This window comes from Mobula birostris, chromosome 17, assembly GCF_030028105.1.
Source record: "Mobula birostris isolate sMobBir1 chromosome 17, sMobBir1.hap1, whole genome shotgun sequence".
NCBI classification, from domain to species: Eukaryota; Metazoa; Chordata; class Chondrichthyes; order Myliobatiformes; family Myliobatidae; genus Mobula; species Mobula birostris.
In genome coordinates this window covers 8059349-8131437 of record NC_092386.1, presented here as the reverse complement: position 1 = coordinate 8131437, position 72089 = coordinate 8059349, and the positions used below count along the sequence as shown (strand labels likewise).

At 41.7% G+C, this 72089-nt stretch overlaps 1 long non-coding RNA gene across 2 annotated transcripts; it reads left to right on the top strand.

Annotated features, from left to right (window-relative positions):
- Positions 1–20468: 20468 nt before the first annotated feature.
- Positions 20469–67077, top strand: LOC140211497 (uncharacterized). Of its 2 annotated transcripts, none has more exons than XR_011889488.1 (3): positions 20469–20531; positions 38989–39116; positions 64671–67077. It is a non-coding gene; the product is annotated as an uncharacterized lncRNA (long non-coding RNA). The 2 variants fall into 2 exon arrangements; XR_011889489.1 differs by having other exon boundaries at positions 20476–20551.
- The last annotated feature ends 5012 nt before the right edge of the window (positions 67078–72089 follow it).

The window sequence follows — 72089 nt, the reverse complement described above, 5'->3', positions numbered from 1 at the left end:
CAGCAAAGATGCATACATCAGATGCTCTTTATTAACTGCAGTTTGGCATTCTATACTATCATTCCTTCAAAACTAATCAATATGCTTCGAGACTTAGGACTTGATTCAGCCTTGTGCAATTGGATCTTCGATTTTAAACCTTAAGATATAGATGCAGAACTAGGGCATTTGGCCTATCAAATCTGCATCACCATTTCATCATGGCTGATCCAATTTTCCTCTCAGCACAAGTTTCCTGCTTTCTCCCCATATCCCTTCATGCCCTGACCAATCAAGAATCTATCAACCTCTGCTTTAAATATACATAAAGGCTTGGCCTCCCCAGCTGCCTGAGACAAAGAATTCCAAAAAATTCACTGCTGTCTGGCTAAAGAAATTTCTCCGCTTCTCCATTCTAAAAGGACACCCCTCTATTCTAAGGCTGTGTCCTGTGGTCTTAAATTCTCCCAACATAGGAACCATCTTCTCCATATCCACTCTAATAAGGCCTTTCACCACTCGATAAGTTTCAATGAGGTCACCCCTCATTCTTCTGAATTCCTGTGAATACAGGCCCAGAGCCATCATATGACAAGCTATTTAATCTAGGAATCATTATTGTGAACCTCCTTTGAACTCTCTCCAGCTTCAGCACATCTTTTCTAAGATAAAACTGTTCGCAATACTCCAAGTGAGGTCTCACCAGTGCTTTATAAAGCCTCAGCATTACATCTTTGTCTTTATATTCTAGTAATATGGGAGGAAACTGGAGCACACGAAGGAAACACACCGGGAGAAAGTACAACCTCCTTACAGACAGCGGCGGAAATTGTACCCTGATTGTTGGTCCTGTAAAGCGTTGTGTAAATTCATTCTTTTTAGATTTAAATATTTTGTATAAACCCTTGAAATTGGATCTATTTGCACCCATTTTCATATGCAAATTATGCAGAGAAGAGATTTAGCAAAAGCTAAGTCAATGACAATTTCAAAGTGAAATTTGTTTGGGACATTTTCTACAAGTTTACCTCAGCATTCTGAAGACTTTTCCAGCATTATCTGCAAGCTCAGTGTTGTCACATACCTTGTTTGTTTATCCCTATGGTACAGTAGCCCATACGTTACTGCTTCACATCTCCAATGACCTGAGTTCGATCTTGAGCTCAGGTGCTGTCTTGGTCGAGTTTGTATGTTCTCCCTGTGAGTGTGTGGGTTTTTCATGTGGTCTGTTTTATATGCACCATTACCGTTCCCTCTAAGCTGCATCGGTGCTGAGTTGCAAAGTAACTGAAATGCTCCCACACACTTAGCGGGGTTGGAACTTTCCTTCATATAATTTTGAAATTATGCTAATATAATTTTGAAATATATGCTAATATAATCATGAAATACCATGTAATTAATTATGTGTTAATGAATATATCCATGTTTTCTAAATAAGGTATGTACCACACACTTTATTTTGAAACATTTTAGAGCTTCAATATATTTACATTATCAGTGTTTTTAGTTACAGCACTGTTACAAATTGTAACAATAAACACAGAATGTAAGTTGGTAGCTCAGTAAACTCTTCTTGGGCTTCCAGCCAGGGACAGGTATTGATTTTATCCGATATTTGAATGACAAACTCCGACATCTTCATGGCGGATGAGGCCTAGGCAGCTTTAGTCTGGTGGTATTTATACCCCCCTGTCATCCATCCCTCCTGATTGGTTAGTCCCCATCCAATCAGGTTTCCACTGTCCCACCTTATTTATAATCGAAAAGCTGACAAGAAAACCAGGAAAGCTATCAACGAGGAGGAATCTGTCACTACTGCCTGTCTTGCCTATATTTCCATGGTTTCTGGAAAGATTGCCAGAATCCTGAAGAAATAACAGATTATTACCATTTAATACCATCCACAAACCCATAAGAAGCTCAAATCACAGCTCATATAGGTCAAAGATGACCTGGGACTCAGGACGGCTGGTGTTGACAGGATTCGCTGTGATGTGCAGCCATGTATATTGGCCAGATGGGATGCACAGTGGAAATGTGCATCAAGTAGCACAGCAGGTGTATCCATTTGGGTTACCTGGAGAAATCAGTGGTAGCAGGGCATTGCATTTGAAATGGTCATAAGATTGACTTCAATGGTACAAAACTATAGTGTTGCATCAGTGGGTTTTGGGACAGCCGTGTTAATTGAATACATTGAAATAAAACTAGAGGAAAAGACGAAGGTCTCCCTCTAAGTAAGAACTGGAATTCAATTGTAAACAAGGTGGAACAGCAGAAACCTGATTGAGTGAGGACGGACAACAGGGTACTACCACCAGACTAGACATGCCCAGGCATCATCCCAGATGAAGATGGCAGAGTTGGTCATCGAAACGTTGGTTAAAATTGATACCTGTGCTCATCTGGATGTCCGAAAAGAGTTTATTTGTCATATATGCTGGGAAAGCACCAGATCCTTTTTAGCAGCTCATTTTTAATAAACCATTGGCCCACTGAATGCCGACTTCACTTCACAACATGCATTTTACAAAAAAATACAGTTTTCAGGCTGTGTAAAAATTTCCTGCAATGGTTGATCTGCGCAGCTGTAAAAAAACTGTGTACCACCTTCTCATCTTCTCTTTGGCCCACTCATTGAATTTTCCAAACCTCTCTCCCGTAAAGTGTCCAATTATCTCAACGGATGCAATGATGGCCTTCCATGCAACTTTATAGTTCATACAACAACCATTTGATGGGCTTCTATTCTCAACAGTATACCTAATAATGTCTAATAAAGTGGCTACTGAGTGTATGTCCCTGGTCTTCTCCTGCTGTAGCCCATCCACTTCAAGATTCAGCATGCTCTTTTACAAACCACTGTTTTGTACGCCTGGTTACTTACGTTGCTGTAACCTTCCTGTCAGCTTGTACCAGTCTGGTCATTCTCCCCTGACCTCTCATTAACTAGGCATTTTCACCCACAGAACTGCTGCTCACTGGATGTTTTTTGTTTCTAGTATCATTCTCTGTAAACTCTAGAAACTGCTGTGTGTGAAAATCCACGAGATCAGCAGTTTCTGAGATACTTAAACCACCCCATCTGGCACCAACAATCATTCCATGGTCAAAGTCACTTAGATCACATTTCTTCCCTGTTCTGATGTTTGGTCTGAACAACAACTGAACCTCTTGACCATGCCTGCATCCCTTTCTGCATACTGTCACATGATTGGCTGATTAGACATTTGCATTAATGAACAGGTGCACAGGTGTACCGAGTAAAGTGACCACTTAGTGTACGTCCTTAAACTATATATTAATGCCTGTTCTCACAGGTATAGATTAACAGATTAAGAGCTTGCAAGCCTGCTATCCAAATAAAATATGATGTGACTTATAGGTAATAAAAAGTTTGCTAAATATTTGAATCACAAAACTATACAATGATATGGACTGAAAATAACTAAACATAAAAACATGATGAGACAAAAATATGTGCATGACGTCTCCGCCGCATCTGCTCTCAGGATGAGGCTTTTCATTCTAGGACGAGGGAGATGTCTTCCTTTTTTAAAGAAAGGGGCTTCCCTTCCTCCACTATCAACTCTGCTCTTAAACGCATCTCCCCCATTTCACGTACATCTGCTCTCACTCCATCCTCTCGCCACCCCACTAGGAATAGGGTTCCCCTGGTCCTCACCTACCACCCCACCAGCCTCCGGGTCCAACATATTATTCTCCGTAACTTCCGCCACCTCCAACGGGATCCCACCACTAAGCACATCTCTCCCTCGCCCCCTCTCTCTGCATTCCGCAGGGATCGCTCCCTACACAACTCCCTTGTCCATTCGTCCCCCCCATCCCTCCCCACTCATCTCCCTCCTGGCACTTATCCGTGTAAGCAGAACAGGTGCTACACATGCCCTTACACTTCCTCCCTTACCACCATTCAGGGCCCCAAACAGTCCTTCCAGGTGAGGCGACACTTCACCTGTGAGCCGACTGGGGTGATATACTGCGTCCGGTGCTCCCGATGTGGCCTTTTATATATTGGCGAGACCCGACGCAGACTGGGAGACCGCTTTGCTGAACATCTACGCTCTGTCCGCCAGAGAAAGCAGGATCTCCCAGTGGCCACACATTTTAATTCCACATCCCATTCCCATTCTGACATGTCCATCCACGGCCTCCTCTACTGTAAAGATGAAGCCACACTCAGGTTGGAGGAACAACACCTTATAGTCCGTCTGGGTAGCCTCCAACCTGATGGCATGAACATCGACTTCTCTAACTTCCGCTAAGGCCCCACCTCCCCCTCGTACCCCATCTGTTACTCATTTTTATGCACACATTCTTTCTCTCACTCTCCTTTTTCTCCCTCTGTCCCTCTAAATATACCTCTTGCCCATCCTCTGGGTCCCCCCACCCCTTGTCTTTCTTCCCGGACCTCCTGTCCCATGATCCTCTCGTATCCCCTTTTGCCTATCACCTGTCCAGCTCTTGGCTCTATACCTCCCCCTCCTGTCTTCTCCTATCATTTTGGATCTCCCTCTCCCCCTCCAACTTTCAAATCCCTTACTCACTCTTCCTTCAGTTAGTCCTGACGAAGGGTCTGGGCCTGAAACGTCGACTGCACCTCTTCCTACAGATGCTGCCTGGCCTGCTGCGTTCACCAGCAACTTTGATGTGTATTGCTTGAATTTCCAGCATCTGCAGAATTCCTGTTGTTTGCATGAAGGGCTGTTTCCTGTAGTGGAGGGCACAGCTTCAGAGTACAGAAATGTCCCTTTAGATCAGAGATGAGGAGGAATTTCTTTAGCCAGAATCTGTGGAGTTCATTGCCATCGACTATTAAGGAGGCCAAGTCATCGGGTATCTTTAAAGTAGAGGTTGATATGTTATTGATTAATAAGGGTGTCAAAGATTACAGGGGGAAGGCGGGAGAATGGGGTTGAGAGGGATAGTACATCATTTGTAATGGAATGGCAGAGTAGACTCGATGGGCCAAATAGCCCAATTCTGCGCTGATCTCTTATGATCTTATGTGTGATCGATTAGTCATGCGATCACCCAGATTGAGTATGATGTTCTCCTCAGTTGTTGTCTTTTGCTGGGTCTTCAGGGGCCAATCTGGGATCGACATATTCTGGTTCAGCGTCCAACTCATGTCTCCAGAGCCTACCCCCTCTCCACGTTCTGATCAGCATGGGACCTAAACTGGGATGTTAGAGTGGACTTCCTTAATGGAGAATGGTTGTGTGTGACTTTGTTTAATGTGGAGAGGCTGATGCACAGGCAACCTTTACAAGGTCCCATCCAGATCAAAGTCAGGGTCCAGTGGCATGGAGAACAAGACCCTTCAGTGCTGCACTGTTCCTCCACCTTCACTCCAATGAGTTACCACCTTCAACCAGGCCCACTATTGATGTCTTGGTTGGATCACGTTTAGTCAGGAACTACCCTAGACCTTGCCGCCATGGGTGAACTGACCCGGAAGTGCCAGGAGCTAAACTCCAGATAGCATCACTCTTGGGATCTCAGGAATTCACAAGCCTCTCCACCATGACGAGGTGGTGATCCTTGGAGAAGATTGATCAGTGTACACTTAGCAGAGAAAAGTTATTCACTGCCCTGTGCTCAAGTTCAAAGTTCAAAATTCAAAGTAAATGCTATTATGAAAATACATATATGTCACCAGAAACAACCCTGAGATTCATTTTCTTAGGGACTACTCAAGAAATCTATAGAATAACAACTATAACAGAGTCAATAAAAGATCACCCAACTAGGGCATTAAACCTCTGTACAAAAAACAATATACAGTGCAAATACAAAAGATAAATATTAATGATTAATAAGTCAACAATAAATATCGAGAATTTGAAATGAAGAGTTCTTGAAAGTGAGCCAATTGATTGTGGGAACAGTTCAGTGATGGGACGTGGATTATTTATTTATTTATTGAGATACGGCACAGAATAGGCCCTCCCGGCCCTTCGGAACCACGCTGTCCAGTAACCTTCAACTTAACCCCAGTCTAATCATAGGACAATTTACAATGGCCAATTAAACTACTCACCGGTACATCTTGGGTCTGTGGGGGGGAAACCGGAGGAAACCCACACGGTCATGGGGAGAACGTATAAACTACTTACAGACAAGGCTGGGAATTGAACCCCGGTCGCCTATGCTGTGAAGCATTGTGCTAAGAACCACACTACCGTGCCACCCTGTTTGAGTGAATTTATCTCCTTTGGTTCAAGACCCTGATGGCTGAGGGGTAGTAACTTCCAGAAACTGGTGGTGCAATATATATATATATATATATATATAAAATCAGTATTTATTTTATTGTAACAGCAGTAAAAATGTAACTTGCTTTCATTCTGAACATGAGCCTAAGTTAGAAAATCATTTACACACATTAAAGCCTGCAAGGTATAGCTGCATCACAATTTAAATTACAGTTGCTCTTTGTGCTACCAGCCTACCTGCCTTTCTGTGAATTTCCTTGTTAAGTTCAAAATGTGTCAGCTTACTTTGCTATCAATCACAGGTTGACTGAATTTTTAGGGAAGAAAGGTATATTGTTTGTTTGCAGAATGGCCTAATGGAACTGAATGCTTGACATTTCTCTTGAAACAACAAAGTATTTAACAAATCATTATTATGCCTACCTGAGTAAGACATTGAAGAAGATCTAATGAACAAAAGATGTTAATTATGAATTAAAAAACACCTGAAATTTCAGGGAGTACAGGAGGACTTGTATTTTGGACACTGATTTAAAATGAGACTCCATTTTCTTACTAAGTCCAAAGGCATTGATGCCAAAGATCGTAGTCTGAAGTCAATTGGAAGTCTGGAGGTTAAACCTTGATTGCTAAAGCCTGAAGACTGGAGAGCTGGAGTCCTGGCCTGGACATGGAGAACTGTCCGTGTGGGAGGGAGGGTGGAAGGGAGTTGTTTTGCAGTAAATCATAAACATAACGAAGTCTGTAGATGTTGGAAATCCAGAGCAACACACACAAAATTCTGAGGGAGCTCAGCAGGTCAAGCAGCATTTATGGAAATTATAAAACAGTCGATATTTTGGGCCTCCTTCCCTTTCTCCTGTGGTGCACTCTCTTCTCCTATCAGATTCCTTCCTTTCCAGCCTTTATTTTTCCTACTCACATGGCTTCACCTATCACTTTCTCACTATCCTCCTCCCCCTCCCCCCATTTTTAAAATTCTGGTGTCTTCCCCATTCCTTTCCAGTCCTAATGAAGGATCTCGGTTCGAAATGTCGACTGTTTATTCATTTCCACAAATGCCGCCTGACCTGCTGAGTTCCTCCAGCGTTTTGTGTGTGTTATGTTGCTGTTGTTGTTTTGTTGCTTGTTGTCGTCTGTATTGTTTTGCTGGATATGCCGGAATGAGTGGTAGCACTTGCGGGCTGCCCCAGCTCATCCTTGGGTGCGTTGGTTATTAATATAATAATGCATTTCCTTGTATGTTTTGATGTACATGTGATAAATAAATGAATCTGCATCTGAATCAGAATCTGAATCTGAAGGCAATTGCAAAGACCAGTGAGTGCCCTGGTCAATATTTATCGCTTAGCTATTATTACTCTGATTATTTATTAAATTGTCATACATTGTGCCTAGTTGTGCACAAGTTGACTACTATATTTTCCCATTGGCCAGAAGGTAATCTTGAATATCTTGAGGGTGTAAAAAGGACAATATAGATCAAGGTGACACAGAAGGTGCTGGAGGAACTCAATGGGTTAGGCAATACCTGTGGAAAGAATGAACCATTGATGTTTTGGGTTGAGAACCTCCTTCCGGTCTTTTCATTTGGACCATTCACGAGTCCAGGGTTTTGACCCAATGCGTTGACTATCCATTTCCCTCTGAACATATGGCAGTGCATATGAAGAGTCTCAAATAGAAAAAGCATCTGTCTAGTTCCCTCCACAGAGGCTGCCTGACCTGCTGAGCTCTTCCAGCACTTTGTGTTGGTTTTGCTCCAGTTTCCAGCATCTCCTGTATCTCCCTTTAATCAAGGCTTCCTATTTTTATTTTTTTCTCCTTGAGTGAATGAATTCTGAAGGGCTTCATGCACCTTAATCATCATATTCCATATGAACTTAAAACATAAAAGAAACCGTCCATTTGCATTTTTGTATCTGTTCTACCATTAAATAAGGTAACGGCTGATTGGTTTATCTTAGTGTGAATTTCCTGCAATGACCTCATATCCAGAGACACCTTTATTTATTTTATTTATTGACATACATGGAGTAGGCCCATCCAGCCTTTCGAGCCATGCCACACAGCAAACCATCGATTGAGTCCTAGCCTATTCATGGGACAATTTTCATTGCCCTATTAACCTCCCAGTACATCTTTGAACTGTGGGAGGAGACTGGAGCACCTAGAGAAATCCATGCAGTCACAGGGAGAATATACAAACTCCTGACAGGCAGCATTGGGAATTGCACCTGGGTTGCCTGTACTGTAAAGTGTTGTGCTGACCATTATGCTACCATGCAGCCCTAGAATCTACAGACCTATCAATCTCTGCCCTGAATATTTTTTTTTACAAAATGAGCCTGCGGTGTTGAGTTGGTAAAATATTTCAAAGATTCACCTCTGGATAAAAAAATTCCTTCTCATCTCAGTGCATAGGGTAATGTAATTGGTGGAATGGAAATGTACATAATTCACAACCACTGACATTGAGATAGGGTTTCATTTTAAGAGGCTGGTCTGACGAGATGATGTAATTGCGTATTATCCAAGTACTTACAGGTAATCACATACCAACCTGAGAGTCTTTTTCCTGCGGGCATCTTCAGCAAATCAATAGAATAGTAACTGTAAACAGGATCGATGAAAGCAAGAGCATAGAAGACAACAAACAAAATAACAAGAGAAAGAACCCTTAAAGTTAGACCATCGGTTGTGGGAACACCAGACATGGAATGAGTGTAGTTATCCCCGTTTGTTCAAGATCCTGATGGTTGAGGGGTAGTAACTGTCCCTGAACCTGGTGGTGTAAGTCCTGAGGCACTTGTACCTTCTACCTGATGCCGACAGCAAGATAAGAGCATGGCCTGAGGGCTGAGGATCTCTGATGATAGATACTGCTTGCGAATGACAGTGTTTCATGTGGATGTGCCCAGTGGTCAATATATACCGAAGTACAGTGAAAAACTTGTCTCGCACACTCATCAGAGAAATCTATTCATTACAGCAGTTCACTGAGGTACAGTTTTACAAAGTAAACTTTACCTACTGCCCATTACTCCACTGGCCTTTAGGGCCGTAATGAAGGTCCTCCATCTCTGATGATCCCTTCATTATGCCAGTAGCTTCCTCTGAGTTTTTACCGCTCTCAGCTGTGCAAGTCCCGGTGGAGACTCAGGAATACCATCACATACAAATATATAAAGATTCTTCATTAACATGAGAAAGTCTACAGATGCTGGAAGTTCGAAACAACACCCACCACAAGATGCTGGAGGGACTCAGCAAGTCAGGCAGACCATAAGACATAGGAACAGAATAGGCCATTTGGCCCATCGAGTCTGCTTCACCATTTAATCATGGCTCAACCTTTTTTTCTCCTCCTCAGCCCCAGCCCTGGCCTTCTCCCCGTAATCTTTGATGCTGTGGCCAATCAAGTATCTACCAATCTTCACCTTAATTACAGCCAACGATTTGGCCTGTACAGCTGCATATGGTAACAAATTCCACAAATTCGCCACTCTCCAGCTAAAGAAATTTCTTCGCATCTCTGTTTTACATGGATGCCCCTATATCCTGAGGCTGTGTCCTTTTGTCCTAGACTCCCCCACCAAGGGAAACATCCTTTCCACATCTACTCTGTCTAGGCCTTTCAACATTCAAAAGGTTTCAATGAGATCCCCCTCATTCTAAATTCCAGTGAGTACAGGCCCAGAGCTGTCACACATTCCTCATATGATAACCCTTTCATTCCTGGAATCATCCTTGTGGACCTCCTCTGGACCCTCTCCAATGCCAGCACATCTTTTTTTTGATAAGGAGCCTAAAACTGCTCACAATACTGAAGGTGAGGCCTCACAGTGCCTTATGAAACCTCAGCATCACATCCCTGCTCTTCTATTCTAGACCTTCTGAAATGAATGCTAACATTACATTTGCCTTCCTCACCACCGACTAACTGCAAGTTAACTTTAAGGGTGTTCTGCACGAGGGCTCCAAAGTCCCTTTGCATCTCAGATTTTTGGATTTTCTCCACATTTAGAAAACAGCCTGCACATTTATTTCTACTACCGAAGTTCATGACTTTGCATTTTCCAAAATTGTATTGCATTTGCCACTCTCTTGCCCATTCTTTTAATCTGTCTAAGTCCTTCTGCAGCCTACCTGTTCCTTCAACTGTCACGACCACGGATTCGGCAGTGCATCAGATTCGGCAATTATGCTCATGAATGCGCACGTGTCAGTTAATTATTATTTAATTGTGATAGTATTTAACTTCATTCATTCCGTCGTAGTATTTGTTGAGACTGGGGACATAGCTACGCTTCGCTATCTGCATTCCAACTTGCCTAAGAAATTGGACTGAAGAGTCAACTGACTCTGAAGACTAGCGGTATTCATTTTATCTTTAGTTGTACTTTTCAGCCGCAGTGTAGGCTTCGTTTTCCATTTGAGAGTTTTAGTCAAAGGCCCTGTTTGGTCTAGCATTTATTTTTTTCCTTTTTCCTTTTAACATCGTTGGCATTAAAGTCTGTGAAATATTGACCCGCTTCAGTGTCTCTCATTCCGCACTTGTGCCATATCCGAACCTGGTGGCATCAACACTATCTACCCCTTCACCAGACTTCGTATCATCTGCAAACTTGGTGACAAAGCCATCTACTTCATCATCTAAATTATTGACATGCAGCCTAAAAAGAAGTGGTCCCTACGCTGTCCCTTGTGGAACACAACTGGTCACTAGCAGCCAACTAGAAAGGGATCCTTTTATTCCCACTCACCACCTCCTACCCATCAGCCACTGCTCTAACCATGCCAGTAACTTTCCTGTAATACCATGGGCTCTTAATTTGGTAAGCAGCTCATGTGTGGCACCTTCTGAAAGTCCAAATATACAACATCTACTGCATCCCCTTTATCTATCCTACTTGTAATCTCCTCAAAGAATTTCAGCAGTTCATCAGGCAAGGTTTTCCCTTAACGAAACCATGCTGACTTTGTCCTATCTTGTCCTGTGTCACCAAGTACTCCATTCATCCTTACAATTGACTCTAACATCTTCCCGACCACTGAGGTCAGGCTAGCTGGTATATAATCTCCTTTCTGCTGCCTTCCTCCTTTCTTAAAGAGTGGAGTGACATTTGCAATTTTCCAGTCCTATGGCACCATGCCAGAGTCCAATGATTTTTGAAAGATCATTACTAATGCCTCCACAATCTCTAACACTACTTCTAGGGTGCAGTTCACCTGGTCCAGGTAACTTACATACCTTTAATTTGATCAGCTTTTCAGCACCTTCTCCCTTGTAATAGTAACTACACTCACTTCTCTTCCCTTACACCTTTCAACATCTGGCACACTGCTAGTGTCTTCCAGAGTGAAGAATGATACAAAATACTCATTTAGTTCATCTGCCATCTCCTTGTCCCCCCTTACTATTTCTCCAGCGTCATTTTCTAGCAGTACTATATCCACTCTCATCTCTCTTTTACTTTTATATACTCGAAAAAGCTTTTACTATCCACTTTGATATTGTTTGTTAGCTTGCTTTTATATTTCATCTTTTCCCTCCTAGTGATTCTTTTATTTGCTTTCTGTGGGTTTTTAAAAGCTTCCCACTCCTCTATCTTCCCGCTAATTTTTGCTTTGTTGTATCCCCTTTCTTTTGCTTTTAAATTAGCTTTGACTTGCCCTGTCAGTCATGGCTCTACTATTTTGCCATTTGAGTATTTCTTTATTTTTAGAATATATCTATCCTGAACTTTTCTAATTTTTCCCAGAAACTCAAGCCATTGCTGCTCTGCTGTCATCCCTGCCAGCATCTCCTTCCAATTTGATTGGCCAACTCCTCTCTCATACCATTGTAATTTCCTATACTCCACTAAAATACTGCTACATCAGACTTTACTTTCTCCCTAGCAAATTTCAAGTTGAACTGAATCATATTGTGATTTACTCTCCTTAAGGTTCCCTTACCTTAAGCTCCCTAATCTCCTCTGGTTCTTTACATAACACCAATCCAGTACAGCTGATTCCCTAGTAGGCTCAAGGACAAACTGATCTAAAAAGCCATTTCATTGGCATTTAACAAATTCACTCTCTTGAGATCCACTACCAACCTAATTTTCCCAATCTATGTGCATGTTACAATCTCTCATGACTATCTGTTCTGCTGACCTTTTAACCTACTCTAACATCTATTTCTATTTTCTTATCATCCATGTGCCCATTGGAGAATCTCTTAAGTGGCCTTAATATAACTGCCTCTACCACCACTCCTGGTAGCATGTTCCATGGACTCACCACTCTCTATGTAAATAACTTACCTCTGACATCCCCCCAATATTTCACTCCAGTCATCTTAAAATATTGTCCTTTCATATTAGCCATTTCCACCCTAGTAAAGCCTCTCCTGCTGTCAACTCTGTCTATGCTTCTTATCACCTTGTACGCTTCTTATCCTCCTTCACTCAAAGGGAAAAGCCAAAGCTCACTCAGCCAAGGGGCTGTAAACTTTGTTTTTTATTGTTGTTCGGTGACATTACCTTTTATTCTGTTGAACTCTGAAGAATATCAATTTATTCCATTTAATCTCCTCAATTCCCTCATCCCAAGAATCAATCTGTTACTTTTTAAAATCTAAATTGTAAATGTGTGTTAAAACTTTGTTATCCTTTCTCTATCTCAATAGTACCATTCCTTAGCTAAAACAGCTAGACCTATACCAATATTCTGTCTCATAGTCTCACAGAAGCCCTATATTTCAGTCTCAGAGAAGCCCTGTATTGTTCTATTTGTCTGTACAATTAGCCACTTTTACAAAGAACTTCGTTAATTTTGCTAAATACATGATGTGTCGATTATCCTCATTTTTTAAATTCTCAATAATTGGAATTTTTGTTCAATACTGCAATGGATTTGTATTGTCTTCGACAATTACCTGGGTCGCTGAGATTAACTGAAACTCAGAGACTCAGCTGAGTGGCAATTATGGGGGTATTTTACTTTCCACCGTGATAGTAACTACAGGTTTTATTTTCACTCCAGCACTCTACTTCCTGCAGTATAGTTATTTAGTGATACGATACACGCCCCTCCCCAGCAAGCCCCGACAAACCTGATTAACCCAAACCTACTCACAGGAAACTTACAATAGCCAATTAAACCTTCTAACTGGTACGTCTTTGGACTGTGAGAGGAAACTGGAGTATCCTGGGGAGAATGTACAACTCCTTACAGCCAGTGGTGGGAATTGCAACTGGGTCGCTTCATTGTCTATTCAGAAATCTGATGGCAGAGGGGAAGAAGCTATCCTCGAAAAGTTCAATGTGGATCTTCAGGCTCTTGAAGCTCCTCCTTGCCGGCAACAATGAGAAGAGGGTATGTCAAAACAGGAAAACCTTGTCTTGGTTATCTTCTATGGTACCTTTAAGCAACCGGCATCTTAAGTGTAAACTTAATGTATTCTACGCAAGATTCGAACAGAAGAGGAGCGTCCCGCTCCCTCCGGATGAACCGGACCTGGTGGCATCGAGATTCATCATCACCGAAGAGGATATTAGAAGGGCCTTCCTGAAGATAAATCCAAGGAAGGCAACGGGCCCAGATGGCGTCCCGGGACGGGTTCTCCGGGCCTGTGCAAGCGAGCTAGCTGGAATGTTTGCTGACATCTTCAACTGCTCCTTGCTTCAGTCTAAGATTCCCTCATGTTTTAAGAAGACAATGATAATCCCAGTGCCGAAGAAGAGCAAGGTGGCATGCCTGAATGACTATCGACCTGTGGCTCTGACGTCAATTGCTATGAAGTGCTTCGAGCGATTGGTTATGGCACACATCGACCACAGCCTACCGGTCAACCTCGAAGCTTTGCAATTCGCCTACTGGAGCAACAGGTCAACAGCAGATGCCACCTCTCTGGCCCTACGTTCCTCCTTAGAACACCTGGAGAATAAAGATGCATATGTAAGGCTCCTTTTCATTGACTACAGCTCTGCCTTTAATACCACCATTCCAGATAAACGCCGGAACCTGGGCCTTAGCACTCAGATCTGCTGCTGGATCTTCAACTTCCTCACAGACAGGACCCAGGCTATAAAAATAGGGGACAAGCTCTCCTCTACAATCACTCTGAGCACCGGTGCCCCACAGGGCTGTGTACTCAGCCCCCTGCTGTACTCATTGTACACCCATGATTGTGTAGCTAAGTTTCCATCAAACTCAATATATGAGTTTGCTGATGACACCACAATTGTAGGCCGTATCTTGGGTAAAGATGAGTTTGAGTACAGAGAGGAAATTAAGAACCTGGTGGCATGGTGCGAAGACAATAACCTATCCCTCAATGTCAGCAAGACAAAGGAATTGGTTGTTGACTTCAGAAGGAGTAGTGGACCACACGATCCCATTTATATCGGTGGTGCGCAAGTGGAACAGGTCAAAAGCTTTAAGTTCCTTGGGGTTAATATCACAAATTACCTGACTTGGTCCAACCAAGCAGAGTCCACTGCCAAGAAGGCCCACCAGCGCCTTTACTTCCTGAGAAAGCTAAAAAAAATTTGGCATGTCCCCTAAAACCCTCACTAATTTTTATAGATGCACCGTAGAAAGTATTCTTCTAGGATGCATCACAACCTGGTATGGAAGTTGTCCTGTCCAAGACCTGAAGAAGCTGCGGAAGATCGTGAACACAGCCCAGCACATCACATTAACCAATCTTCCGTCCTTGGACTCACTTTACACCGCATGCTGTCAGAGCAATGCTGCCAGGATAATCAAGGACACGACCCACCCAGCCAACACACTTTTCGTCCCTCTTCCCTCCGGGAGAAGGCTCAGGAGCTTGAAGATTCATATGGCCAGATTTGGGAACAGCTTCTTTCCAACTGTGATAAACGACTGCTGAACGGATCCTGACCCGGATCTGGGCCGTGCCCTCCAAATATCAGGACCTACCTCTCGTTTTTTTGCACTACCTTACTTTCCATTTTCTATTTTCTATTTATGATTTATAATTTAAATTTTTAATATTTACTATCGATTTATACACCAGGGAGCGTGAAGCGCAGAATCAAATATCGCTGTGATGATTGTACGCTCTAGTATCAATTATTTGGCGACAATAAAGTAAAGTAAAGTAAAGTGCTTTGCTTTCACAAAACTAATACCATCTTGGATAAAGTAGACTGCTTGATTAAGCTAAAAACTAAAGGAGTTTAAGGTAAACTTCGTAATGGAAATGTTGGAGGTAATGCAACATGAAGTGCTTCGAGACTCAATGTTGAAACTACTATTGTTTCGAGTTAACTTAAAAAAGTCAAAAAGTCAATTCTTTTGAGAAAATCAAACTAATGGAGGTGTTGGAATCGAAGGGATTAGCTTAATAATTGGACTTCTTGTTCAATACTGCAATGGATTTGTATTTCCTTCAACAATTACCTGGATCTCTGAGATTACCTGAAGGCCGAGACTCAGCTGAGTGGCGATTATGGGGTTTGATTTAAGTTTGATAAATTAAGTGGCCTCTCAATAGCAAAGTAATTAATAAATAGAGCAAATAGGGAGCAAAATAGTGAGAGAAGATTTACATTTATTTGCCTACAGAATATGGTTACCATTGGTAATGCCAGTATTGGACCCCTTATCTATCAAAGACGTGCTGGCACTGGAGAAGGTCCAGAAGAGGTTCACGAGAGTGATTCCTGGAATAAAAGGGTTAACCCATGAGAAGTGTTTGGTGGCTCTAGGCCTGTACTTGCTGGAGTTTAGAAGAGTGAGAGGAGAATTTCATTGAAACGTTTCAAATATTGAAAGGTCTTGGTGGGTGAGTCTAGTGGGACTAGTGAGCACAGCCCCAGAAAGGAGCGACATCCATTAAGAACAGAGATGTGGAGGAATTTCTTTAGCCAGAGGGTGGTGAATCTGTGGAATTCATTACCATAGACAACCATGGAGGCCAAGTCATTCAGTATATTTAAAGTGGAAGTTGATCGGTTCTTGATTCGTCAAGGTGACAAAGGTTATGGAGAGAAGGCAGATTCGGATGGGTAATAAATCAGCCATGATGGAATGGTCGAGCAGACGATGGGCTGAATCACCTAATTCAGCTCATATATCTTATAGTCTTATGGTATTATTAATATCCAAAGGGAAATATAATACAAGTATTTGCCAAATGTAAAATAATTGAAGGAAAATAAAATAAACAATGTGCTTATTAATAAATCCCATGTCATAGAATAAAATGTTACAGGTAGATGATAACACAAAATCAATGAATTGTTTTGAAATATATTTATGAAATTAAAGTTGTAAATGACTTGGGCCTAGAAACTTATTAACCTGTGAATCATTCCCCAAAGTGTAGTGCATGAGAAATCCATGCCATTTTGTTCAGGTGAAGTTCATGACCACATACCTTGTGTAAGGATGTGAATACCTTGATGCTGCCATTTGCAATGGTGAGGAAGGATAATTTTAGGAAACCCCACGTGCTTGCTGAAAATAACATATGCTAATTCACATCACTCTTGCAGCTACTCTTAAGGGCAGTCAGAATGGACACGGACACTGGCTTAGATTGTGCTGCCCACATTAGATAATAATACAAAATCCTCTCTCTCAGTATCCTTTGTTCCCTTTTCATGCTATTTATTTGTTTGTTGTAACTTATAGTCATTTTTATGTATCACAAATTATTACTGACACAAAACAACAAATTTCACAACACACTGTATGTTAGTGTTAATAAGCTTGATTTTGATGCTAATTCTGAGACGTGCTTTTTATGTGAACTTCTAGCCTTGCTTCGAGAGGTGCACATGTGAGTTCAGATGTAATTCATTTTTGAAGATTACCTTTCTTAGTAGTCTCAAAGATGATCAATCAATGAAGACCACCGATCAATAAATCCCGTGGCATTGATGAGAGAATACAGTTGACAGTACTTCAATGAGACTGCATCTTGGACATTGTATCTAAAGTAGAATCTCGATAATTTGGCTTGATGCTAAACAATGCATTTCACAGAAAGTTTCGATGACACCTGACAAATAAAACTAATTTTTTTTTTCAAACCATTATATTGACGTCTAAGCACAGAGATAGAGCAAAGTGACATTGTTTGCATCCTGGCTCCAATGTGTGAATTTGGATGTGTGTGATTTCCTCCACCATCTCCAACAGCAGAGCTGCAGCACAAGGCTGTGTGCTTAGCCACCCACTCCACTCACTTTATGTTTATGACTGTGAGGCTAAGCACAGCCCCAATGCCATATTTAAATTTGTTGATGACACCATTGTCATTAGCTGAATCAAAGGTGGTGATGAATCAGTATACAGGAGGGAGATTGAAAATCTGGCTGAGTGGTGCCACAACAACAACCTCTCACTCACTGTCAGCAAGACCAAGGAGATGACTATTGACTTCAGGAGGAGGAAACCAGAGGTCCATGAGCCAGTTGTCATCAGAGGATCCGCGGCAAAGGGGATTAGCAACTTTAAACTCCTCGGTGTTATCATTCCAGAAGATCTGTCTTGGGCCCAACACAGAAGTGCCATTACAAAGAAAGTACGGCAGCTCGTCTACTTCCTTAGAAGTTTTTGAATATTTGGCATATCATCTAATCTTCCATTGATGTGAGTTGGAAAGTATATAGACTGGTTGCATCACAGCCTGGTATGGAGACGCTAATGCCTTTGGCACAGCCTCAGGATAGACAGGCACCCTTTCAAAAGAGAGATGCGGAGAAATTTCTTTAGCCAAAGGGTGGTGAATTTGTGGAATTTGTTGCCACATGCAGTTGCGGAGGCCAGGTCGTTGGGTGTATTTAAAGCAGAGATTGATCGGTTCTTGATTGGACATGGCATCAACAGTTAAGGGGAGAAGGCCGGGAACTGTGGTTGAGGAGGAGAAAAAAAAGGATCGGACATGATTGACTGGCGGAGCAGACTCGGTGGGCTAGATGGCCTAATCCTGCTCCTATGTCATATGGTCTTATGGTGTTATGGCTTTTGAATAGAAAAGCCTACTAAAAGTCCTGGATACGGAGTAGTCCATCATGGATAAAGCCCGCCCCACCAATGAGCACATTGACATTGAACGCTGTTGCAGGAAAGCAGCATCCATCATCAGGGCATCCGCCACCCAGGTCATGCTCTGTCCTCATTGCTGCCATGATGAAGAAGGTACAGGAGCCTCAGAATCCACATCACCAGGTTCAGGAACCGTTATTACCCCTCAAGCATCAGGCTCCTGAACCAAAAGGGACAATTTCACTCATCTTCACTTTCCTCATTACCGAACTGTTCCTACTGAACTACACTCACTTTCAAGGACTCTTCATCTCATGTTTGCTATATTTATTGCTTATTTATTTGTTTGTTTGTTTATATATTTATTATTGTTTTCTATTTTTTCTTTTTGTATTTTCACATTTTGTTTACTTTTGCACATTGGTTGTTTGGCTGTCTTGTGTGTGGTTTCTCATTGATTTTATTTTCTTGTAAATACAGGAAAACACAATACAATCAATGAAAGACCTCACCCAGCAGGATGGGCAAACAACCAATGCACAGGAGACAACAAACTGTTCAAATCCAAAAATGAAAGACGAAAGGAAAACAGAAGAATAATAAATAAGCAACTGATAAAGAGCCTGATCGCTGAGGGGTAATAACTGTTCCTGAACCTGGTGGTGTGGGTCCTGAGACTCCTGTACCTTCTTTCTGATGGCAGCAGTGAGAAGAGAGCATGTGCTGGGTTTGTGGGGCTCTCTACTGATGGTGGATGCTGCTTTCCTGTGACAGCGCTCCACGTAGATGTGCTCAGTTGTGGAGAGGGATTCATCTGTGATTGTCTGGGCTGTATCCAGTACGTTTTGTAGGCTCTTCCCTTCAAGGACATTGGTGTTTCAATACTGTGGTAAACCATATATATATGTTGTAACTGGGTTACCTGTCTGGACAGGCCCCTCTGCTGACTGGTCCTGTAGCTCCTCCCACAGACCCTGAATAAAGGCGATTGTGCCACTGCTCCTCCCCTCAGTCCAGGGGCAGATACTCAGCATGGTCGAGGTCACGTTTTACTGCTAATAAAAGCCTTTCAGTATTTACTCTACTTCCAGTCTTTTGGAGTAATTGATAGTGCATCACATACCAGGTCACGTTGCAACCAATTAATACTGTATACTCTCCACTGCATATCTATGGAAGTTTGTCAAAGTTTTAGATGATAGTTTTAGTGATAATAAATCTGAGTTTGATTCTGATTCTTATTCATTTGGTGCAGAAAAACCAAATTAAAATAAAGCCATAGTGAGTCAAGAGATCAAAGACTATATATTGGAGCAGTAGGATTTAAGGCAGTACAAATATAGATCCTTACAAATGACTTTGATAGCATAAAGTATACATAAATAATGTATCGCCTCCTCCTTATCCTCCAATAAAAGAGAACTTTTGTTAAGTGCCGATTGTGTTGATGCGATCCAACTAAGATGGAAAATCACCATATACCATGTTGATATTTATTGCACCACCAGCTATCTTCCTTGTCCCCTGCTTTCTAATATTTGTCAGTAAAAAATATTGTGAATATCTATCTTGTGATTGTCTCTGAACTTCTGCTTGAGAGTTACATTGCTGTGTGGTTTCCACCCAGTGCCTTTTGGAGCCTTGTTCCCACGTAAATGATTTCTCTATGCAAAAGTTTAAGTCTGACAAAGTCCTTGTACTCTTAATGGATTAAGAGGCGTCTGGCTTTGCCAGAGGCCATTGGAACACTGAGGCATTTATTATGAAGGTTTTCTTGCATTCACATAAAAGTCTTATTTCAGTCTAGCCTTCCAGTCAAAAGTACTCAAGTTTATATTTTTTTGTATTCAACAAATACAAACTGTTGATGGATTTTCTTGAAAATGAAGAAAATATGTTTGCAATGTACTTAGCTATTAAGTTTGCTGGTTATTATTGCACCCACCATGCACACTAGGTAGATCTCCAGGTTCAAGCTTGTTTTTCACTTCAGTGTGTACTTTAGTGTGGTCCCCACATCCCCAAGGTCAGCCAGAATTTCCATTACATAGTGACCACTACTGGAGTGTGAACATGTTGCAAGCGCATATGAATCACGTTCAGATACGTATAATGTCCCTGATGACCGTTAGCCCACATCTCTGTTACGGCTCACACACTAAGAATAGCAATGATTTAGTGCCAAGTGGAACAGAATGGAAAAAATAACTGGTGGGACAAAATATTCCAGAGGAAAATCTTTCTTTTCCAGTCTCCTGTATATTGAGAGCAACGATAGAGAGAGATTTGATACAGGTATGAAGCGTATAGATAAGGTAAATGCAAGCAAATTTTTTCCACTGAGGTTGGGTGGGACAACAACCAGAGGTCATGGGTTAAGGGCGAAATGTGAAAAGCTTAAGGGGAACATGAGGGGAAGTTCTTTCACTCAAGGGTTATGAGATTGCGGAATGAGCTGCTAGCTCAAGTGGTGCATGTGAGCTTGACTTCAATGTTTCAGAGAACTTTGACTAGGTACATGGGTGGTAGGGGTATGGAGGCCTATGATCCCGGTGCAGGTCTATGGGAGCAGGGAGTGTAAGTGGTTTGGACTATATGTGCCAAAGGGCCTGTTTCTCTGCTGTACTTTTCTATGTCTCTATGACCCCATGATGGACGTGAGTTTGATTTTAGCACTTAAGAGAAATTTGGATAGGTACAGTATATGGATGGGAGGGGTCAGGAGGACAAAAGTCAGATTGCTGGTTGATGGGAGAAGGCAGATTAAAACAGTACTGTGCAAAAGTCCTTGAGTGCCTAAAACTTGTGCGCAGTACTGTAAACTATTTTTTTATATATCATTTCCTGTGTGGGTTAATTTTGATTTGATTTGAAGCACATGGTGGAAAGATATCAATCTCCATCTTCTTTTTATCTGCCCTTGAAAGCAATATCTATGAAACTTAACTTTTTGTAAATATTGGTAAACATTTTGTAGACACAGTACTGTGGCACCTTTGCTGTATATACAGTATACGTGCCTGAGACCTTTGCACAGTGCTGTAGTTTGGCATGGACTAGGTGGGCTTGTTTCTGTGCTGTACTCTTTTATGACTCTATGATTCTATGGAACACGAATGCAGACATTTTTTGGCAATATTATATTCTTAGTAAACTTTCTTCATATTGAAAGCAGAGTTAATTTAAAGGCATGTTGTTTCTAATGCTTTTGGGAACATTATAAAAAGGTCAATGGAGGCAAAGGTTAGTGTTGACAAAAACTGTGAGGGTTGTAGATACAGCTTTCTTCATCATGTGCATGAAGCTCCCCAACATCAAGGATCTCTTCGAAAAGTGATGCTTTAAAAAGGTGTCCCACCACCCAAGACGTGCACTCATCAAGGAGAAGGTACAGGAGCCTGATGACACACAGTCATCATTTCAGGAACAGCTTCTTCCCCTCTGTCACCAGATTTCTGAATGGGCAATGAACCCATGAACATCACCTCAGTATTTTGTTTTCCTCTTTTATATATTCTGTGCATTGCAATGTACTGCGGCCACAAAACAAAAAATTTCATGACATACTGCACATCAATGACAATAAACTTGAATCTGATTCCATGTATGCCGTTCAGAGTGAGAGTGAGCATGCAGTTTGGTAAGATGAATAGGGCTGTGCTAATGCAAGACCTGTGCAAGAATTTTGTGTTAACAGGGCAATACCATTGCTACATGGTGATGTTGCATGTTTACTCGAGGCTAAGTCTAGCATATGCTTTTTAGATTCTACCAAATACAATTGCTGTTATAGCCAAGGTGCAAATCCATGGTCTCATGAGACTGACGGATGCCTATATATATATAGCCAAAAAAATAATTAAACTAAATCAGGGGTGGTATGGTTGCATAGTGGTTGACACACAATGCTTTACAATACTCTGACCTGGGTTCAATTCCCGCCACAGACTGTAAAGAGTTTGTATGTTTGTGACCGTGTGGGTTTTCTCAGGGTGATCCAGTTTCTTCCCACAGTCCAAAGATGTACTGGTTGGTAGGTTAATTGGTCTTTGTAAATTGCCCCATGAGTTAAATAGAGGTTTACAGCGTTGCACGGTTTGAAGGGCCAGAGGTGGCGATTATACACTGTTTCAGAATAAATACTGTAAGTAAATAAATAAAGTTCCTTTGTCATCATAAACTGCAAAATCTGATATCATATAATCAAGGATAAAATAATCAGCTGTAAAAGGTGGAAAATAAATTATTTCTTCAATTTTAATTAAAGCCAATAAAAATTGTAAGTAGTTTACATACCTGTAGACATCCTCCTCCTCCTCCTCCCCCATCACCCTCGCCCTCAGCCCTGATCTCCTCTGGTCAACTCTCCAATCTCCTCTCATGACTTGAAGTACCCCAAGCAACAGCTTGGTGAATTTTTTCAAAGTTCAAAGTAAATTTATGACCAAAGAATGTTTATGTCACCATTGAGATTCATTTTCTTGCAGGGATTCAGAGTAGGACAAAGAAATACAACAGAGTGCATGAAAAACTACACACACACACACACACACACACACACACACACACACACACACACACACACACACACAGATTGTGCAAAAGAAGGCAAACTGTGAACCATCACCATCTTCAGTGCAGTCATCTTCTGTGGTCTCTAGGCTAATCTCTAGGTAGAATACTGGCACATTCAATTAACTTATGGATGATTTGTTGGCTTAAACAGGTAAAATATTGCTATTTCACTCATATTTACATGCACAGCATATATAAACACCAACTTTAAGACTTCATTGTCATCTGTGAATACGGAGTTACATTTTAGTGCACAGCCATCAAGTATTTAAAGGTAGCTGAGACCATAAGACCAAAGGACATAGGAGCAGAATTAGGCCTTTTGGCCCATTGGCTCTACTCTGCCATTCTATCATGGCTGACACATTATCCTTCTCAATCGCAATCTCCTGTCTTCTCATAACGTTTGATGTTCTAACTAATCAAAAGCTATCAACCTCTACTTTAAATATACTCAATGAAAAAAAAATATATATTCAATGACTTGGCCTCCAAAGCCATCTCTGGCAATGAAATCCTCAGATTCACTACTGTCTGGCTAATCTCTCCTCCTCATCTCTCTTCTAAATTGACTAATCTGGGGCCGTGCTCTCTGGTCCTAGACTCCCCCAATATAGGAAACTTCTTCTCCACATCCACCCTATCCAGCCCTTTCAATATTCAATAGGTTTCAATGAGATCCCCTCTCATTCCTCTGAATGCTAGAGCGTACAGGCCTAGAGCTCATATAAGCAATTTATTATTGAGAGTAACAGGAATTGAATTTTTTACTTCAATATTTTCTTCTTCTTTCAGGAATGACACATTTTAGTAGCTGTGCCTTCACTAGTTTACTTACTGTAAGCCCCTCATCCTTTCTAGGGCGTAGGCCGCGGACAGTAACACACCAGAATCTTCTGTCCTGGACCAGTTTTTCAGATTATCCCCAGGTGTAGCTCATTTTCTTGGTGTATCCTTCCTCTCCTAGGATGAGGCCTTCAGAGCTCCTCTTGGCACTTTTGTAGAACTGAGTTTTTACAGGATTGGTTGCTAGCCCCATGCTCAACCCTCCTCCTTGGGCACATCTGTGGTCGAATTTCTTCACCAGTACTGGTATCATTTAATCTTGTTCCCAAGAGTAGCATTTATTTAGTTCTCACGCCATTGTGATTTATTCATGAATTCAGAAATGCAACACTTAAAATTCAGTCGACCATTGCAAATAATTCAATTTAAACTTAGCGTGCCTATTGCAGTTAACAATACACATGAATAAAAAAGATAAAATACCTCAAAACAACAAATTGCTTGATATATCCCTGTAATATTAATCCTGATTCTGATTCTGAAATGAAGATCATGGTAGCGTAGAGGTTGGCACAAAGCCTTACAGTACCAGTCACCTGGGTTTAATTCCCACCGCTTACTATAAGGAATTTGTGTATTTTCCCCGTGACTGCGTTGGATTCCTCCGGATGCTCTGGTTTCCTCCCACAGTCCAATGATGTACCGGTTAGTAGGTTAATTGGTCATTGTAAATTGTTCCATGATTAAGCTAAAGTTAACTACGTGGGTAGCTGGGTGGCACAGCTGAAAAGGCTGGAGGGGCCTGTTCCACACTGTCTCTCAATAAATAAATTAATTAATTATAAGCATACATACAAATATTTTCTTGATCATATTCAGCAAATACTGCTGTGTTTGCACAGTATTGTTCAGCTTTGGTGATAAATATGACAATTCTATTTTAAACAACTAATTCACCTCAATTAAATCAAAGTTTGTGCAGTTTGCACCAGAGCTATAGCAATCCTATATGACACGTGATAATTAATAATATTCTATTCATAGTCCTGTTTTCAACCTTCCTACATCACAAAATGCTGCTGAGATCTAGCCGTCGCGAAATTAATTTGTGCAGCTGCCTGTTGAATAATGCACAGATTGTGTATACAAAGTGCTCCAAGATCTGTTCAGTTGACAGAAATAAGTTATCAAAAATTCAGACCTACACAAGATCCAGTTTTACATACCCCAACCTCCACATAAGCATCATTCTGTACAAATATTAATAAATCAAAGGCATTTCAATAATGTTGGAAGAGATTTCGTATGTAATATCTCTAAGTGTTTCAAAGAGAATTTAAATAGAAAATAAAACTGCATTATATAAGATACGAGAGCTTGCTGAATCTGCTGCCGAGCTGCGACCTCTGTTGAGGTTCTAGCTGAGATCTTGTTGTTTTTTAGAAGATTTTGTTTTGGGCTCATAGGCATGGTTTTGGGAGTTAGCGGTCAAGTAAGGGTTTAGATCAAAAGACCATAAGACCAATTGGCTATTCAGTCCATTGATTCTGCTCTACCATTCCATCATGGCTGATTTATTATCCCTCTCAACCCCATTCTCCTGCTTTCTCCCCATAACCTTTAACACCTTACTAATCAAGAATCTTATCAACCTCCGCTTTAAATGTACCAAAAGGCTTGGCCACCATAGCCATCTTTGGCAATGAATTCCATAGATTCACCATCCTCTGGCTCAAGAAATTCCTCCTCATCTCTGTCCCAAATTGATGTCCTTCTATTCTGAGGCTGCACCCTGGAGTCCTAGACCAACTGCCCCCCCCCCCAACTACAGGAAACATCCCCTCCATATCCACTTTATTTAGGCCTTTCAATATTCAATAGATTTCAATGAGATTCCACACCACCCCCCCCACCATTCTTCAAAACCCCAGTGAGTACAGGTCTAGAGCCACCAAACACTCCTCATATATTAACCCTTTCATTCCCAGGACCATTCTCATTTGGAGACAGGGATATGGAGGAATCAGAGGATAGACCCAATGTCTGTGGGTGGGAGAAAGGAATGGGGCTTGTTTTGCTATTGTTCTATTGCTTGTTTTACTGTTGTTGTTTTGATCTGTTTTGTTGTGTTTCATGTTGTTCTACTGAGCACTGTAGACATGCTATGTTGGTGTCAGCGTGGATGGCCACATTTGCAAGCTACCCCCAGCACATCCTAGATTGTGTTGGTCATTAACACAAACAACACATTTTATTGCAAACAACAGGAATTCTGCAGATGCTGGAAATTCAAGCAACACACATCAAAGTTGCTGGTGAACGCAGCAGGCCAGGCAGCATCTGTAGGAAGAGGTGCAGTCGACATTTCAGGCCGAGACCCTTCGTCAGGACTAACTGAAGGAAGAGTGAGTAAGGGATTTGAAAGTTGGAGGGGGAGGGGGAGATCCAAAATGATAGGAGAAAACAGGAGGGGGAGGGATGGAGCCAAGAGCTGGACAGGTGATAGGCAAAAGGGGATACAAGAGGATCATGGGACAGGAGGTCCGGGAAGAAAGGCAAGGGGGGGGGACCCAGAGGATGGGCAAGAGGTATCTTCAGAGGGACAGAGGGAGAAAAAGGAGAGTGAGAGAAAGAATGTGTGCATAAAAATAAGTAACAGATGGGGTACGAGGGGGAGGTGGGGCCTTAGCGGAAGTTAGAGAAGTTGATGTTCATGCCATCAGGTTGGAGGCTACCCAGACGGAATATAAGGTGTTGTTCCTCCAGCCTGAGTGTGGCTTTATCTTTACAGTAGAGGAGGCCGTGGATAGACATGTCAGAATGGGAATGGGATGTAGAATTAAAATGTGTGGCCACTGGGAGATCCTGCTTTCTCTGGCGGACAGAGCGTAGATGTTCAGCAAAGCGGTCTCCCAGTCTGCGTCGGGTCTCGCCAATATATAAAAGGCCACATTGGGAGCACCGGACGCAGTATATCACCCCAGCCGACTCACAGGTGAAGTGTCGCCTCACCTGGAAGGACTGTCTGGGGCCCTGAATGGTGGTGAGGGAGGAAGTGCGAGGGCATGTGTAGCACTTGTTCCGCTTACACGGATAAGTGCCAGGAGGGAGATCAGTGGGGAGGGATGGGGGGGAACACATTTTATTGTATGTTTCAACGTACATATGATAAATAAATGAATCTTTAATCTTAAATCTTGATACTTACTTCTCATTCAATGATATTTTCTTTCTAAAAGTCAATTTACCTCAGATGATTTGTTTTTAAATTTGTTTTTGGTCAATGGTTTATAAAAATAAATGATTTTGAAATATGCCAGTGCTGTTTGGAGGTCTGGAGGGACAAGAAGGGGATGCAGTGAATGACTTCAAGAGAGAAGGTGTCTAAGTAACTCAGGAATACACACCAGTTCTAATTAAGGGATCAAAAGTCAAAAGTGTGATCAGTTTCAAATTCCTGGGAGTTGTCACGTCTGTAGGCTAACAAATTGATGCATTTATGAAGAATGCATGCTAGCAGCTCTACTTAATTTGGAGTTTGAGGAGATTTGGTTTGTTATCAAAGACTAGCACATTTCTTCAGATGTACATACAATAGAGAGCATTCTGACTGGTTGCATTACCGTCTGGTGTGAGGATCCAATGCACAGGATTGGAAAAATCAGCAGAGGAGTTTAAACTCAGGCAAAACCATCATCAGCACTAGTCTCTCCCCTATCATGGATATCTTCAACAGACAATAGCTTAATCATCATTAACGATGATCCATTATTAACGACCCTCACCTTCCAAGACATGCCTTCCTCTCATTACTACCACTGGGGAAAGCTTCAGGGGCCTGAAGACACACACTCAGCAAATCAGGAACAGCTTCTTCCTCTCCACCATCAGATTTCTGAATGGACAGTGAACCCATGAACACTACCTCACATTTTTGGACTCAATTTGAGCTACTTATTTTTTTATATATATTTCTGATTGTAGCTTATAGTAATTTTTTATTGTATTGCACTGTACTGCTGCTGCAAAACAGCAGGACAGTGATAATAAACATGATTCTGATACTGATTCGCTGTTCTTGAGCCTGTATCATATGCTCTATTGAACTGACAAAGCAGGATGATGCCTGGAGAGGATGAACTCCCACCACACTTAATTAGAAGTATTCAAATTTGCTGACTCTCTGTTGGTCTATTTTCTTGCAGTTGGCGGTAAAGTGTAGCAACAGCTACATAATGAAACACAAAACAAGTGGTTCCTTTGAAGAATGTAGGTGATAAGGAGGACTAATTGGATGTGCTCCTGTTATGAACATAGTGATATATTTACTTATTAATTTTAGAGATACAACATACTATCAGGCCCTTCCTGCCCAATGAGACTGAACCACCCAATTATATCCATGTAACCAATTCACCTACTAACCTGTAAGACTATAAGACATAGGAGCAGATTTAGGCCATTCAGCCCATTGAGTCTGCTCTGCTATTCCATCATGGCTGCTTTTTAAATCCATCTCAATCCCATTCTCCTGCCTTCCCCCATGTGTCTTTGGAATGTGGGAGGAAACTGGAACACCCCGAGGAAATCCACGTGATTACAGAGAGAACTTACAAACTCTTTACAGATACTGATCTTTCTAAGCTATGTGGGTGCGTGGCTGCACAATAACTCAAATGCTCCCCCACACATTGCCTTTGTTGCCATAAAGCCAAAATATTCTTTTATACAATGTTAATATAGTTTTGAAATTATGTTAATATAATTTTAAGATCTATAATGACTTAATTTATGAAATACCCTGTCATTAATTTGTCTTAGAAATAGAAAACGTACAGCACAACACAGGCCCTTTGGCCCACAATGCTGTGCTGAACGTACTTACTTTAATAATTACCTCGGGTTACCCATAGCCCTCTATTTTTCTAAGCTCCATATACCTATTCAAGAGCCTCTTAAAAGACACTATCGTATCTGCCTCCACCACCATTGCTGGCAACCCATTCCATGCACTCAGCACCCTCTGCATAAAAAACTTACCCCTGACATCTCCTCTGTACCTACCTCCAAGCACCTTAAAACTGTGCTCTCTTGTGTTAGCCATTTCAGCCCTGGGAAAAAGCCTCTGGCTATCCACACGATCAATGCCTCAATGTTGATGAATATAATTCACACATTTTGTAAATAATAAAAGTACCATAACCTTTACTTGGAAATATTTTAGAGTTTCAACATATTTACATTGTCAGTATTTCAAGTTACAGCACTGGTTCAAATTGTAACAATAAACACAGAATGGAAGTCAGTAGTTCATTCTGAATAAACTGCTGGATCTACTATCTACTCAAAACATTTTACTTTTGCCATTGTGTCTGTCAATTGTTTTGACTACCTGATATCATTTACTTGTGTTGTGAGTTGTGGTTTGTGTTCGTCTGATGTGCATATTACAAAATAAAATTCAAGTGCCACACAGTTTTCAGGCCATGCAAACATTTCCTGCTCAGAGCACAGCTGTCAAAAAAATTAGAGGGAATGCATTGGAATTGAACCTGGTTCACTGGTGTTGTAACAGCGTTTTGCTAACTGCTACACTATCGTCCCACCGTTGATTTTCTTGACAGCAAAACTACCATCGGTGAGGATTTTAGTCTCAGTAATTCTTATACTTGACATGATAATGTGAGGAATGATATCAATATCACACAGACTTTATCAACTGTCATTGTGGTTGGGAAAAGACAGTAATTAAACTATCAGTTTTAAGCTTTTGGATCTTTGACTGCTTTTCACAAAGCACCTTGCTATCTTATCACCTGGAACCTATCTTAACACTGATGATGAGACTAGGATCCCTACTTGAATGAAACATAGAAACATAGAAAACCTACAGCCTAGTACAGGCCCTTCAGCCCACAAAGTTGTGCCAAACATGTCCCTAACTTAGAAATCACTAGGCTTACTCATAGCCCTCTACTTTTCTATGAACTCAAATGTTTTATGGAAGCTCCAATGCTGCATCACTTAAATGAATTGGACACGTCTCATACAGAAAGCAAAGGGCAAGAAGGAGGTCTCACTGGTGCCTTGCAATCTTGGGACATCACAGAAACCAGCCTCCTCTTTATGGACTCTGCCTATGCTTCTTACTGCTTCAGTAAAGCAGCCAGAACAGTAACAGATATCATCCAACCTGGTCATTCTCTCTTCTTTCCTCTCCCTTTGCTCAGAAGATACAGCCGCCTGAAAGCACGTACCTCCGGGCTCCAGGACAGCTTCTTTCCCACTGTTAGCAGAACCTTGAATGGGCCTCTTGTACACTAAGAGAGACTCTTGGCCTCATAATCTACCTTATTATGATCTTACATGTTATCTGCACTGGACTCCTTATTTTTGAACTCCTTAGTTTTGGTCTCCTTATTTAAGAAAGGGTGTGCTGACGTTGGAGAGGGTACAGAGAAGATTCACTAGAATGATTCCAGGAATGAGAAGGTTAACATACGAGGAACATTTGTCCACTCTTGGACTGTATTGCTTGGAGTTTAGAAGAATGAAGGGAGACCTTACAGAAACATTTCGAATGTTGAAAGGCATGGACAGCATGGATGTGGCAAAGTTGTTTCCCATGATGGGGGAGTCTAGTACGAGAGGGCATGACTTAAGGATTGAAGGGCGCCCATTCAGAACAGAAATGCAAAGAAATTTTTTTAGCCAGAGGGTGGTGAATCTATGGAATTTGTTGCCACAGGCAGCAGTGGAGGCCAAGTCATTGGGTGTATTTAAGGCAGAGATTGATAGCTGTCTGAGTAGCCAGGGCATCAAAGGTTATGGTGAGAAGGCGGGGGAGTGGGACTAAGTGGGAGAATGGATCAGCTCATGATAAAATGGTGGAGTAGACTGGATGGGCTGAATGGCCGACTTCTGCTCCTTTGTCTTTGTCTTATGGACTCTTCTAGTAGCTTTTACACTTCATTCTGCATTATTATTGTTTTACCTTGTTCTACCTCCGTGCACTGTGCAACGATTTGATCTGTACGAACAGTATGCAAGACAAGCCTTTCAATGTATCTCAGTACATGTGACAATAATAAATTAATCCCAATACCAATAATGTGACGTTCCTAAATAATCAGAAGCAAACATACATATTACCAGCACAAGTCTGGAATGAGCCTGACGCATTAAAATTTTCTATGGCACCTCAACATCTATAGGAAATGCACTTCATACTCTGTTCTGACCTTGCCATTGTGGCTTCAGTGGAAGGAATGTAGATACTAGAGGTACGTCTGGAAGAAGGGTGTTGGCCCAAAACACCGACTATCTATTCATTTCCATAGATGCTGCCTGACCTGTTGTTCCTCCAGCATTGTGAGTGTGTTGCATCAGTAATTTACTCCCTGAACCCTTTGGTTGGTAACAATTTACTGCTAATAACTCCTATGTCCCCCTCTGTTATTTTGTATCTTTGTTCATCTTCAAAGTTCTATGTTCAAAGTCAAAGTAAAATTTATTATCAGAGTACATACATGTCATTACATACAACCCTGAGATTCTTTTTCCTGTGGGCATACTTAGCAAAGCTGTAAAGCAGTAGCTGTGATCAGGTTCAATGAACAACAAACTGTGCAAATGCAAATATAATAAATAGCAATAAATAATGAGAGAATGGATTTCCAAGAGTCCTTAAAGTGAGATCCTTGGTTGTGGGAACACCAGAAGTAGAATGAATGTAGCTATCCCTTTTTGTTCAAGAGCCTGATGGTTGAGGGGTAGTAATTGTTCTTGGACCATTTGGGCAATATTCCTAAGGGAGTTTCTATGTCTCGAAACAACTGGTCTGAGCAGAAGCTTTGAACTAAAGCCAAGGTGCTAAACATCTGACCTATCAATCCTTTTCAACTCCAGTGACCTTAAAGAATGGGAGGGAGAATCAACCTCTCTTGCAAGTGTAGCAAAGTGCATTAGAAATCAATCAGTTACTAATCTGAGTGAATTTAATCAGCTCTTTAAATAGTGTGAGTGGATGTTCCTCCAGCTGCTGAACATCTCTTCAGTTGCTCAGCCCAAAGACCGTGCGTTAACTGGAGTACATCGAGGCCCAGGGTTGCAATGTTGGCATCAAGTAATCCCAGCACGTTAACTGACAATGTATTCTGCCTGTCTGCATGATCCTGGTGGCTGCTAACTGAGCCCATCTTCACCAGTGAGGCATTCAAAGCCACTGATCCACAAGTGTGTACGCTGGTCACAAGCAAGTCCAAGCATGCAAATGGAACTCAGATCTGAATCCATCTTTTTCTCCCTAATCTAGAGTACTGTGCGGTAGAGCTACTAGGACTTGATGTTTCAATCCCTATGGTACGTTGGCAGTCTCGATGTTGGCAGTGGGTTTGGAGTGGTGACAAGGAGGGAGGGTAGGTACGTCATCGGGGTCATCAGGTGGGCACCCTCCTTCTTTGACGTTTCGTTGATAAGTCTCCAGAGGGCTCAACAGTGCTACCTGGAGTTCCAGATACACCCCCCTCAGTTCCATACCCTCCTGTCTTCATCTTGCAGCCCAGTTGTTGTCTTTCCTTTTAATCCAAATCCAATTGCTGCTTTCTTCTTCTGCATTTCAAAATATAGCTAAGACTTTTGCATGGTACTGCAGTAATTTTGTGTATTGCACTGTACTGTTTCTGCGAAAAAAAAAACAAATTTCATGAACCTAATTCTGATCTGGGTCTCTATTGTGGACTGAGAGTGGGAAGGAGACAGGGAGAGGGGAATCATAGTTGGGAAAAGGAGAAGGGAGAGGTGATGGAGAGGTGATGGAGCAGGAAGCACCAGAGAAAATTTCTGCAATCACCAATAAACCACCACATGTTACAAATACAGTACCGTGCAAAAGTCTTAGACACCCAAACTATATATATTTACTTTTGTACAGTACTGACGATGCTGAGGAAGGTCATGTTATTCAGACCATAGCTGCTATAGTTCCTTACCCTAGTATCCTTGTGTTGTTGCTGATTAACTGGACTCAAACTTGCTTGATTTATTTATGCACAAGGAGTACAGCATAGATCCTGTTCAACACTGTTATGAAGTATGAACTGAGAAATGTCACTTTTATACAGAATTGACCAACAGGTATGGATATTGACATTTGGTGAATTGTCACACACATGGTATGATGGAAGAACTCAGCAGGCCAGGCAGCACCTGTGGAAAATAGTAAACTGTCAACATTTCGGGCCAAGACCCTTCATCAGGAATTGAAAGGAAGGGGAGAAGTCAGAGTACGAAGGTGGGAGGAAGAGAGGAAGAAGTACATGGTGGCAGGTGATAGGTGAAACTGGGAGATAGGGAGGGGGTAAAGTAAAGAGCTGGGAAGTTGACTGGTGAAAGAGATAAAGAACTAGAGAAGGGGGAATCTGATAGGAGAGGGTAAAAGACCATAGAAGAAAGAGGAGGGGGAGGAGCACCAGCAGGAGGTGATGAGCAGATAAGGAGATCAGGTGAAAGGGGGGAACAAGAACAGGGAATGGTGAAGGAGAGGAGAGGAAATTACTGGAAGTTTGAGAAATTGATGTACATGCTATCAGTTTGGAGGCTACCCAGACAGAATATAAGGTGTTGCTCCACCAACCTGAGTGTGGCCTCATCATGGCAGAAGAGGAGGCCATGAACTAACATGTCGGAATGGGTGGGAATGGGAAATAGAATTGAAATGGGTGCCTATCAGGAGAGCCTGTGTTCTGTGACAGGTCTCAGGTTAGAGGAGCAACACCTTCTACTCAGGTACTACGTCTTGCCCAAGGGTGACCTGCAGGCTAGTGGAAGGGAATGCCTCACACCTCCTTTGGTAGAGACATACCTCCACCCCGACACCCATGTTCTTGTCTGTACATTATCTTAATCCCTGCCTTGCCGCAACTTTCACACTTGCAGTGGGTTACCTGCCTCAAAACCACCATCAGGTTTATTATTACTGGTTTATGTTGTGAAATTTGTCAATTTGCAACAGCAGTACAGTGAAAATTACTACAAGTTACAAGAATAAAGAAATAGTGCAAAAGTTCAGAAATCTGATGGTGGGTGTGGGAACACAAATAAATCCAAACATGCAAATAAAACAAGGACTAATGGTTCATAAACTCATGAACATTACCTCATTATGTCTCTTTTGCTCTGTTTATTTATGAAAAATGGAGGGCTATTTGGGAGGGAGAGATTAGAGGAGGTTAAAAGGTTGGTACAGCGTTGTAGGCGTTGTATGTTATATTTTGTACCAACCTCTTGCATTACATGCCAGATGTATTAGACCTGCAGTTTATTGCTAGAATGTGCAAGTGTCAAGTCAAAGCTAATTTAATAGGGAGTGAAGGAGGAGGAGAGGTGACTCGATAGAAGTGTACAAGATGGTAAGAGATGGAGTGGACAGCCAGAGGCTGTCTCCCAGGACAGAAATGAATAATACCAGGGTGTATAATTGTAAAGTGATTGGAGAAAAGTATAAGGAGTATGTCAGAGATAAGTTTTTTTTACGCAGAGAGTAGTGGGTGCACGGAATGCCCTGCTAGGGATTGTGGTAGAAGCAGATACATTAGGGGCATTTAAGATAGGCACATGGATGATTGAACAATATGTGGGAGGGAAGGGTTAGATTGATCTCAGAGTAGGTTAAAATGTCGATGCAACATCATGGGCTGGAAGGCCTGCAGTGCTGTGGTGTTCTATATTCTGTTTTCTCTGGTAATAGGTGCTCAAACCATTTGCACGTGTAAACTAGCAGAGATTGTGGGTTGTGGGGGAAGTGGGTAAGAATGCAGATTTGAATCAGGCATTATTGTCAACGCTGTAGACCACGTTCTGTCTGCGTGCTGCCTTGGCAATGCCTGCAAATCCTGCTCACTCAAGTAGTGCACAGTCTTTGCTGCTGGAATCAGTAGTATCTTACAGGAGAAGGAATGGAGCATTAATAATGATGTTAGGTTGTGTTTTGTGTCGTGCCTACCATCACTGAGGCACTGAGAGTGCATGTAGGTTGTGAGGTTTGTATGCATTACTTGCAGGGAGGGCTAGGTCATTGGATATATTTAAAGAGGAGGTTGATAGGTTCTTGATTAGTCAGGGCATCAAAGATTTTCTCTGGAGCATCGGTGGAGATCTGATAGACGTTTACAAGAATATGAGAGGCATAGGTAGAGTGGACAGAGAGTATGTTTCCCAGGATTGAATTGTGTAATACCAGAGGGCACGAATTGAAGGAGAGAGGGGGTTGGTTCAAGGGGGAAGTGAAGGGTAAGTTTTTTATTCAGAAAGACATAGATGCCTGGAATGCACTGGTGTAAGGAAGGTGGAGGGATATGGACATGGTGTAGGTAGGTGGAATTAGTGCTTGGGTCATTTTGATTTACTGTTCAGCTGGTTCAACACAACATTGCGAGCTGAATGGCCAGTACCTGAGCTGTACTGTTCTATGTGACAGGGAGAAGGCAGAAGAATGGGGTTGAGAGGGATCATAAATCAGTCATGATGTATAGCAGTCATAACTGGATGGGCTGAATGGTCTAATTCTGCTCTTGTCACATTGTCTTATAGTCTTATTTAGAATATGTCAATGAATTTACTTACCTTGACTAAACTACTGTACAAAATTCTTGAGCACAGAGCCCTGATCATCGAGGCTGTCTGGGATTATCTGGAAAACCAGCAGCAAATGAGGCAGCCAAAGTCTGATGAAGAACTGTGGCAAATTGTCCAAGATACTTAAAGCAACCTACCAGCCAATTTTCTTATAAATCTACATGACAGTGTACCAAAGAGAATTGGTACAATTTTAAAGGCAAAGGCTGGCCACACCAGATATTGATTTGATTTAGTTTTTTACTGTTTACTACTTTTTATAGTGATTTTTTTGATGTTTAGAAACTTCTAATTTCATTATTTTTGAAAGCATCTTCACTTTAGAGATTTTGTTTTACATGTGCTTCGAACTTTTGCTCAGCTGTGTATGTGTAGGATATTCTTTTTTTTCTTCCGGTGTTTTGCATCTAACAATGACATTGCTGGCATGTTAGCTCACTGCCTCCATAATGGATATGAACATTGAAAATTCCTCATTTCCTCACCTGTTCTTCACTAAAACTTTGTGAGGTATGTCTGAAAGTCCAGGTACACATTTCCACACTCTTACACAGGTCTGAAAGTTCAGGTATACGTCCCCACACATCTGACAGTCCAGGTACACATCCCCACATGTCTGACAGTCCAGGTACTCGTCCCCACACATCTGACAGTTCAGGTACACATCCCCACACATCTGACAGTCCAGGTACACATCCCCACACGTCTGACAGTCCAGGTACACATCCCCACACATCTGAAAGTTCAGGTACACATCCCCACATGTCTGACAGTCCAGGTACACATCCCCACACATCTGACAGTCCAGGTACTCGTCCCCACACATCTGACAGTCCAGGTACACATCCCCACACATCTGACAGTCCAGGTACTCGTCCCCACACATCTGACAGTTCAGGTACACATCCCCACACATCTGAAAGTTCAGGTACACATCCCCACATGTCTGAAAGTTCAGGTACATATCCCCACACATCTAAAGGTCCAGGTACACATTCCCACAATTGGTCTGCTATAATGTGCTGCTACAGATTCCAGAATGTGAAATCACATGAAGTCGTGGAAGTGGGAAGTGACCTACTCCCCTTCAAATTGGTAAGTTGAAGCTTTTCAGACGGAAGATGCTGAATCTGTGGAATTCGTTGGTACAGATGGCTATGGAGACTAAGTCATTAGGTTTATTTACGGCAGAGGTAAATGGATTCTTGATTAGTCAGGACATGTAGGGATACAGGGGGCAAGGCAGGAGATTGGAGCTGAGAAGGAAAATGGATCAGCCATGATGAAATGGCGGAGCATATTCAATGGGCCAAATGGCCTAATTCTGCTCCTATACTTTTTGGTCTTAATGTCTTATTATAATCATGCAATGATGTTTTGCATATCATCCAGGCAGCTGATTTTGTTACAATTGAGCATTGATGAAATACAATAACAGAATGTACATTAAAGTGTTGCAGTTACAGAGAAAGTGCAGTGCAGATAAACAATAAGGTACAAGGCACATTGACAAAGTGGGGCAGCGCATAATGGTTTACAGTGCTGGTGAATGGGGTTCAAATTCTGTAGCTGTCTGTAAGGAGTTCATACGTTCTCCCCACAACCGAGTGGGCTTCTTCCAGTTGCTTCTGTTTCCTCCCTTCGGGGTTTTGGCCCGAAACGTCGACTGTACTTTTTTCCATAGATGCTGCCTGCCTGCTGAGTTCCACCAGCATTTTCTATGTGTCTAAAAAGCCTCTAATGTATTTGCCTCTACCACCATAACTGGCAGTGCATTCCAGACATCCACAGCTCTTCTAAGAAACTTGGAATAAGAGCTGGGAGGGCCTATTGCACGCTGTATCTCTAAATAAATAAATAAAACAATCAGTATCCTTTTCTTCATATTTCTTCAGGCTAGCTGGCTTCCTTTCACCTTCAAACAGACTGCACTTTGTACAAAACAGGCTGATAAATGAATGCCAAATCATTTCAGAGCAGCACAAATTTAAATAACAATTAAGCTTGAAAAGAAGGTTCTAATTAAAACTAATCGAAAACGATTCTGGTGAACTTCCTCTCTCAAATGATTGACCTAATCTCTCCACCACGCAACTGCCTAAAACAAAGTGCGCACATCAATTAGCATTTTTCAGTAAGAGTCTCTAATCTTAGTCTTGTTTACTATGACAATTAAAGAAACAATTATCTGGTCAAGTAAAAGCAGAGAAAAAAATTACAGTGATGTTGCCAGGACTTTGACACCAGAGTTACAGGGAAAGGTTGAACATGTTGGTACTTGAGATTGAGAGGAGATTTAGTAGAGGTATATAAAATTTTGGGGGGAATAGACAGGGTAAATTCAAGAAGGCTTTTTCCACTGAGGTTGGGTGAGACTAGAACGAGAGGTCATGGGTTAAGGGTGAAAGGTGAAATGTTTAAAGGGAACGTGAGAGGGAAATTCTTACCACAGAGGGTGGAACAAGCTGCCAGTGGAATGGGTAGATGCAGGTTCCATTTCAACAATTTAGAGGAGTTTGTGTAGGTTCATGGTTGGGAGGGGCATGAAGGGCTATGGTCTGGATACAGGTCAATGGAAGTAGGTAGATTAATAGTTTGGACTAGATGGGCTGAAAAGATCTTACTGTGCTGTAGTGTTCTAAAACTATGAACATTATGGAAATATTCAGCAGGTTCAGGATTTGAATTATCTAATAATCTAAGTGATTAAGCAGCTTTATTCACAAAGAATCACTTGTCAGGTTTTCAGCTGCAAAGCTGTTCTGAGACAATGGTCAAATATGCCAAGTAGTATGAAGTTAGATATAAAGTATATGAAAAATAAATTGTCAGTGTATAAAAGAGTCCACTACTTATCAAATAACAGCAATTTGCATCCACCGGTCACCAAAGGCTATTAGATATAAATGGATTATAATATTTTAATCTAAGGTTCTTTCAGAAGTCAAGAGAGAGACACAAAACTTGTTGCTTCAAAATTGTTTTATTAAGAGTTGATAGAACAAGAGAAAGATGCACTACTTTATGATTAGCTATTTTATAGCCATAGACAGGGGAACATTCCATTCAAATTTGTAAATAAGAGTTAACCAATTAGAAAGTCATTATTCAAATAATACAGTACAAAGAAGCTTCCAGAGTTTTTCAAAATTATACTCTGTTAACCATTAGATGCATATTAACCTGATATATGCATATAAGACCTACTTAAAGCGCAAGCAGATAAATAATTTGTTGTTTGCAGGATTTGTTTTTTTTTCTCTCTCTGTACATTGTGTGTTTGACAATCTTTTTTATAGGTTTTTTTGAGATACTTTGTTTTGCGGCTGCCTGTAAGGAGACAAATCTCAAGGTTGTATAATATAAGCAAACTATGATAATAAATGTACTTTGAATTTTGAATTGTTAAACTGCAAAGAAAACAACAATTAAACAGTCTAATCTAAGAATTAAACAGTCGGATCCATCAATGTTCTAGAATTAGCAATGCAGAGCCACTGTGGGGGAAAGAAATGCTGGCAGAGAAGTTAATCTGATTAAGTTTATTATTTAAAAGGCTAGAATGCAAACGGGTCCTCCTTATCTGATGTTGATGGAAAGGATGCAGCATGTTTATCTCTATACACTATGCTAACTATAATGTTATTATGAAACTCTTACCGTCTCCAGTCTAAAATAGAATTCATGCAGTGCATGCTGCTATTAGCCCATGGTAATTCTAATCATAAAATTAATTGATTTCTCTTCTCCAACTCAGGCTATTTTGTTGCAATGCGCAAAATGCTGGAAGAATTTGATGGGCCATGCAGCACCTATGGAGAGAAATGAACAGTTGACGTTTCAGGGCGAGACCCTTTACCTTTGTATCTTTGATGGCAAACCCAGGTATTTGATTTCAACTTGTGTGCTTGTTCAATCTCCCTTTTCCACTCCATTTCAAATACATTCAATTCCCTTTTAATTATGATACAGGGTTTGCTTCAGTAGTCACTGATGTCAAATCATTTCATGCTCTAATAGTTTTATGACTCAGAAAAAAAACCCTTCCAGGTTCTCCAATTGTTCTTCCAGTAATAATTCTCCTCATTAATGCAACCTTCATTATTTCATATTCTATTTCCACAGACAAAGAGTCTCAGTCCTAGCCTCTATCAGCTCGGAGGAGCACTTGGAACAGCAGCAGAAATTGTGTGCACTTTCTGCACATTTTAGCAGCACTTGGGTTGTTTATCTTTGGAGCAGTGGAGGCTGAGGGGAGATCTGACAGATCAGGGGTTCCCAACCTGGGGTCAATGGACACCTTGCTTAATGGTATTGGCCCATGCCATAGGAAAAGTTGGAAACCCCGGTGATAGAGGTTTATAAGATTATGAGAGTGTCATGGCCCCATATGAACAGCAGCAGGCATCCATGTTTCGGCACTTCAGTTCCTCAGAGTTCCCCTACTGCTGTTCCTTTAAGACTCGGACTGACAATGTTGCTTGCCACATTCCTCCATGGAAAGTCTGTACTGGCTGAGCAATCATTGCTTAATTGTAAGAGTTTCCAATTTTTGTACAGGTCCACAATCCCTTATCCAAAATCCTTGGGGCCAGCTGCATTTCGGAATTCAGAATTTTACGGATTTCGGATCCCCCCCCCCCCCACCCGATACCAAAAAACATGTATGCTCAAGTCCCTTATTTAACTTGTCTCATGCGGTGGACTTTAGGACCCAGCGGCGCACCAAAACTACGCGCAAACTCCTGTATACTTTAAATCATCTCTAGATTACTTATAATACCTAATAGAATGTAAATGCTATGTAAATAGTTATACTGTATTGTTTAGGGAATAATGAGAAGAAAAAAATTTATTTCCAAAAACATTCAATAAAACGTAAAAACATACAGCTTCAAACAAATCGAATCAAACACATGGTAAATAACTTATTGGAATAAATGTAGAACGTCACTGTCACTATAAAACTTCAGTAACTTGTCTTTCTGTTTATTTAAATCATATACAGTGGTAGTTCCGACACTATTTTCTTCAGTAAGACGCCGCACAGACACACCACGATCAAGCTTCTGCAATAACTCCAATTTCTGCTTTATTGATAATGATAGATGCTTCCTTCTCTTTTTCTCATTGTTACCCACAGGGATATCTGCAGCTCTTTTTGACATTTTCACAGTGAAATTAAACACAAAGTCAACAGTGAACACAAAATATCAGTGAACAGCAAATGCACGTGTAACCAGTACGAGCGCTGAGCCACAACTGATGTCTGGCGGCCTCTGCTAGTGCTGCCACATCACACCTGACTGACGTCAGCTGTTGGCGAAAAAAACTTTGGTTTTCAGAGCTTTTTGGATTTCAGAATTTCGGATGAAGGAATGTGTACCTGTACTACTGTTTGTGACGTTGCCTTTGGAGTTTGTTGTCTTGTTTATTTCAAGTCAGAGTCTGAGTTAATTCTAGACCTTACTTTGCATTTTGGTTGACTACCATCCATAGCTCTCTCATTACGGAGAGGCACAGACAGAGTAAACAGGTGGTACCCTTTTCCCAGCATTGAAATGGCTGATACCAGAGGCATGCATTTAAGGTGAGGGGGTAAGTTCAAAGGAGATGTGAGGGGCAAGTTTGTTTGCACAGTGGGTGTCTGGAATGTGTTACCTGGGGTGGTGGTAGAGGCAGATATATTAGAGGTGTTTAGATAGGCACGTATAGTTGAAGGAATTGGAAGGATGTGAGCATTGTGTTGCAAAAGAGATTACTTTAGCTGCCCATTTGATTACTGGTTTAGTTGGTTTGGTGCTATATTTATGGATGGAAGGGCCTATTCCTGTGCTGTACTGCTCTATGTTCTCAACAATAGAATCACAGAATAGTATGTGTAAGGTGGAGGACATGCAACCATACAAGTCCATGCTGGTGCTTTTAGAGTGTTTTCTAAATAATCCCATTCCTCCCTTTCTTCTCTCTTTCCCTTCATCATCATCATCAGGTTCCGTGCCCAGTTTGAGCTTTGACTGCCATGGCCCACACACTCCTGTTTCAGGTCAAGTGGATCAACTCACTGGTATTCTTTTCCAGTTCTCTTTCCCTTACCTACAAGAAAAGCATCCAATATTCTTAATCCATTGAACTGAACTGCGTTTTTCTCACTGTGGCTTTCTCAGTATCAGCATTATTATCACTGACATATGTTGTGAAATTTGTTGATTTGCGCTCGGAGTTCAGTGAAATCTTAATAAAATTACAGTAAGTTTTACTAATAAATATTAAACAAATAAGTAAACAGATAGCACCCCCCCCCACCGCTGTCTGTAAGGAGTTTGCATTTTCAAATAGATAGCCCCCCCACCCCCTGCTGTCTGTAAGGAGTTTGCATGTTCTCCGTGACCATGTGCGTTCCTCTGGGTAGGATCATAAGACATTCAGCCCATTGAGTCTGCTTTGCTATTCCATCATGGCTGATCCTGGATCTCACTCAATCCCATACCGCCTGCCTTCTCACTGTATCCTTTGATGCCCTGACTAATCAGGAAACAATCAACTTTCTCCGTAAGTACAACCACAGGCTTGGCCTCCCCTACAGTCTGTAGCAAAGCTTCCACAGATTCACTACTCTCGGGCTAAAAAAATTCCTCCTTACCTCTGTTCTAAAAGGTCACCCCTCACTTTTGAGAGTGTGCCCTCTAGTTCTGGATACCCCCACCAGAGGAAACATCATCTCCACATCCACCCTATCTAGTCCTTTCAACTTTTGGTAGGTTTCAATGAGATCCCCCCACCCCCCCGCCCCACGCCGGCATTCTCCTAAGTTCCAGTGAGTACAGGTCCAAAGCTGCCAAATGCTTCTCATGTGTTAACCTCTTCATTCCTGGAATCATTTTCGTGAACCTCCTCTGGACTCTGTTCAAAGATAACATCCTTTCTGAGATATGAGGCTCAAAACTGTTGACAATACTCCAAATGCAGGATGACAAGTGTCTTATAATGCCTCAGCATTATCTCCTTACTTTTAAATTCTATTCCCTTTGAAATAAATGCCAACTTTGCATTTGCCTTCTTTACCACAGACCCAATCCGTAACTTAACTTTCTGGGAGTCTTGCATGAGGATTCCTAAGTCCCTCTGCACCTCTGATGTTTGAATTTTCTCCCCATTTAGATAATACTCTGCACTATTGTTCCTTTTACCAAAATGCATTACCATACATTTCCGAACACTCTATTCCATCTGAACTTTTTGCCCATTCTTCCAATTTGTCTAAGTCCTGTTGCAATCATATTGCTTCCTTGGCACTACCTTCCCTTCCACCTTCGTAGAAACTGAAAAGTTTGCCACAAAGCCATTAACTCCATTATCCAAATCATTGACAAACAATGAGAAAAGTAGTTGTCCAAATACTGACCCCTGAGGAACACACTAGTCAATGGCAGCCAACCAGAAAAGGCCCCCTTTATTCCCACTTGCTGCCTCCTGCCTGTCAGCCATTCCTCTATCCATGCCAGTATCTTTCCTGTAATGCCATGGGATTTTATCTTGTTAGTTAGCCTCATGTGTGGCACCATATCAAATGCCTTCTGAAAATCTAGTACTATCTCACCAGCATCATTTTCAGTGGTCCAATATCAACTCTTCCCTCCCTTTTACTCTTAATATAACTGAAAAATACTTTTAGTATCCTGCTTTATATTATTGGCTAGTTTGCCCTCATATTTCATCTTTTCCCTTCATATAGCTGTTTTTATTTGCCTTTTGCTGGATTTTAAAAACTTCACAATCATCCAACTTCCCAATTGCTTTTGCTACCTTATATGCCCTTTTCTTGGCTTTATACAGTTCTTAACTACCCTTGCCAGCCAGGGTTGCCTACCCCTGCCATTTGAAAACGACTTCTTCTATGGGACATTGTATCATGTGAACTATTCCCAGAAACTTCTTCCATCTCTGCTCTGCCATCATCCCTGCCAGTATCCTCCTCCAATCCACCTGGGCAAGCTTCTCTTTCGTGCTGCTGTAATTGCGATACTGATTCATGTGACTTATGCTTCTCTCTCTAAAATTGTAGTATGAATTCAATCATATAATGATCACTGTCTCCTAAGGGTTCCTTTATGTTAAGCTCCCTAATAAGATCAGGATTATTACACAATACCCAATCTAAGATAGCCTTTCCCTGAGTAGGCTCAAGCACAAGCTTGTAGACATTCAGCAAGTTCCCTCTCTTGCGATTCGACACCCAATCTGAATTTCCCAAACCTCTTGCATATTGAAGTCCCCCATTACAATTGTGTCATTACCCTTATTGCATGCCTTTTCCAGCTCCCTTTTGTAATCTCACCCCGACATCTCTGCTACTATTTGGAATCCTATATCCTATTTCCATAATGCTTTTTGTTATCCTTGCAGTTTCTTAACTCCACCCACAAAGAATCAACAATCTTTAACCAATGTCGCCTCTTTCTAAAGAAGTAATTCCATCTCTTATCAACAGAGCCACACCACCACCTATGCCGTCCTGCCTGTCCTTTCAATATAAAATATATCCTTTGATGTTAAGCTCCCATCTATGGCCTTCTTTCGGCCACGACTTAGTGATAATTGCGCCATGAGTCCGTCCACCTTATTCCGAATGCTATGTACATATAAATACAGCACCTTCAGTCCTGCATTCTTTGCCCTTTCAAATTTTGCCTCTGTGATACGATTTAGCTCTTCACTCTGTCTGCATTTGTACTCAATCATTGGCTTGTCTTCCTTACATTCACGTTACACCCACTATCCACTTGAAAACCTATTGGCTCATTTTCAGTTCTATCATACTGGTTCCCATCCCCCTGCCATATTAATTTAAACCACACCCAACAGCTCTAGTAAACCTACCCGCAAGAATATTGCTCCCCCTTGAAGTGAAAAATATTGGTCTTCACGTTCCCAACAAGCTGAAGGTCATCGAGCTGCAGCTCCAGTGCCCTAACACGGTCTCTAAGGAGCTGCATCTTGATGCACCTAATGCAGATGTTGCCTCTGGGAAGCTGGTAGTCTCCTGGAAATCCCACATCTGAGACCCAGGATAGAACACTGGCCCTGTAGACATATCCCTATTCTCTCAAGAGTTTAAGAAAAAAGAAATAAGGAATACAGCTGGCCAGGCAGCATCTCTAGGAAGAGGTACAGTTGACGTTTCGGGCCGAGACCCTTTGTCAGGACTCACTGAAAGAAAAGCTAGTAAGAGATTTGAAAGGGGGAGGGGGAGGGGGAGGGGAGATCCAAAATGATAGGAGAAGACAGGAGGGGGAGGGATGGAGCCAAGAGCTGGACAGGTGATTGGCAAAGGGGATATGAGAGGATCATGGGACAGGAGACCCAGGGAGAATGAAAAGGGGGAGGAGGCGAAACCAGAGGATGGGCAAGGGGTATAGTGAGGGGGAAAGAGGGAGGTGGGGCATTAGCGGAAGTTTGAGAAGTCAATGTTCATGCCATCAGGTTGGAGGCTACCCAAACGGAATATAAGGTGGTGTTCCTCCAACCTGAGTGTGGCTTCATCTTTACAGTAGAGGAGGCCGTGGATTGACATATCAGAATGGGAATGGGACGTGGAATTAAGATGTGTGGCCACTGGAAGATCCTGCTTTCTCTGGCAGACGGAGCGTAGGTGTTCAGCAAAATGATCTCCCAGTCTGCGTCGGGTCTCGCCTATGCCTGTTATCGCCGAAGTCATAGTCATAGTCATACTTTATTGATCCCGGGGGAAATTGGTTTTCGTTACAGTTGCACCATAAATAATAAATAGTAATAGAACCATAAATAGTTAAATAGTAATATCTAAATTATGCCAGTAAATTATGAAATAAATCCAGGACCAGCCTGTCGGCTCAGGGTGTCTGACCCTCCAAGGGAGGAGTTGTAAAGTTTGATGGCCACAGGCAGGAATGACTTCCTATGACGCTCTGTGCTGCATCTCGGAGGAATGAGTCTCTGGCTGAATGTACTCCTGTGCCCGCCCAGTACATTATGTAGTGGATGGGAGACATTGTCCAAGATGGCATGCAACTTAGACAGCATCCTCTTTTCAGACACCACCGGAAGAGAGTCCAGTTCCATCCCCACAACATCACTGGCCTTACGAATGAGTTTGTTGATTCTGTTGGTGTCTGCTACCCTCAGCCTGCTGCCCCAGCACACAACAGCAAACATGGTAGTACTGGCCACCACAGACTCGTAGAACATCCTCAGCATCATCCGGCAGATGTTAAAGGACCTCAGTCTCTTCAGGAAATAGAGACGGCTCTGACCCTTCTTGTAGACAGCCTCAGTGTTCTTAGACCAGTCCAGTTTATTGTCAATTCGTATCCCCAGGTATTTGTAATCCTCCACCATGTCCACACTGACCCCCTGGATGGAAACAGGGGTCACCGGTACCTTAGCTCTCCTCAGGTCTACCACCAGCTCCTTAGTCTTTTTCACATTAAGCTGCAGATAATTCTGCTCACACCATGTGACAAAGTTTCCTACCATAGCTCTGTACTCAGCCTCATCTCCTGTTGAGCCCTGTTGAGCCAAAGCCTTACCACTCTGACTCAGACCACTCAGACAATGACTGCTCCCACAATGACCACTCTGCTAGGCAGTACACCTCTTTTATGGAGCCTGGGTTTTCAAAGCTCTTCAGTAGACTTGCGCTGGATTGCCTCTACAGCGTCTGTGCTGTACTCCAATCAAAGACTCCAGTACTCCTGTTTCCTCTCACCATGTCAAGACCTACCAGTTGGTAGGTGAATTGGTCACTGTCAATTGTCCAGTGGCTATGGTTAAGTCAGGAGGTCACTGGGTGGTGGGGCTCTAAGGCCTGGAAGATCTGACCCTGCACTGTATCTCAATAAAATAAAATAATTTGAGGGTTTTTTGCCAACATTTAGTCAATAACTTATATCAGCAAAATTAACTGCTGTTTGTGTCAGGTTGCCATGAGGAATGGCTGCAGGTTTCCATGTGGATGATAGAACAATGGGGGGCTATATAGGAAGGAAAAGATAGATCACGGGTTCCTTACCTTTTTTACGCTATGGACTCCTACCATTAACTGAGGGATGTATGAATCCCAGGTTGGGAACTGCAGAGTTAGACTGATGTTCGAGTAGGTTGGAAGGGTGGCGCATTGTGGGATGAAAAGTGTGTACTGTTCTGTTCATATCTGCCCCCATTATAACAGTGCCACACTAAAGATTGGCCTTATGTGTCACATGTACATCGAAACATGCAGAAAAATGTGTCGTGTGCTTCAAGGACCAACACATTCCAGGGATGTGCTAGGGACAGCCGGCAAGTCTCGCCATGTTTTCGGCGCTGACATAAACATAAGCCATAGATCTTTGAATGCAGGGGAAAACAGGAGCACCCTGAGAAAACCCATGCCTTCATGGAGAGAATATATAAACTCCTTACAGACAACGGCGGGAATTGGTGCTTCTAAAACGCATTTCACTGACTGTGATCGGCTTTGGGATGACCTAAGGTTCCATACGAATGCAGCTTGCTTTTTTTTCTGAGACAAGAGACACTGATTATCATTGAAGGTGTTGCTATGCTCACTGACAGCCTTGTACAGTGAGTTAGCCATCAGGATGTACCAAACAATTGGTTTATTGATCACTATAGAATGCCTTCCAGTTCTCTCCCCTCTCCCATCCCCTTTACCCAACCATGATTCCCTTCTCATTGCCCCCTTTCCATTCCACGTCCACAATGGAGACCCAGATCAGAATCAGGTTTATCATCACTCACATATGTCATGAAATTCGTTTTTTTTTGCAGCAGTACATTTCAATACATAAAATTACTACAATGCTGTGCAAATTCTTAGGTCCCCTAGCTATATATATGTGCCTAAGATTTTTGCACAGTACTATACCTTGGCACATTTAAGATACTTCTAGATAGGCACATGGATGATAGGAAAATGGAGGTGTTTGGGGAAGGAAAGGGTTAGATTGATCTTGGTTTAGGTTAAAGTGTTGGCGTAATTCATGGTCTAAAGAACCAGTGCTGTACTGTAATATTCTGTGTTGCACGTTAATTCTTGATTGCCTGAACATAGAACATAGAAGATAGAACATTAAAGCACAGTAAAGGCTCTTTGGCCCACAATGTTGTGCCGACCTGTTAAACTACTCCATGATCAATCTAATCCTTCCCTCCTACCTTTTTCTGTCATCCATGTGGCTTTCTAATAATTTCGTAAACACCTCCAATGTATCTGCTTATACATTGAGGGATGAGTAAAGGTTTCTGAGTCATATATATCACTCTAGACAGCCTGAATCTCCACACATAATACTATCCACTGGATCTGGCTCTATTCTCTGTCTCTGACAGCTTGCAAACTGGAACCTGTTTCTGTGGCAATGGTTATCTGTAAATACAGTGAATTCAAATCAGGCCTGGTCCATGGATGTCAGTGGAGAATAAAATGTACAAAATACAAACTTAAAACAGTTTGAAGATATTTCTTGTCTACACAGTATCATTGGACTCAGTCAGAGACGTACTACATTGACACAGGAAGCGCCGTGACACATGTAGTCTTCCCCAGCACATCCTCAGACTGATACAAAATGACAGACTTTACTGTATGTTTTGATGCACACGTGACAAATAAAGCTAATTTTTAATTTTAAAAAGATATAGTACAGAAAAAGTCCCTTCAGCATTCCAAATCTGCACTGACCGTCCACCAGTGCATGTCTTTATTTTCCAGTAAATGCCTGCAAGAAATGAAGCACAAGGAAGTATGTGGTGACATACAGTATGTGTACTCTGATAATAAAGATCAAAGTTCAAAGTAAATTTATTATCAAAGTACATATATGTCACCATATACAACCCTGAGATTTATTTTCTTATGGACATACTCAGTAAATACATAATAGAATAATAACAATTATAGAATCAATAAAAGACTGCACCAATTTTTGCATTCGATCAGAGTGCATCAGACAACAAGCTGTGCAATCACAAAAAGAAATAAATAATTATAATAAATAATTGAGCAATAAATATCAAGAACATGAGATGAAGAGTCCTTGAAGGTAAGTGGATAGGTTGTGGGAACAGTTCAGTGAAGGGCTGAGTGAAGTTATCCCCTCTGGTTCAGGAGCCTGATGGTTGAGGGGTAATATCTGTTCCCAAACCTGGTGGTGTGAGTCCGGACACTTTTGTAGCTCCTTCTTCCTTCTTCCTAATAAATTTGCTTTCATTTTGTTTTTTCTTTCATCTATGACAATAGATGTACAATTATTTAAAGATATTTTTCACGAGGATTAGTAATTAAAAAGCCAGTGATTTCTAATGTCCAACATGCTTTTAAGGATATGTTTCATTTCAAATAAAAAATGTACTTGTTTTCAATTTGCTTTCTCTTTTCATAATTCAGTATGTAATGTACTTTTACCCAAAGTCGTCACAATCAATACCGTTATAAAGTGCAGAGGATTGCTATGCTGCTCAGTGTTTCCTTGTTCCACAAGACGATGGCCAAACTTGAGATCTCATGGAGGGCAATTAAAGCTCAAATTTGCATTCCTGTTCCCATACCACAACTAGCTCGACATCTCATGACATCATCCTGAATTCATGCCAATGAAGTACACTCTTTTCCATCTGCAATTCTCTACTTACTCCAAGACACATTAAGCTTTATTTTTTTAAAACTTTGCTGCTTGCTTGTTCTGGGGATGATGAGAAATAATTTCAATGAGTTTAATAGTTTAATCTGTAGGCTTGGAAGAATGAAACAATTCTCAATTCAGATATTTAATAATCTATTTTAATGTATATGTATTTATAAAGTAGTGAATATTAACCCATGATTTTAATATTGCCATTTTTAGAAGTTCATAAATGCATTTCTGTATCAATTTTGCCACAGGAATTCTCTCCCAACAAGAATTGTACTAGTTTAGATTCAGATTTAGATTCAATTACAGATTGAGATTGAAATTGAAATTGGGATTGAGATTGAGATTCAAATTTAGACGCAGATTCAGATTCCGATTCATTTACTTATCACATGTCCATCAAAACACACTGTGAAATGCATCGTTTGTGTTAACAACCAGCCAATAAGAAGATGCCTCACTGCCACGTTTTCAAAGAAAATTAGAGGTGGACAATAATTTTAAAAGTCATAATAAATTCACAAATTAAAATAATACCTAAAAATATCTGTAGATGCTGAAGATCTGAACCAACAGGAGAAAGTCCTGGGAAAAGTTCAACAGGTCAGGCAGCATCTGTGAAAGGGGGGAAATTGTTAAACTTTCTGGTCTGTGATCCTTTTTCAGAACTGGCCAAAAGAGAGATGAAGGTTAGTTTTCAGCAGGAAAGAATGTGGGAGTGGGAGGGGTGGAATGTATCTAACAAATAGGATGCCCATTATAGGATGAGCCAAAGTGTATATAGTACTGATTACCAGTACATTAAACTTCTTGGTCTGTCTAATGAATTTTGTGGTAAGATAGAGTGCAGTAATTCCAAGAAAAACACTTCTTCCAACATCAGTCACGACTGATATTTTATGTACTCCAAGGAATATAGATTCATATTCAGCTATGATAACTTACTTTATATAATGAACATTTGACAAGCACTTCACACAAGCAGGAAGAATAGAAACTGGTATTCTGGGACATTCTTGATAGAAATTTCCCTTCTGGAAAGTGCTATAGGGCTATTAAAACAAAAACTTCATGCCATCTTAAAAATTTCTTCCCCAGGCAGTTAATCTGATCATCCATTGCAGTTAGAACCCCACCCCCCTCTACCTATGACGTTAGCCACTGCTCTACACTATAAACATTTTCAACTAACTTTGTAATGCTATTTACATCATATATACATTATGGTATTTCAGCACATTTATTCCATTCCCCTACTTCAACATCTAAGTTCATGTTTTAATATATTTTTTTAATTTTTATAAGTCCTGAATACTATTTTTTTGTTATATGAAGAGCCCTGACTAACACCTCACAGCAAATTCCAAATACATGTAAATATACATTCAGTGGCCACTTTATTAGGTACACTTGCACACCTGCTCGTTAATGCAAATATCCAATCAGCGAACCATGTGGCAGCAGCTCAGTGCATAAGAGCATGCGGACATGGTCAAGAGGTTCAGCTGTTGTTCAGGCCAAACATCAGAATGAGGAAGAAATGTGATCTAAATGACTTTGACTGTGCAATGATTGTTGGTGTCGGACTTGGTGATGTGAGTATCTCAGAGACCGCTGATCTCCTGGAATTTTCAATCACAACAGCTCTGTAAGCCACAAATTGGGCAAAAAACAAAAAAAAAAACAAGTGGACAGCAATTCTGTGGGCAAATACACCTTAGTAATGAGAGAGGACAGAGAAAAATGACCAGACTGGTTCAAGTTGACATGAGGGCGACAGTAACTCAAATAACAATGTGTTATAACAGTGGTGTGCATAAGAACATCTCTGAACACACAAAAAATCAAACCTTGAGGTTGATGGTCTACAAAAGTTACCATAGAGCTTATCTGGTGACTAAAGTTGATACTTGATCCTTGATTCTAGAATCTAGTATCATTGGATGGTTGCTGCAGAGAAATTATTTACAGGTTCAGAGGTATAATTCAGAAATTATTCACAGATTCAAAATTATTTACAGGTGGCTTCAGAAGTGGAGAAGTGGTGGTGGCGGAGGGGGTAATGGGGAAGGGCAAAGAAAGTAGTAACAATGAAATTTTCCAGATCCCACAGAATAAAGATTTACTGATACAAATCCTGCTTCTGCATTCTTGGCAGAAAAGATCAGAGAATAACAAGCTGTTGGTAAGCACTTTTACAATATGTTCTTTTGGCAAGTATTGTGAATGCAGCGTCTTGCTTTTAAAGACTAAAACATGAGTGTTCGGGATTATAGGAATGTAACAACTTATGAGTATGTCTTATGAGGACAGGTTGAGTGAGCTAGTATTTTTCTCTTTGGAGTGAAGGAGAATGAGAAATGACTTGATAGAGGTGCACAAGATGATAAAAGGCGTATGTTATGTTTTTTAACTCTCAAACATAAAACAAGGAAGTCAAGAGATGTGAGTCTACCTTGGTTTTTAACTTTAAGTGTGTTGTGAACATATGACGTGGTGGTGTGGTGACGTATGCCACCACGCAAGTGGCTAGCCTGTGACTTTTTCCCACAGCAGAAATGGTTAATACGAAAGAGCATAAGTGTATTGTAGGAAATTATAGGGTGAATGTCAGAGATAAATTTTTTTACACAGAGAGTAGAATGCCCTGCAGAGGTGGTTGTAGAGGCAGATATATTAGGGACATTTAAGAAACTCTTAGATATGCACATAGATGAAGCCTATGTGAGAGGGAAGAGTTCATCTGATCTTAAAGTGGGTAAAAAGGTCAGCACAACATCGTGCGCCAAATGGACTGTACTGTGCTATAGTATTCAATGCTCTTTGTTTAAATTTCCAAACTTGTGTTGGTTCCTGATAGGCAACATCTTAATTTGAAAATTCTTACATATACAAGAGATCCTGCAGTTGCTGGAAATCTAGAGTAACACACATAGAATGCTGGAGAAACTCAGCAGCTCAGGCAGTATCAGTGGAGAGGAATAAAGAATTGGTGCTTTTTCTTGGCCTGGAATGTCGACTGTTTGTTCTTCTCCATAGATGCTGCCTGACCTGCTGAGTTCCTCCAGCATTTGTGTGTGTTACTTTAAAATTCTCACCCCTGCTTTCAAAACCTTCTATTACGTTGCACCTCTATCTCCATCTCTTTTATCCACTCTTGGAACTGTCTCAGATATCAGAACTCCTCCCATTCAGGCCTTTCATCCAGCTTCAAATATAATCATTATACAACTGATACTTTACTTACTCCAAGGTTCTAATCTTTTCCATTCCCTCCCTATGCCTAATGCTTTACAAACCCCTAATGACAAACTCTCTTTCCTCTTTAATGGTGCTCTTCAAAACGCGACTCTTTGACTAGGCTTCCAGAGTTCTTGCAGCTAAGGTGGATTAAAGTGTCCAAGCCCAAGAACTGCACTTTTAAAATAAGGGGAGTGCCATTCAATACTGAGATAAAAAATATTTTCTTTACCAAAGGATGATATGTCCATAAGACCATAAGACATATAGCAGGAGCAGAATTAGGCCATTCAGCCCTTCAAGTCTACTCTGCAATTCCGTCATGGCTGATTTATTATCTCTCTCAACCCCATTCTCCTGCCTTCTCCCTATAACCTTTGACATCCTTACATATCATGAACATATCAACCTCCACTTTAAATATACCCAATAACTTGGGCTCCACAGCCATTTGTGGCAATGAATTCCACAGACTCACCAATTTCTGGCAAAAAAAATTCCTCAGCCTCTCTGTTCTAAAGGGATTACCTTGTATTGTGAGGCTGTGTACTGTGTTTCTAGACTCCCCCACTATAGGATACATACCCTCCATGTTCACTCATCTTGGCCTTTCAATGTTCAATAGGTTTCAATGAGAACCTCTCCCTCCCCCCAATTCTTCTAAACTCCAGAAGGTAGAGGCCCAGAACCACCAACACTCCTTAGGAGTTTGTGAAGATTTGGCATGACATCTAAACCTTTGATGTGTTGGCACATGGCCAAGTGGTTAAGGCGTTGGTCTAGTGATCTGAAGGTCGCTAGTTCAAGCCTCAGCTGAGGCAGCGTGTTGTGTCCTTGAGCAAGTCACTTAACCACATATTGCTCTGCGATGACACCGGTATCAAACTGTATCGGCCCTAGTGCTCTTCCCTTGGACAACAACGGTGGCGTGGAGAGGGGAGACTTGCAGCATGGGCAACTGTCGGTCTTCCATACAACCTTGCCCAGGCCTGCGCCCTGGAAACCTTCCAAGGCGCAAATCCATGGTCTCATGAGACTAATGGATGCCTATTATTATTAAACCTTAGACAAACTTCTATAGATATGTAGTGGAGAGTATATTGTCTGGCTGCATCACAGCCTGGTATGGAAACACCAATGCCCTTGAACAGAAAATCCTACAAAATGTTGCAGATATGGCCCAGTATTTCTTTCCGTTTGTGCACAGTATGTTGTCTTTTGCACATTGATTGAATGGCCAATTTGGTGTGGTCTTTCATTGATTCTGTTATGGTTATTATTCTATAATTATGTGGATTTATTGAATATGTCTGCAAGAAAATGAATTTTGGGATTGTATCTGGTGGTATATATGTACTTTGACCTTTGAACTCTTTCATTCCCGGGGTCATTCTTCTGAATTTCCTCTGGACCCTCTCCAAAGCCAGTACATCCTTGGAATTGACTCACTGTACGAGCTGTGGATGCTTTGTCACTCAGTATATACGAAAGATTGATGTATTTTTGTACATTAAGGAGTACTGGTTAGGGTGTTACAGTAGATTAATTGGTCATAGTAAATTGTCCTGTGACTAGGCTTGTGTTAAATAGGTGGGTTGCTGGGCGTTAGGCTTGTTGGGCTGGAAGAGCCTGTTCTGCTGTGTATATCTCATTGAAATAAATAAAAATCACTGGATAAGGGGCTTGTTTTGGAAAGTATCACTAAATGAAAGATCTTCCTTGAATAGTGGAGAAGTCACCGAAATCCAACCATTATTTTTAGTTCTTGTATCTCCTTCCATGGGAGAGTATCAGATCTTGTTTGGAAGCACTCTGATGAACGACCTTGCATGGTTATTATGTTAGAAAGCAATATACATTTCTGCTGTTATAATGGACCCGTAAAGCATCACCCCATAACATTCACAATTTATTAAAATGTTTAAATAGAATATTTCAATTACAATAAAATATTTAAAATATTTTCTGACACAGCTTTTTTTCAAACACATTTAACTTGAATTGAATTTCCCTGCTATGTAGACACATTCAGAATTAATAACAGATGTTTCGATACAACTCTGTATAGAACATTGTGATAAATGGAACATTTTAATTTGTCAGTTTTACTATTGTGGAAACAACAGTGCATTTCTAGGATGTGGTGAGGTGTCATTCTTTGATATTTACCTCACATACACTAATAGGCCTCCGTGACACTCTCTCACTTTTTTACACCTCCGTCATCACCTTTTGGATTGTTCCCATAGCAACATCACCTGCAGAATGTATACCCAATAGAACAACCCTGGACTTCAGCTCTTTCTAACCCTAATGCAGTTTCCAACATGCATAATCCCTGAGCTCGGATACAAGCTAAGCCATCAGGAAAACTTATGTCCCAGCTCTCGAGAAAAGGGCAAAGAAATAATTCAAACACCAGCAAGCCAGTTGTCCTTACAGCACCACAGCTGAGCTCAAATAATAATTCTATTTTTATTCACAAAAACAATATTCTCTTTAAACAAAAGGAATAACTTTAGCCAACCTCATTATTGAGATGTTCCCACAACCCATGGATTCACTTTCAAGGAATCTCATGTTCTTGATATTTATTGCTTATTTATTAACTATTATTATTTCTTTATTTTGGTATTTGCAAAGTTTGTTGTCTTTTGCACCCTGGTTGAATACTGAATTTGGAGTGGTTTTTCATTGATTCTATTATGGCTATTATTCTATTAAGAGTATGCCTGCAAGAAAAAGAATCTCTGGGTTGTGTAAGGTGACATATCTGAACTTTGACAATAAATTTACCTCGAATGTTGAACGTTAATGCAGAACAGAAAAGGAGCAGGTATTGAGAGTACACATAGAGCTATCAGAATCTATGAGTCCTGATGAAAGGTCTCGGCCCAAAACAGACTAGTTATTCCCCTCCTTAGATGCTGCCTGACTGCTACTTTCCCTACAGTATTTTATTTATTTATTTATCTATTTATTGAGATACATCATGGAACAGACCCTTCTGCCCTTCTAGTTGTGCCACCCTAAAACCCCTGATTTAACCCTATACTAATCACAAGACAATTCACACTGACCAATTCACCTCCCAACCAGTACATCATCGGAGTGTGGGAGAAAACCAGAGCACCCAGAGGAAACCACATGGTTGTGGGGAGAACATCAAAACTCCTCACAGACAGCAGCACCGAGCTGCTCAAGGTTTTCAGCATCTACAGAATCTCTTGTGTGGTATGCTTCTGATAACATTTATGTTAAATAATTCTTTAATGTTAGCTATTTTATATTATTCATTCATGGCCCCGTCTGTCTAAGTAGACAATGGATGTGCCTGGTTTCTGGGGTGCAGACCTGGGCGATGAGTATAGAGATCCTGGGCTCCCCAGGTATCAAGATCCCCCTCTCGCCCTCGCGGATGTGGTCCAAAGCAATGCAAAGCAGTACATCTGGCATCAGCTTGGCTGCGGGAGCTGCCAGGAGGTGACGTGATACGTCATCCAACCGCCTTAGGGCCTCCACTCCAGATTTGTGTAGGGTTTACTCCTTAGCCTTCTCTTCTCCCGAAGATGCCCACAAGGCAGTGGGATCCGTAACCCTGGATAGGGGCCCATACCGGGTACTGTCAGCCGGAGCCAGCTGAGCCCGGGACTCGTGTAAGGCAGGGTCGTCACGCCCTGTAGTAGTGACATATGGAGCCATTACCCGCTACCTATTATTATTCATTGCACTCAATAATATTTATATAAGTGGGCTACTTAACACAGTAGCAATAAATTTAAAATAATTTCTTTAAATGGTGTACAATAATTTATGTTACCCTACTTACATAAATGCTTAACAAAATGAAAAGGTTGTAGAAAAGAAATTCATGTTGAAAATATAAATATAATAATAAATATCATATATATAATATAAATATCTTATATTAAATATGAGGCTCTATAAGGCGCTGGTGAGACCTCACTTGGAGTACTGTGGGCAGTTTTTGTCTCCTTATTTAAGAAAGGATGTGCTGACGTTGGAGAGGGTACAGAGAAGATTCACTAGAATGATTCCGGGAATGAGAGGGTTAACATATGAGGAACGTTTGTCCACTCTTGGACTGTATTCCTTGGAGTTTAGAAGAATGAGGGGAGACCTCATAGAAATATTTCGAATGTTAAAAGGCATGGACAGAGTGGATGTGGCAAAGTTGTTTCCCATGATGGGGGAGTCTAGTATGAGAGGGCATGACTTCAGGATTGAAGGGCGCCCATTCAGAACAGAAATGCGAAGAAATTTTTTTAGTCAGAGGGTGGTGAATCTATGGAATTTGTTGCCACGGGCAGCAGTGGAGGCCAAGTCATTGGGTGTATTTAAGGCAGAGATTGATAGGGATCTGAGTAGCCAGGGCATCAAAGGTTATGGTGAGTAGGTGGGGGAGTGGGGCTAAATGGGAGAATGGATCAGCTCATGATAAAATGGGGTGGAGCAAACTCGATGGGCTGAATGGCCAACTTCTGCTCCTTTGTCTCATGGTCTTATGGTCTTATAATGCTGGAATTTACTTTTGATTTAAATGTGGTGAACCACATAGGCTTTCACTGATTTTCAGGCCTTCATATCTTCATTAGATTTTATTTAGAGATACAGCACAGTAACAGGTCCTTCCAGTCTGATGAGCCTGCGTCACCCAATTATACTCACATGACCAATTAACCAACTAACCCGTATGTCTTTGGACCGTGGGAGGAAACTGGAGCATCTGGAGGAAACCCACATGGACACAGGGAAAATATACAAGGTTCTTATAGACAGTGGTGGAATTGAATGGGAGTTTTTGGCATTGTGATAGCATTATACTAACTGCTACACAACCATGCCACCTCCTAAGATAATGGCAACATCAGTTTGTGAATTCTAAAGCAGTGGGATATCCGGGGTTTTGTGTTATTGGGTACAATAGTCCAAGTCATCTCAATTCACTGTGGTCTGATACGTAATGGAATCCAACAGAAGAGGCTTGGATTTTGCATTCAGCAGAGAACCAACAAAACTCATCAGTGAAAGAATACCATAAAAATCTCATAAGATCTTTAAAAATGCCATAAGATCTTTAAAAATGCCATTCCCTATTCCCAGTTCTTCCGTCTCCACTGCATCTACTCCCAGGATGAGGCTTTCCATTCCAGGACATCTCAAAGGTTTCCCTTCTGCCGCCGTCAATGATGCCCTCACCCGCATCTCCTCCATTTCCTGCACTTTGGCCCTCACCCCATCCTCCCACCACCACAACAGGAACAGAGTTCCCCTTGTCCTCACCTACCACCCCACCAGCCTCCGAATCTAGCACTTTATCCTCTGCAACTTCTGCCCCCTTCCACAGGACCCCACCACTAAGCACATCTTTCCCTCTCCACCCCTCTCTGATTTCTGCAGGGATTGATCCCTCCACAACTCCCTGGTTCACACGTCCCTCCCCATGGATCTCCCACCTGGCACTTATCCCTGTAACCGTTAGTGCTACACCTGTCCCTACACCTCCTCTCTTGCCACCATTCAGGGCCCCAAACAGTCCTTCCAGGTGAGGCAACACTTCACTTGTGAGTCTGTTAGGGTCATCTATTGCATCCAGTGCTCCCAGTGCAGCTTCCCCTACATCGGTGAAACCCGACGCAGATTGGGGGACCGCTTCGTCGAGCACCTCCGCTCCATCCACCAAAACAGACAGGATCTCCTGGTTGCCACCCACTTCAACTCTGATTCACATTCCCATTTGGATATGGCCTCCTCTACTACCACGATGAGGCTAAACTCAGGTCGGAGGAGCAACACCTCATATACCGTCTAGGTAGTCTCCAGCCCCTTAGTATGAACATTGAATTCTCCAACTTCCAGTAGTTCCCTCCCCCTCCCTTCCTCTATCCCTATTTCACTCTGCCCCCTCCCCCAGCTGCCTATCGCCTCCCTCATGGTTCCGCCTCCTTCTACTACCCATTGTGTTTTCCCCTATTCCTTCTTCACCTTTCCTGCCTATCCCCTCCCTGCTTCCCCTCCCCCACCCCTTTATCTTTCCCCTTACTGGTTTTTCACCTGATACCTACCAGCCTTCTCCTTCCCACCCTCCCCCCACCTTCTTTATAGGGTCTCTGCCCCTTCCCTCTGCAGTCCTGACAAAGGGTTCCGGCCCAAACTGTTGACTGATAGTCTCCATGGATGCTGCCCAACCTGCTGAGTTCCTCCAGCGTGTTGTGAGTGTTGGTTTGACCCCAGCATCTGCAGAGTATTTTGTGTTCTCATAAGATCTGTTGGGAGTTGATCATTTCTGATTTCATTTACTGTTAAGTGTCAATTGTGGCCAAGCCACAATGGTACCAGAATGAGAAGTGATACTTGTGGGCTGCCCCCAGCACTTCCTTTTGTTTTGAAGGTTATTAGCACAATCAATGCGATTTTCAAGTATGTTTCAATGTACATGTGATAAATGAATCTGAATCTGAAACAACTGAAGATATACAGCAACTCTGAACTCCAGGCTGGTGAAAGGCCTCTCACAAATAATACAGGAAAGTAAGGAAAACATTTCAAACACTTTCCCAATTATGATACAAACATGAGAAATGCACAATACAATCAAGTATTAGAATGAAACGCATAATACTGATCAAAAGTCGCAGGCACATATATGTAGCTAGGCTGGCACAATCTATGCTACTTTTGCATAGCACTGTAGTAATTTTATGTATTGCACTGTACTGCAATGACATTATGTGAGTGAAGATAAACCTGATTCTGGTACGGGTCTCTATTGTGGTCTGATAGTGGGAATGGGACAGGGAGAGGGGAATCATGGTTGGGAAAAAGAAGCACCAGAGAGACGTTCTGTAATGATCAATGCACTAATTGTTTGGAATCAAATTGCCTTGCCTGGTGTCTCAGGACTGGGTATGTCTGCACCCACACCAACCCCCACCCCTACCCCTAACACTCCTTCACTATCACCTGTCCCAGCCTTCCCACAGCGCTCCACCCTCACCATTCCCAACATCCTTTGCTCCCACCAGATTTACAAACTCGCTCTCAGCTCTATGTTGACAAATACTGTACTGTGAAAAGTCTCAAGCACCTTAGCTATACACAGCATATGTGCCTCAGACTTTTGCACGGTCTATGCTATGCTACATATGGCATAATATTGCATTTAACCTGATTCATACCTCAGGCAATAATGTATAGCTTTCGCACTTCACTTTCCATTGTTATGTTTTCCTTATTCTACATAAATGCAACATGTAATGATTTAATCTGTACGAAGAATGTGCAAGACAAGCTTCTCGCTGTATCTCGGTACACGTGACATGATAAACCAATACCAATATAATATTGTTAGGTGTCTTACTTACTTACTGCCTGTTGCCTCTGGTGTTTAGGGCAGCAATGCAGGTCTTTCATCCCTGTCTGTCCTTGGCCATATTCCATCCCACACAGCTATAGAAAGGATTCTTCAATGCTGTTTCCATAACAATTTTTTTTCCAGTGAGGGTTGTTAGCCCTGAGCTGAACCCTGAATGTGGAGGACCGGTGGATCTTAATCTGCCTCTACCCTTTGACTTGTTTGGCATGGGTAACCCTACCAAGAGCCCAAGCACAAGGCCCTAACTCCAACCAACATAGCTCTCCAGGCCATTGAGGCACGCAGACCTCCAAAACCCTACGGTAAGGTTATGATCCTCTTGGAGTTGCCAGGTGTCCAATAACCCTCTAATTTCTCCTGATCATGGTAAAGAAGTTTGCGAGTAAGGATTAAAGGCATTGTTGGATTTTTGAGGCACCTGCAGTAACCTTGTGATTTCTTTCGTAAATCAAGATATAGGTGCAGAATTAGACCATTTCATCATTGCTGATCCATTTCCCTCTCAGCCCCAATCTACTGCCTCCTTCCCATATCCCTTCCTACCAAGACTAATCAAGAATCTATTAAACTCTGCTTAAATATACCTGATAACTCAGCCTCCACAGCTGCCCGTAGCAACAAATTTCACAGATTCTCAACTCTTTAGCTGAAGAAATTTCTCCTCATCTCCATTCTAAAAGGACGCCTCCCTATTCTGAAGCTGTGTCCTCTGGTCTTAGACTCTCCCACAATAGGAAACATCTTCTCCACATCCACTCTATCAAGACCTTTCAATATTCTAACACACCATATTCCTTTTAACCACCCTATCAACTTGCACTGCAAGTCACCCCTAATAAAGTGATCACAAATAATGGTAAATTATTTTATTATTGTCGCATGTACCTAGATATAGTGAAAGACCTGTCATGGATATCCTTTATGCAGATCAATTCATTCTAACAGTGTGTTGAGTTAGTACAAAGTAAAACAAGGATGCAGAATAAGGTCGGAGATTCTGCAGATGCTGGAAATTCAGAGTAACGCACAAAATGCTGGAAGGACACATCACGTCAGGCAACATCTGTGGACATGAATAAACAGTCAATGTTTCAGGCTAAGACCCTTATTCAGGGCTGCATACTAAAGTGTTACAGTTACAGAGTAAAGTGCGATGCAGGCAGATAATACAGTGCAAGGTTATAACAAGGTAGATTGTGAGGGCAAGAGTCCATCTATCATTCCAGGGACACTGTAGACAGTTGTGAACACAGCTCAACACATCACAGGAACCAGCCTCTCCTTCATGGACTCTGTCTGTATTTCTTGCATCCTCAATAATCAAGGACCCCGCTCATCTTGAACATTCATCAGGCAGAAGATATAAAAGCCTGAAAGCCTGTACCACCAGACTCATGTGCAACTTCTATTCCACTGTTATCAGACTCTTAAACAGACCTCTTGTACAATAAAATGGACCTTTGGCCTCATAATCCACCTTATTATGATCTTGCACTTTATTATTTGTAGTGGCATCAGCACTGGACTTCGAGGCGAGTGGTCCCGAGTTTGAATCCAGGTGCTCCCTTGCATGCTGTCCATCTATGCCTGGGTTGAGTGTCGAGCAAGTAACGCGACCTCATGAAAAAAAACCTGGAGAGGGATGGGCTCTGCCAGGTTTCAGATGCCCAAGACATGCCGTACGATGAGCATACAAAAAAAAGCTTGTCATGACGGCGCCCTGACGACTCCACTAGGAGTTAAGGGCGCGCGCGCACACACACACACACACACACACACACTTTATTATTTACCTGCGTTGCACTATTTTGGTAGCTTTTACATTTTATTCTGCATTGTTATTGTTTTACCTTGTTCTACCTCCGTGCATGGTGTAATGATTTGATCTGTATGAACAGTATGCAAGAAAAGCCCTTCATTCCATCTTGGTACATGTGACAATAGCAAACCAAAATCGATATTAACATTTGCTGGCCTCAAAACATCACTGCATAGACTCACCCATGTTATCAACCCAGTCAAGGGGCTTTCAGTATGGGCATAGCTGTTGCAAGCAATTGGTAGCACAGTAACCATATACTGAAGCAAGCTCCCAGTTCCAGTTCAAAATTCATGTGGCACTTGTCTTTTTAGCAAGGCTTGATACATGGACCATTTTTCGAGATCTTTTACTGAACAATGACTCACCAATTCAGTGATTCACCAGTCAAGTCTGTAAGTAATAACGGTATTTCTATGTATAAACTCAGACAAGCAGTTAGAGGACTCTGAACAATGCAGTTCCACAGGAGTCAGCCTTAACTTCTTTGTTATTCAATGGAGGGGGTTTTCTGTAGGAGCTTACAAAACAAAATGAGCATCACCTGTATCATTATCTCCACAGAACTGGATAAATATCCTTTTTGTTCCATTACACAATGGGATGAATGCCTGAGGTTCTGGGTAGGTGATGAACTTGGTTAATGCATGCAGGAATCCTTTGTTGTTGACTGTGATCATGCACCATGCCGCTCTAGAAGAAGGGTTCCCAACCTTTTAAATGTCATGAACCAATGCCATTGCGCAAGGGGTTCATGGACCCAGGTTGGGAAGCCCTGACCTAGAGAGATCCATTATGATCCTCCTCTAGTAATTGATGCAGTGTTAGTGGTAAGATTCTTAAACGTGTGGAGGAACAGAGTGAATAAATCTCTTGTGTTTATGATTTGCTGCTCTTATCCGAAGTCTCTTCATGGGATGCCTAACCTGAAGAAGTTAAAATCTTCTCTTCGGTGGGAGTTCAGTGACATTCTCTGTCATTGCTGCCCCTCTGTGATCTCTACTGCTCTTCTTATTCTGGCATCTTCACCCTTCCTTTTTACTGCAGATGTCAAACTGTTTGTTCATCAAATGTTTATTCTTTTCCATTGACACTGTCTGACCTGCTGAGTTCCTCCAGCAATTTGTATGTATTACTCATTATCAGAGGAGTCTTGGGCTCCACATCCATAGATCCTTCAAAGTTGCATTGCAAGTTGCTAGAGTGGTAAGAAGGCATGTGGTGTGTTGGCCTTTATTAGTCAGGGAGATTGAGTTCAAGAGTTTCAGCTCCCTAAAACCCCAGTTAGACCACACTTCGAATATTTTGTTCATTTCTGGTTTGCCTCATTATAGGAAGGACGTAGAAGATTTAGGGAGGGTGCAAATGGGATTTAGTAGGATGATGCCTGGATTAGAGAGCTCGTTTTGTGAGGAATGTGTGGCACATGGCCAAGTGGTTAGGGCGTTGGACTAGCAATCTGAAGGTCATGGGTTTGAGCCTCGGCTGGGGCAGCATATGTGTCCTTGAGCAAGGCACTTAACCACACGATGCTCCAGTCTATCCAGCTGAGAATGGGTATCAGCAAAAATGCTGGGGGGTTAACATCGCGATCGACTGGTGTCCTACCCGGGGTGGGGGAGGAGTCTCGTACTCTCAGTTGCTTCACACCATGGAAACCGACATGATGGGCCACAAGGCTCATGACAAACTTTAACCTAATGATCTTGTGAGGACTGGTTGAGCAAGCTAAGGTTTTTTCTCTTTTATATTTATTTTATATTTCCAGCAACTAGAAGTCAGGCTGCATCTGTAGAAAGAGAAAGTTTTAGTTTGAAGAACCATCATCAGGACTGGGAATGAGAGAAGTCATCTTTCTACATTGTGGAGAAGGTGTCAGAGAATGACAAAAGGGGCCATGGGAATATCTCCAGTCACTGAGGTCTATCTTGATATTGTGAATATGTTGTGGTTGCTCACTGTGAAGTTCTGAACTTACATGAAGAACTTACGAGGGGTGATTGATAAGTTCATGACCTAAGGTAGAAGGGGTCTATTTTAGAAAACCTAACACAATTATTTTTCAACATAGTCCCCTCCTACATTTACACACTTAGTCTAGCGATCGTGGAGCATACGGATCCTTTCTTTGTAGAAGTCGTCATCTTGGACCTCCAGAAAGTGCTGTAAGGGTGATTGATAAGTTCGTGGCTAAGGTAGAAGGAGAAGAGTTATATAGCTTTCGTTACATGCACGTTCAGTTCAACTCTGTGAGTGATTATGCAGAAAGTTTGAAGTTAATAACTCATCTCCTTCTACCTTAGGCCACGAACTTATCAATCGCCCCTGCTGTGGACCACTTTCTGGAGGTCCAAGACGCCGACTTCTACAAAGAAGGGATCCATATGCTTCACGACCGCTGGACTAAGTGTGTAAATCTAGGAGGGGACTATATTGAAAAATAAATGTGCTAGGTTTTCTAAAATTGACTCCTTCTGCCTTAGGCCGCTAACTTATCAATCAGCCCTCGTAAGTCCTATCCAATTATAGATAGCTACGCATTCTCACTAAAGGAGATTATACTGCAACTACCAAACCTTCAAAGAGCAGTTCACTTCCCTGTTTATCCTCCATGGTGAGTTTAGCTGCCAGTACCCACTATCTGAGTGGTGAGTCCCCCCACCTCCCTACCATGGGGAAGATACTTCCAGCAAACAAGGTAGTTTAAATACAGTTAATTTATTCTTAGTGATACATGTTTATATCCAAACACCATTCTTAAAAAAACATTAAAAACTCACAGAGGATTTCTATCTTATAAAATACTTCTGAATTACAAGTGATTTCTAAAACACAGACGGTTTAGGAAACACAGGTACAATTCCTATAAGTTAAAAAGACATATCCACGAGCCACAGATGAACCAGTCATCCATCGCAGAAATCAAAGGCAGAGATATGGTTTCTAGCTCACCCCATGTTTCTGTCATTCTTCTTGGTGTTCATGGGCCATTCCTAAAAAGCTTGAACTGCTCTCCAAATTTATACTGTCTTTGCCTATTAGGTGAATTTATGTGATTTTTTTCTCAGATAGCTTTTAACACAACTGGTCTAAAAACTTCTGGAGGCAGAGTTCTCAGGTATCCACTGTGAAGGTGACTCCATTAGTACACAGAACTTCCAACTATTTACTGATCAGCTATCTATTATGTTAAATAATAATATCCATCTAGTCTTCAAACTTCCTCCCAACTTAGCCACCCTTGCCTAGTTTGAAACTAGCCAAATTAAGTATCCTATTGTCTTACATTGCATCTCTTCATCAATGTGTAGGAACTCAATGTGTCACTTGTGGAGAAAAATGGACGGTCAATCTTCTGGGCCGAGATCCTTCATTAGAATCTGAAGAGTCCTCAGCAGAAAACATCACATTTTGACTTTCTCTGCAGATACTGCCTGACCTGCTGAGTTCCTCCGGCATTTTGTTTTTGTTGATCCATTTTCCCAATGACTAGACAACCTTTACAATTTAATCTCATGAAGACCCTAGCAACACACACAAGATACTGCAGGAACTCAGCAGGTCAGGCAGCATCTATGAAGGGGAATCGACAGTCAAAATTTCAGGCCAAGACCCTTCATCAGGACTGGAAAAGAAGTGGGGGGTGTAGTGTAGAACGATCCCTCTGTAACTGGATCCTTGACTTCCTCAATGGGAGACACATTCTGGGCAGATTGGAAGTAATATCTCCTCCTCACTGACAATCAACACTGGTGTACCTCATGGATGCAAGCTTAGCCCACTGCTCTACTCTCTCGATACCCATGACTGTGTGGTTAGGCACAGTTCAGGCATCATCTATAAATTTGACAACAACACAACTGTTGGCAGAATTTCAGCTGGTGATGAGGAGGCGCACAGGAGTGAGATAGATCAGCTGGTTGAGTGGTGTGAGAACAACAACCTTGCTCTGAATGTCAGTAAGACCAAAGAATTGATTGTGGACTTCAGGAAGGGGAAGATGAGGGAACACAAACCAGTCCCCATTGAAGGCTCAGTGTTGGAAAGCGTGAGCAACTTCAAGTTCCTGGGTGTCAACTTCTCTAAGGTTCTATCCTGGGTCCAACATATATTGATGCAATTACAAAGAGGACATGGCAGTGGCTATATATCATTAAGAGTTTGAGGAGACTTGGTATATCACCAAAGCCTCTCGCAAATTTCCACAGATGTACCATGGAGAGCATTCCAACTGGTTGCATCACCGTCTGGTATGGAGAGGCCACTGCACAGGGTCGGAAAAAAGCTGCAGAAAGTTGTAAGCTCAGCCAGCTACATAATGGGCACTAGCCTCCACAGAATCGAAAACACCTTCAAAAGACGATGTCTCAGGACTGTTTAATGTCAGCTCCAGTACACAAGTATAAAGGAGGTGGAAAAGGTGACATCCGTCATTAAAAACCTCATCACCCTCTTCTCATCGCACCATCAAGGAGGAGGCACAGGAGTCTGAAGACACACACATAACATTTTAGAAAAAGCTTCTTCACCATTAGCCTTCTGAATGGACATTGAATCTATGAACATTACGTGACAATTTTTTCCTTTTTTTGCTCTCATTTTGCACTAGTAATTTAATTGTGTGTGTATATATATATATATATATATCTTACTGTAATTTATAGATCTTTGTTTATTCTGTCCGGCTGCCACGAAACACACGATATGCCGATGATATTAAATATGATCCTGATCCTGAAATGTTAATTCATTTTTCTTTCACATCTGCTGCTTGATCAATCAAGTATTTACAGCATCTCCCAGCTTCACTCAAATGATCAAAATGGTTTTTTAAGATGTATTAATCAACGCTCTTCTTTTTTTGCTTTTAATTATTCTTCCGATAGAAATAAAATCTCCTTCAGTTGCCCCTGAACTAATCCTGATATTCTAAATTTATCTTTCTAATTTATACCTAGTACATTGATAATTACAACAGGGAACATTGTTCTGCACCAGCCCAGTGTAAATAAATCATTACAGACTTTGCTCTGTTGCTAGTTCTAAATTGTGGAAATCCAAAACCCATGGGACCGTGGGGATCCAATGCATCATGGCATTAGCCTACCCACAAGGGCATATACAGAAAGGTGCCAGAAAAGGACCAGTAACATCATGAAGGATCCCACCCACACTGCTCATGGACTGCTTGTCCCACTTCCGTCAGGGAGGAGGCTACGTAGCAACCACGCCAGGATCACCAGACTCAAAAACAGTTACTTCCCCACACAGAAAAGCTGATCAACACCTCCACCCATTAATTCCACCCCACCACCGCCACTAGTTTATCATTTCCTGTCAGAGTCACCTCATGTACATACGCTCCTGTCCCAAGTATCATTTTATGTACATATAATAAATCTATGTAATCTGGTTGCCACAGTAGTGTAGTGGTTAGCGTGATGCTTTTACAGCTCGGGGCGTTGGAGTTTGGATTTCAGTCCCGGCATTCTCTGTAAGGAGTTTGTATGTCCTTCTTGTGGAATTCATGAGTTGTTTTTACAAGTATTCCAGTTTCCTTTACAGTCCAAAGACATACCAGTTAGTAGGTTAATTGGTCATTGTAAATTGTCCTGTGATCAGATCAGGGTTAAATCGCGGCTTGCTGGGTGGGGCGGCTCAAAGCGTGAGAAGTGGCTATTCGGCACTGTATCTCTAAATAAAGAAAATGAATGTATATAAGCTATCTTATGCGTTTATATTTCTTTGATTTTTTATTATTGTGTTCATAATCTTAGTGTAATAGTCGAAGTGTTCATAATCGAATCTGGAGTAACAATTAATTTTGTTCTCCTTTAGACTTGTGAACTGGAAATGACATTAGACAATCTATTAGCAACACTGAGCCCCCGAGGAGAGCCGCAAATGCACCCTGCACCTTGGCCATCTCTGTTGGTGAGGTATGCAGGTCTTTCAACGAGCGGACATTCGCAAGGCTGTGGGACCGGATGGCATCATAGGGCGGGTACTCCATGTGTGCACGGCACAGCTGGCTGGTGTGTTTGCAGACATTTTTAATCTCTTCCTCGCCCAGTGTAGAGTGCCCTCCTATTTCAAAACATCCACCATTGTCCCTGTACCTAAAAAGACCAAGGCAACATGTCTGAATGACTGGTGTCCTTTTCCATTTACCTCAATAATAAACAAATGCTTTGAGAGGCTGGCCAAGAACTATATCTATAGCATGCTACCAGCCACACTGGACCCCCTACAATTCGCCTACCGACGCAACCGATCGACAGATGACGCAATAGCCACAGCTCTACACACTGTTCTTACACACCTGGAGAAGAGAGGTGCTTATGTGAGAATTCCATTCTTGGACTACAGTTTAGCATTCAACACCATAATTCCCTCCAGGCTTGACAAGAAGCTCAGAGACCTTGGCCTTCCTATACTTTGTGCATCTGGATCCTGGACTTCTTGTCAGATCGCCGGCAAGTGGTAAGAGTGGGCTCCCTCACCTTTGCTCCTCTGACACTCAACACAGGAGCCCCCCCGGGGTGTGTCCTAAGCCCCCTCCTTTACTCTCTGTATATCCATTACTGTGTCGCCTCCCACAGCTCCAATCTGCTAATTAAATTTGCTGACGATACTACATTGATTGGCCTTAGCTTGAATAATAATGAAGCAGCCTACAGAGAAGGCATCACCCTGACGCAGAAGTGTTAAGAAAACAACCTGTCGTCAAAGTCACATAAACAAAGGGGCTGGTTGTGGACTACAGGAGGAACGGAGATAGGCTCATCCCTATTAACATTAATGGACCTGGGGTTGAGAGGGTGAACAGCTTCAAGTTCCTCAGTATACACATCACTGAGGACCTCACTTGGTCTGTACATACCAGCTGTGTGGTGAAAAAAGCACAGCAGAGCCTCCTTCACCTTAGAAAGTTGAAGAAGTTCAGCATGATTCCACAAATCCTAAGAACTTTCTGCAGAGGCACAATTGAGAGCATCTTGACTGGCTACATCACTGCCTGGTATGGGAACCGTACTTCCCTCAATTGCAGGACTATGCAGAGAGTGGCGTGGATAGCCCAGCACATCTGTGGATGTGAATTTCCCACTATTCAGGACATTTACAGCGGCAAGTGCTTAAAAAGGGCCCAAAGGATCACTGGGGACTGGAGTCACCCAATCAGCCAGTTCCAGCTGCTACCATCCAGGAAATAGTACCGTAGCATAAAATCCAGGACCAACGGGCTCCCGGACAACATCAGACTGATTAATTCATGCTGAAACAATTGTATTTCTAAGCTATATTGACTGTTCTGTTCTATATCTTACTGTACATACTATTTATTACAAATTACTGTAATTTGCACATTGCACATTCAGATGGAGACGTAACGTAAAGATTTTTACTCCTCATGTATGTGAAGGATGTAAGAAATAAAGTCAATTTGATTCATTAATGTATTTATTTAGTTATTGACATACAGTGTGGAATGGCCCTTCTGGCCTTTTGAACCTTGCCGTCCAGCAATCCCTCAATTTAATCCTGTCCTAATCACAGGACAATTATCCTATCAACCGGTAGATCTTTGGACTATGGGAGGAAACCAGAGTACCTGGAGGAAACCCATGTGGTCATGGGGAGAACGTAGCTGGGAGAATTGAACCCACGTCGCCTGTTCTGTAAAGCATTGTGCTAACCACTACGCTACTGTGCCACGCAATCTTGAAATCTTGAAATCAGTTCAACAGGAAGGCTGCATAAGTTCAAGAAGATGTTTCATCGCCAACTTCTCCAGGCCAATGAGAAATGGACAACGATGGGTGGCCATGCCTAGAACACCCAGATCCCAATAAATAAATAAATACCACAAAAATAAATAGATGTATTGGGTTAGCCAAGTGATCTTGGAAGGACCATAAGGTACTTGTAAACTCAGTAAGATCAACATTGGTTTGAACTTGACTTATACCTGAAATTGCTGTCATTGAAAAAAGATATGAAGGAAGATTGTAAAGGAACATCAACACCTACTTGGAACAAAGGGCTTCTACCCATATACAATAGTTCACTATTTTTTTTCATAATTTGCTCTCTTTTTTGTGCTACTTATTTAATTTAATTTTAGTTAAATATTTCTCTTTTTAATTCAGAGTTTTATTTATTATTATATATTGCAATGTACTGCTGCTGCATAACAACAGATCTCATGACATATGCCAGTGATATTAAACCTGATTCTGATTCTGAATTTATGTAATACTTTAACGAAGTAAAGAGCTTAAATGAGTGCTTCATTAATTAAAACAGAATTTTTTGATGTGGACCCACAGAAGGAGAATTCTCAAGAGAAATGGGTAAAATAATGGTTAAAAAGTAGGTTTTAAGTAGCTATTTTTAAACTGTGAGAGAGAGTGAGGAAGGGATCCAGAGGGAGGAAATTCAATGCTTAGAGCCATGGTAGTTGAAATTATGGTATGATGAAGGGTCTTGGCCTGAAACATCAACTGTCTATTCCTCTCCACAGATGCTGCCTGACATGCTGTGTTCCTCCACCATTTTGTGTGTGGTACTCTGGGATTTCTAGCATCTATGATTTATGGAGCTCTAGAACAGCTTCTGTCCTGGTGTAGTAAGACCACTGTAAGTTTCACTGAACTCTTGACCTCACAAATACTGGAGGAACTCAGCAGATCAGGCAGCATCTATGGAGAAGAATAAACAGTCATCTTTCAAAGTTTGAGGCACTTTATTAGACTTAGACCTTACCAGAAGGCAGAGTGGGAAGAAAGGGAGCCTCTTATGGTAGGCTGCTGGTGATTAGCAGTGATGGGACCACTTCTTTTTACATTATATGTCAATGACTTGGATGGCAAAACTGATGGCTCTGTTGCAAAGTTTAGAAAGAATATGAAGATAGATGGAGGGACAGGTATTTTGAGGAAGTCAAGAGGCTACAGAAGGACTTAGACAAGAAAGGAGAATGGGCAAAGAAGTGGCAGATGGAATAGGGTGATTGATTCGTGATTGGTCAGGGCATGAAAGAATACAGGGAGAAGGCAGGGGACTGGGGTTGAGAGGCACAATGGATCAGCCAGGATGAAATGGCGGAGTAGACTTAATGCACCCAATAGCCTAAATCTGCTCTTATATTTTATGGACTTATGGCCCAAAACATTGGTTGTTTATTGTTCTCTGCGAATGCTGCCTGACCTTCTGTATTCCTCCAGCATTTTGTGTGTGTTAATCTGGAATTTGTAGCATCTGCAGATTCTCTTGTGTTGAAACTATGGTGTTTAATTATATGACAATCAAATCAATATATGAAAGATACATTAAATGATCTGAATATGAATAGTATGAATTGGAATGAGATTTTGGAGATACGGGATGTACACTCAATGGTCACTTTATTAGGTACACCTGTACACATGCTCATTAATGCAACTGTCTAATCAGCCAATCATTTGGCAGCAACTCAAGGCATAAAGGCACGTAAACATGGTCAAGAGCTTCAGTTGTTGTTCAGACCAAACATCAGCTGAGGGAGAAATGACTAAGTGACTGACAGTGGAATGGTTGTTCGTGCCAGAAGGGGATGTTTGAGTATCTCAGAAACTGCTGATCTCTTAGGATTTTCATGTATGACAGTATTTAGAGTTTACAGAGAATGGTGCAAAAAACAAAAAAAAAAAAACCAGTGAGCAGCAGTTCTGTGCCAAAAATACCCTGTTAATGAGAGAGGACAGGAGAGAATGGCCTGACAGGTTCAGAATCAGAATCAGATTTAATATTATTGGCGTATGGTGTGAAATTTGTTGTCTTTGCAGCAGCAGGACAGAGCAATACATAATAATAGAAAAAAACAACGGTGAATCGCAGTAAGTATATGTGTGGTAAATTGTTAAATTTTTCAAAGTCGTGCAAAAATTAAAATAAAGACATTCTTGTGGTAACTTCGTGGATTCAATGTCCATTCAGACGTTGGATGGCAGAGGGGAAGAAGCTGTTCCTGAGTCACTGAGTAGTGCCTTCAGGCTCCTGTACCCCCTTCCTGATGGTAGCAATGACAACAAGACATGACCTGGGTGATGGAGGTCCTTAATGATGGAAGCCACCTTTTTAAAGGCACCTCTCCTTGTGGATGTCCTGGATATTACAGAGGCTGGTGCCCATGGTGGAACTGACTAAGTTTACAACTCCCTGCAGTTTATTTCAAGCGTAAGTAACCATGCAATACAACAGTGGTACACAGTGTGTTGAATCTTGAAAGGGATGAGCTACTGCAGAAGATCGTGAACATAAACTCAGTGGCCACTTTATTAAGTGCAGGAGGTAACTAATAAAGTGGACACGGATTGTATTTAAATATGAATTAGGATGATATGTGTCACGCTCAGCTATATCGGCTCGTATTTATCTAGGGGAAACCCTGTCCGCCGCCCAGCTGTGTCTCCCGGTTGCATTGGTTGCTGTGCAATGCCACCTGGTACAACCTCAAACATCAAGTATCAGACAGCACACAAAAGGCGCCAGACTTATCAAAGTTCAATTTCTTCGTGCACACAGTTGGAGCTCAAATACCCCGGGGTCTTCTCTCTTCACCCTGCGATCCACTCAGACCCCCTCGACTCGCCGCTCAGGACCAGCCAAGGTGATCGACCAGAGCACTTCCAGCACGGTCCCTCCTCAAAAGCCCACCAAACACACCGGTTCCCAGCCATATGAGACAG